This window comes from Aptenodytes patagonicus, chromosome 21 (assembly GCF_965638725.1).
Source record: "Aptenodytes patagonicus chromosome 21, bAptPat1.pri.cur, whole genome shotgun sequence".
NCBI classification, from domain to species: Eukaryota; Metazoa; Chordata; class Aves; order Sphenisciformes; family Spheniscidae; genus Aptenodytes; species Aptenodytes patagonicus.
Window position 1 is genome coordinate 446,343 of NC_134969.1, and position 60,948 is coordinate 507,290.

Sequence of the window (60,948 nt, forward strand, 5' to 3'; positions counted from 1 at the left end):
TAAACATGGAGAGAGAAAGGTCACTGCCATCTCCTCCATCAAGTAGAGCTGCAGCCCAGAAACAAGGGTTTCCTGATCTGGGCTGCCAGGAACCCCCACATTCTGACACAGCACCCCCACAGAGCTGCAAGGGGCTGACGGCCTCTCTGTTTTTAAACAGGAGGAGAAAAGGTTCTTGCTGTGGTGGGTGAAGCAGGGGCAGGTGCTGGTACTCAACCCAGCCTCTGGCCTGCCCAATCAGCCAAGGCAGAAGCCTTAAAGCCCCTGCTGTGGCTGCTGTAGGCAGATAGCTCTCCACTTCAGGCTGTTTTTTGTTGTCTTGGTACTGGTGCCTAGGTGCTCAACAGAAGATTAGTGTATGGAGTATTTGATGCCTGGAGGGGTAATGGTGGCAGGTTCCTTGTCCTGGGAGCCCAGCCTGGCTGTGGGGCAGGAGGGTCGGGAGAGGGTGGAGGTGGCATAGGAGGGCTGGAGGAGGTGGTGGCTAGGGAAGGGAAGCCTGCTGGCATCTTCCACCTGGCTTATCTGGGATGGCCAGTGTGTGGTTAGTGTTTGTGTGTGCTGTGTGTGCTGTGTCTTGCAGGTAGCTGAGGGATGCAGGGGCATGGGTTGGTGTGTGCCCGCTTGTGGAGGTGTTGGCGGTGCATTGAGGGGATCGGTGGGGAGCAGCTGGGCTGTGGGGTGCTTGTGTGGGGCTGCCACTGGGCTGGAGGAGCTCAGGGAGCACAGTGCTGAGCGCCCTGCTACATACGATCAAGCCGTGATCGTTTCTATCATGAAGATAAACTGGCCATTGTTGCCAAAAATAAATGTTAGCGTTCCAAATCCACACTTCAATAGCACCAGCTCATTAGAGATGCATATCATTTGGCTCCAGTCCCACACCTTCCAGCTCGTTATAAATATGCAGTTGCTGCTGGCTCTACCCCAATCATCTCTGCAATCAGAGCTTTTAATTAGGTTAATTAAATTGTATCAAACCTCGCAGGGACGCAGTTCACTGATGCTGATGAGGCAGCCAAAACAGACCTTAACTCTAGCTCTAATGAAGGCCCTGCTGCAGCTAATGACAATGCATAATAAATTAGAGCTTCCCTAGAAAGGTGCATCAGGGCTTGTGCTTCAGTAAATGATGATCTATATGCGCTGACTTACTATTTCAGTCTTTAGGTCTGCCAAGCCAGGGACATCCTGGGAATATGTTCTCACTAAATAATGGGCTCCTACCTGCTCAAAGCAATGCTGCTCACCTTGGTTCTCTCAAGGCACTAAAAGCTTCGGGTATATAACTTTAGAGATGGCAAAGCAAATATTTGCTACTTTCACCTTGCACAGCACTTGGTCTGCTCTGATGCCTGGCTTCTCCCAACAGAGGCAGCAGCAGGTATTTATTTATTTGAAACCCTCTGTAATGGAATTTGGGCAGGAACATTCTGTTTGGAGGGAAATGGGGGGCTGTGTCCAAGTGTGCGGCAGCGGGAATGGGGACGATACCCTGTGCTCAGGCTGTTCCTGGCTGTTAGCAGCCCCTGTGCTGCTCCCAGCCAGGTGAGGAAAGGTCTGGGTGGCCATGGAGCCTGCAGAAAAGAGAGGTTTATGGCAGCCATGTTGAGCAGCAATTAGTCATTCCTTATTTACATCCTGCTCTTTCAACTCCCTGCTGTGAAGCTGCTTGGGCTTGAGTGAAGGAACTCCACCACCCTTTTCTCCTTGGTGCCCTTGGGCAAGTCACCTTAGCTGACCCTCGCTGTAAGGACAGCAGGGTCTTAGTGGCAATCAGAGCCAGGACAGCCAGTCCTGCCAGCTGGAGACGCCTGTGATCGCACGCCCGGACCACCATCCTGCTGGCGACCCCTGGACGGCAAGCAGGAGCTGCTGGGACTCTGGGCTGTCCGACTGCTGGGCTCATGGTGAGTGGACTCATAACGTGTGGTACTGTGCCTATGGGCACAGGGGGTGGGATGCGTGGGATCAAAGCCTCCCTGCTCTGCTCTGCTGAAAGAAAACAGTGAGGAGGGCTCTGGGGTTTCTGAGTGTCCCTCCAGTTGCCACAGCACACAGCCACTGGTGCAGACCCGGCAGTGGCTGCCCATGGGGGGCTCCGGAGCCTTCCCTGGCATGTCAGCTTCTGTTGCTGTGCCCCAGGGATGGGGCAAGAGGTCCCACTGTGCTGGTCTCCAGTCTGGTTCAGGCTCGGAAAATGGGGTCTACAGGAAACCACTCGTGAAGCCCAAGGGCTGGTGATGGTTCTGCTGCTAGTAATATATTGTTGCAGTTGCCTAGAGAGAATCCTGCAAGCGTTTTAATGTAGCCTGCTATTAACTTTTATAGACAGTCATTATCAATTGAGTTCTTCAGCTTGAACAAGGAATTACATGAAATTATTATACGGCACAATATTATTCTGAATCACCTGAAACCTGAGCTGTGAATCTGTAGGGTATTCTGATATCTGTATCTTGCAAGCTGCAGGGAATCTCCTTGCTAAAGAACCTGTTGGTTCAGCCTTTGATACTATAATTATCACAAGCAGAAAATAGCTGTGGGCTGTTTCTCTCTGTTCTTCCCCACGAGGGCCCAGCTAGAGGATGGCAGATCCCACCAATGTCTCACTTCAAATCTTGCACTGCGGTCGAGTGGGCTGGGTGTTTTGTTCAGTTACAAGGTATTGACTCTTCCCAGACCCTTGCAGAAACATTTCAGTGCTTTAGGATGAGGAAACTTAAGCTAAGTGCTTTGGGAGTCAAACCAAGAGTAAGGTCTGATAGATGAACTGAAGGGAAGGGTTTGGTCCTTTGAGATGTGCCCTGGGGGGAGCTGTTGGGTCCGGTGACTGACCCACAGGGACGCCGCTCTGCACCAGAGCCATCTACTGCTGTACAGTGACAACCATGCCCTATAACCCTAGACACAAATGATGTTCTTTCTTAAATATCTCTTAGAGATAGAGGCTTTTCCAGAACCTCCTGGAAAACATGATTTCCAGCCCAAATTTGTTCTTCGGCAGTTCATACACAGTTGTGTCTGTGCCAGCACTTTTCTCTGCCATAAATATTTTCATGCTCTTTGCTGCCTGTAAGCTTTTTAAGGCACTTGTAGAGCCTTTATCTTGCTAGGCTGAAGGAGCCAAGACCTAGTCCTGTTTGTGAGACACTCTCAATTCCCTTCTGCATCTTAGAGGCTCTTCCATCTGTCCCACTGTGAACGAATCTTTGTTGAATCTCGGTGACCAGACCTATGGTGACTGCATATGGTGTTCCAGATGAAGTCTCATGACAGTCCTGTAAGATACTTCCAGTATTGCCTCCTTGATATATTGGCTTTTTTCCTCTGACAGCTTGAAGTCATTCTGTGATTGCACCCACAAATTTTGCCTTTTTTTAAATGTGGAATTAGCATTAACAAGGATTTGTGCAAGTGCACACAGATAGCTGCTATATGAATAAACACCAAACTTCCCTGTTAAAGGTTAATTGTGACGCTGAGGGGAAGAGTCCAATGCTCTCCTTAAAACCCTCCTTGTCCTTGTTTATTACTTCAAATCTTTAACTGTTTTGGAGTGTGATGTTGGATGTGGGAAGCTGTTTCCAGATAGCTCCTGTCCAGTTTCTTTCAAGATGTGAAATGGGACTGGGGATCTTCCTGAGAAATGGCCAAACGGAACCTGGGCACCATTTTTGCTCCCCACACTTTCAAAAATGCACAGGCTTGTCTGCCAAGGAAAATCAAAACAGATTGTCCCTTCCAGCAGGCAGCCCATTTCCCATTCATCTGTGCTGTAGGGAGCTGGGTCTTGGCACTAAAAGGTAAGTGTTTAACCTATGATGCTATTTTCAGCATTAACTGCCTGAATGTTTCTCTGGACACTAAGCCACAGTAATACTGTGAAACGCAACGATGGATGCTGGTCAGATAAAAGAACTTTGCTCTTTTGAGATGGTGCAGGTTTTTTTGCCGGTAGCCGTTGGGAGCTCTGCAGGGCAGTAGGTACGCGTCAGCCCTATCTGCTAAGGTGGAAGTTCAGCACCCACCAAATCCTTGAACATTGCAGGCAGAGGTAGGTGAAACGTGTTTGTGCATGAGAGCTGGCACCTCCTTTCAATCTGTTGTGGCCACAAGATGAAAAACCACTCCACAGCCAACTGAATTTGTACCTAGGCTTTTGTGGTCAGCGTCCAGCAAGAAGTCTGCTCGATGTAACAAACACCACGGACGTAACAGTGCTCCGGTTTGCCTTTGTTAAGATCTTCATGATTTCCCAGGGAAAAGTAACTCAGAACAGGCACCGCTTTTGCTCCTCATATCCTGTACAGCGAACATGAAACTGTTGTGTCTTCACTGAAGGCTTGCAGCTCCTGCATGCCAGCGGACAGATGAGAACTGCCACCAGAATAGGCGGTATGGCACTTGACCTATAATTTTCCATGGTGAGAGCACTGACCGCTCAAAGCCTCGCAGCTACCTACTGCATCCCATAATATCTTGCTCCTTTACTGGGGAGAGATGGCTCTCTTCCAGGGATTAAGTCATTTGTGCCCATCGCAACACTTGATCTACCAATGGGATTGGAGGCGCACCAGGCATTTTGAGCATCAGGCTAATTAGCTGTTCTTGTTCAGGTTGTTACTTTTCAGCTCCTGCCAGACAGTAATTCCTTTAGGGTCTTCCAATGGAATTGCTGTTTTTCTTTCCCATCCTTTCCAGTAACTCTCTCGATGCAGGTAAAATTAATCAGGGATAAGGAACAAATATTTATCCATTTAAATATCAATCTAGAAGAGATTTCACTTCAAAGACACCCAGCCAGTGTAACGGGGACCTTGATGTACGTTTTAAAAACAATTAAAAGATCCCCAAAAACACAGGTGAACTTGACAGAAATCTAGCTTGCTTTTCATTCCTCTTCCTTTTTATGTTTCTCTGAATATTGCCAACTTAAGCTTTCAAAGTCAATGAATTACGCTTATAAAATCTTCAGGTTCTGTTCAAAACAACCATGAAAGAAACGAAGCTCTGCTCTCCTGGAATCGGCTCTGCAGCCTTGAAGACCGTAAAATAACGAGAACTGGATGCTCTTTCGTCATCCCTCAGCTGCGGGAACACGGAGTTTAAGACAAACTACGGCCCGTCGCGGGACTCGCAGTTAAGTTTCGAGTTGGCAGCAGCGGGGAGCAGAGCTCTCCCTCACGAACGCGCCTGCCACGGCCGGGCCCGCCGGAGAAGCGCTCCGGGCACAACCGGCCGAAACCCCTTTTCCTGGGAGACCAGGACGCACGGGCCGGGGTCGGGGCCGGGGCCGGGGCCGGGCCGACCGGCCCGGCCCCGGCCCCGGCCCCGGCCCCGGCCCCGCCGCGGGGCGCTGCTGCCCCCTGCCGGCCGGACCCGGCCAGCGGCCTCCCGGAGGACCGGGGGGGGTGGTGGGGGGGTGGTGGTGTCTCGCCGCCGCTTCTTGCCGTTTCTGCCCGCGGCGGGGAAGTAACTTTCACGGGAAAAAGCGTGGCAGCTTTCCGTCGTGCGCGTGTTTTCCTGTGAGGAAGGAAAAGGAGGAACTTTCTCCCACGCGGCGCGTTTGATTTTTCCCTCCGGGTCGTCTGCTGCTGGATGGCTTACAGCGTGCCATTTAACAGTGAAATCACAAAACTTCACCTTCCGCATGAGAGTATTTTAACTTCTTTTAAGAGCAAAGCATAGTGCCTCCCTTAATCCTTCCCAGAAAAAAAAATTCACCCCACAATTGCTGCCAACTTGGGAATCTTTGCAATGGCAGAAGCAATGTCTGAAGCTGCATCTGAGCATGTAAAAAAGTCCTGTTTCATCTAACAGAAGCTAGGAAAACTCCCAAAGTGGGAAGAGCATCTTTTTTTTTTTTTTTTTTTTAACCATCTTGCATGGGCATGTGCTTATTATTGGTAGACATAGTACAAGTGAGAGAGATAAGAAAAGGAATGTTTACGCCCAGGCTCTCTTAACTTGCCTGAACTGCTCCAGGACACTCAAGGATGCGTCTTCATTGTTCCCGGTTGAACCCCCCCTTCCAACTACCAACATTGCAACAAGCATAATATAAACAAAGAGGACAAACTTTTGTCCCAGTTGGCTTCTGTGCTGTCTCTCCCTATACGTGAATTTCAGTATTGCCTCTGTTCGAACTTGGTAGGTGACACTGGAAATTCATCGTGGTACGGGCACTACCCCATTGTATGGTAGAAGACAGAATAAGCACAAATGGCTCCTCAGCTATGGAAATTATTCATAGAGTTTTTCTTCCTTTCTGTACAGTGGAAGAAACAATTCCCCACTTCTAGCATCATTCCAGAATAGTCTTTGGCTAATATGGTGCCTGAATTTAGCAACGCGCCCTTAGCATTGCCTTTCACCTCTTATGTTTTAAAGTGAAATACCTTGTGCAGATAAAGCAGAATGGGAAAATTAAGAGGGATTTGGGGGTGGTGGTGGGGAGTGATTAGAAAAATGGTAATTCAGCTTGAATCTGCTTGAAAAGATAGCTAAAAAAGCTGACCTGAAATCTCTTACGGTTTTGGACGTGTCATGGTCACTGGCCACAGGGCTGATGTAACACTCCCAGAGCACCTTTTCTGTCCATGTGCTGTATGTGACCCATCTCCCAGTCCCTTAATTCTGACCTTGACTTTTCAAGGATTGTTTATGGTGCATATTACTAGGACATTCAGGCACCTCTTGTGGCTTCCCACTGTAAATACCAAGAGAACAAACCCTCTGATTTATTAAGCAAGTAATTAGATACAACGTATTTATGGCTACCGCAGGCCCATAGTAATTTGTTTTAACAAAGTGCTAGGCTGCAGTGAAAAACAAACTGATATGGTGTATCAGTCCTTCTTCATAAGGAGAATCCTCTTTCTTTCTAAGCAAAGATGGTGGCGATCATTTAATGGAATGCTAACGTTTCCGCTGAAATTTGAATTTGTAAATAGCTGGACCATTTGTTGTCTCTTTCTTCACCTTTACTTTATGAGTTTTGTCCTAGAAAAAAGAACAAGAAAAAGATATTTGCTGGCATGTAAGAAGAAGCGGGGGGGGGACAAAACAAAACTAAAACCAACCCACCGTCATATAAGTAAGAAATTCCCTGTCTGGGACTAACGAGGCATTAGTGAAAAATGGTCACTTTCCACTGTTTAGGTGGGAATTCTATTTCTGTCTGCTCTTTCCACCTTTAGGCTGTCAGGCACAATCTGCTTTGTTCATAAGCACCAGTAAAATGACGAGTCCCATTGAGACAAAGAATTTTTTTGGTCATTGGCATTTTTAAGATCTTCTCGTAACCTACAGAAATGGTTCCTTGCCTCTGCTACTTGAAAGTATTAATTTAGTACTTGAGAGATGGCAACAGTATTTTAGAAAAGACTCGTGAGCACCATTTCAAAGTTGAGTCTTTGTCCTCGCTGACCTGGTAAGACTTGGACTAGCAGATGTAATTTACTAGCCATGGCACAACTGGAATGCTTCATCTCACTTTTTCCATACTAAAAGAGGATTACTTATTTTTAGGAGTTATCTAGAAGTGTCAGCATAAAAACAGAGTGAAGAAACACATACATACAAAACTAGACCTAATGACCTGAACAAAACAGATTCAAAGAACCAGAACTAAATCCCTCACCAGAAGATCTTTACGTGTCTGGATTTTCTGTGCAATAACAAACATGGCCTTTTCTCTTTCAATGCGCTGCTTCAGGAGGTCATACTGATTCTTCCTTTGCTGGGCTAATTTCTAGAGGAAAAAGGAAAAAAAAAAGAAGCATTTTTAAAACAGAGAGAGGAACAAGACACTATGGTCTGTAACTGACCTATTCTGAGGAACTTGGACCTCACAAACATTTTTTGCATTTTAAAATCATAATCATATTAAAGAATGCTGCTTCAATTCTGTGGTTAGATTCCAGAGAACCGTTTTAACATCTTGATTCTTATACTAGAGGTTTTCTAGTTAGGACTTAATTCTTTGTGCTTGTTTTAATCTCTTAAATCCAAACATAAAAAAACCAAACCTCTTCTAACCCAGTTTAGATGCTGTGTAACCTTGTTCAGTAAGAGGCTGGAATTTCGTTTTCCTAAATCCTCTGATTTTCAATGTTGAGTGCAAGATAACATTTAACTCCCTAACGAAAACCCAGTTTATCGGGGGGGGGGAGGGAAGAAAAAAGACCGGAGACCAATTCCTGAAGTGCTTAGAAATTGTACAGAGGCCTCCCAAAATGCAACTTGTTTGGTCACGTTTACCTACTAAGAGCGGCTGGCTTTCCCAGCACAAAAATGGTATTACTGCAGGTGTGATTTAAGTAATTAAATTAAGGAGAACAGATCCCAACATGCTTAAAATATGACTCAGACATTCAGAGGAGAAAACTTGTCAGTCTACAACTTGTCCAACTGCTTTACTGACAAGCCAAACTGAGAAAGCTGGCAAGAAGAAAGGGACCACAGTGTGTTTGTTATCTGACATCTGATTCAGAAAACAACAGGTTACAAATTTACCAATCGGCAATTTTAGACAACTTTGTTTTTACCTTACACATACCAACTCAAGCTTATAGGACTGCCCAATATATCTAAACTAATTAAGTGGTATTTACAGTGTTAAAGCCAAGTATAGCTACTTCTAGGACAGAAGTGCTGTGATATTAAAACATCAGAATCAAAGTTGATTGCATAAGCAATTCATCCTGAAGGATCATGAAACACTTTAAATTAGGAAAGCCAGGAAGTGAAACTATAGCTTAAAAGTCTTTAGGAAGAAAAGGAGGGAGACAAATCCTGAATCTCAAGCTGCTTCAGGCTCAGAACCTAACTGAAAAATACCATGAGATCAGAAACCGAACAACAGATACATCTATGTTGGAATAAGCTTCTTCACATCCCTATTCAGGGATGCAAGGGTTTTTGGGGAGGTGTAAGGGGAGACTTAACAGTGGATGCTGCAAAAAATCACACTTAAGACTGCAGCAATTTAATGAAAAGATAGTCCCATAGGTGTATGTTGTGTAATGGAGGAGAAATATATCAATTTTGCCAAGGAAACTGCCTAATCAGATCTGTGCTATTCCTTTCTGGCCCATACGTCACAATTCTTGATTTATAATCCATGGTGCACTGGGATACAACCAAACAAGTTCTCCATGTCGGTCCAGGAGAAGATTTGACTGTAGGCTCCAGGCACTTGACGATTAAGTGACATCCACTACAGCCTTGTGTCACCAATAAAAATTCTAAGACAACAGAGCAACTTTGTTCTCCTCCACAGCGGTCAAACGAATCCTCTTTAGTGCTTATCATATAAAAGATGTAAAACAGTAAGAAAACTATAATACAAATAGTGGCAGTACAAACTACCTTTAAGTGGGCAGGATCAGTAGCTCCTTTCAGTGTCTCTTTCTGCAATGTTGCAATGGTCGGTCGGTTGTACACTCTATCTACGAGCTCTGGAACAGTATCCAGATGAGTTGCAATATCAAACTCCTGAACTATAAATAAAAAGAAATTTAGGAATAAACTCACGTGAACTTCTTGGACTAATGCTCAGCAAACCTTCCAAACATGTAGCTTAAGTACAGTCAGTGATGGAAGCCCCAGCAACATAGCTCCTGCAGAACTGAGGTCTTATCTAGTAATGGAAGAGATTTCTAGAGCACCCGAATTATTATTCCCCCCCCCCAAAATAATCTTTTTTTATGATAACAGCATAAAGAGAGCACCATACTATTTTAAACAGCCTACAATAAAGCATCACAGAACAAGTTTTCTGACAAAACCTGTTTAAATCTTACCTTCTTTTTTGGTATCAAAAAAGAACACGTGCTTGTTGGGATTCTTCCCCTCAGCATCCAGCAGATGGAGCTCCGACTTCAGCCTCTCGATTTTCTGCAGGAAAGAAAAGTTAAATTTCTTTTGCCAAACATCTGTGACAAGGTAAATAATGTCTCCCTGAAGCAAATTCCAGTTTGTTTCTCAAGCATACAAGCATCTGAACTCTTCCTTCCTTTTTAGTCTTTGAAAATACATCTAGTCTATATGTCATGCCTTCATAACCTTTTCGAGTAAAGGTTAACAGTAATTTCTGGTATTACCCAGCCAAATAGGTACAAATCAATTTTCAAAACAGTAAGTTATCTGTACGGCAGACAAAGTAGGAATGATTACCGTGAAATCACTAGCACAAATATGAAGGAAAATTCCAAGCTGACTTTCTTTAATTTTTTTTATCTGCAGTGATGGTGTGTGGATCAACATCAGAGCATAATACATTTTCAGAAGTGGGTCATATTTCTGTTGATTGCCTGCCTACCATATTCAAAGAACCCACTTCAGTAACAATAACCCTCAATTCTTTATAAATATGTGAAGCAAGAGTACGTGTTTAATGTCTGAAATTTACATAAGAAATTGCCATGTTTCATAATAATGCATGGTATAGTTTTTATTATTCAGTATACCTTCAGGCTCTATATACAGAGCTCCACTGACATTTCCATCTATCATTTCCAGTATTACACAAATCAGGTTTCACTAAACATAAACACAATAGCCAACAACAAAAAAAACATAATAAAAAGAACAATTCTGAGCAAACTGGAAAACACTAAAGTGAAGTATTACCTTGGCTTCTGCCACTCTTTTCATTTCCACATATTTAATATCCTGTGTCCTCATCAATTTCACCTGTTCGGGGGTCACTTCATCCTTTGGCTGCTTTATTATATGAACTCCATCCTAAAACCAGACGGAACATAGCACTTACAGACAGATACCATTCTCGCTATAGTGTACTATGGGTCCTAATAATAAAAGCAAGAGAACCTTTTTGTCCTTTGCCCCTCATTTTCTTCAAAGCCTTCCACAGGCACCAAACCAAGTCTGCTAATTTATTTACTAATTCATAGATTAAAACCAAAACAAGGCAGAAAAAAAAGTTATGTTACTTAGAGCAACAGAGCGTAACCCTGCTTAAAGGCAATTTAGATTCTCACCTGGAGCTCTGCACGTATCATTTTAAAGTAGAACTCATCAGGATTCTTGTCCAGAGCTTTCTTTTGAAGTGCTCTGAGGGCATTCTGTTTCTTGTGATAGTCACTGGGGAAAAAAAAACCAACAGAAGTTGTTCAGCAGTTTCTCCAAGTTCACACTCCTTGATGAGACGCTGAGTCCTTCAAAGTGATGCTCAGAGCTTTGAGACAGCAGACAAGGCTCCACATAGAGCTGGACACCAACGATTGACTTTAGCTTTACAGTTTATTCCTTAACAAAGCTGGAAATGAATAGTGTCCAACAGTAAGTGTTAGAGGAGTAATGGAAACACCCATTCTGCAAAGCTTACTGAGCTGCTTAGGACTCCTAGACCTTCTACAGAATCAGCCATTAAAGATGGAAGACAACGCTTACAAGTTTTGTATTAATCACAATAATAACGATTTTGTGAGGCCTTTGCCCTCCACATTCCCTTTCCCTCTGACTCAGCCACAGGGATATTTAACTGTCTGTGCATGTTGCGTTTGTTTCTATGAAAGTGCCAGCTAGGTGGGATCGGGTACGCCACTTTTTGTGCCATCAAGAACACGGGCTCTTCACATCGTCTCTGCAATCCGTGACACTGCGGTGCAGAAACCACTCCGGCCAGAGGGTAACGCTCTGCAGCCCGGTGAAACCCGTGAACGCCGCCAGTGCCGGCCACCCCCACCCCACGCGGGGACAGGGCCGCCCGCCTTGCTCCCGGCGCTGAGGCCGCACCTCGCGTCCAGCCCGCAGCCATCCCCGAGGCCGCCCTCCCCTCGCGGCGGCCCGACTCACTCGGCGCGGAGCCTGTAGTCCTTCTTCTTCTCCAGCAAGCCCAGCTTCTTCCGGGAGGCGGGCTAGGAGGAAAGGCAGGGAACAGCATCAGCGGCCGCCGCGATCGGCGACCCGCGGCGGGGCCCGGCCCGGGGCGGCCCGGCCCAGCGCACTGACCTGTGCCCGCTCGCGGTGCGGGCGCTGCCCCGACTTGGCGGCTTTCCTGAAGGCGGCCGACATGGCGGCGGGCGGCGGCCTCCACTCGCCCGACTCGGGTCTCGACCCTCCCGCCCCGCCGCGGTGCCCCTGCTCCGCTCCGCCCCGTCCGGTCCGGTCCGGTCCCGGTCCCGGTCCCGGTCCCGGTCCCGGTCCCGGTCCCGGTCCCGGTCCGGTGCCGGTCCCGCCCCGCGGTGCCCCCGCCCGGCCCGGCTCGGTGCCGCCGCCGCGCTGGGAAACGCCAAGCGCCGTGCCCGAGCCGGAAGGGGCGTGGCCTCGGGGTCAGAGGTCGCGCGCGAGGCTCGCCGGGCTGTGGCGCCGTCTCCATGACGACGGCGGGGCCCCGTGCGCTCCTGCGGCCTGGCTGCGCGCCGCCGCCGCCCCCTCCGCCCGTGCCGCGGCGGGAGGCCGAGCGCGGCCCCGTTAAGCCGCGGCAGTGCCGCGCGGGTGGGAGGCTGGACCGACCCGACCTTCCCCGGGGCGGGGGCGTCTCTGCCGGCGCACGGCTCCGAAGGTCCGGCCGGAGCGCGGGGGCCTGTGGCCCCCCTCGGCCGCGCCCCAGGCGCTGCCTGCCGCGGCGGGCTGTTGCTGTTCGGCGGCCGAACCCGCTCGGGAGGTTCGGCCCCGGCCGTCGGGCCCAGGCGGGAGGGGCGCCGGGCGGCCGGAGGGCACGGGCCCGCAGGTGGCTTGAATTTTACTTCAGAAAGGATCCCGCCGCCGCCGGGGACTCCCGGGCTCCCGCTCGCCCTGTGCGGCCCGGGCGGGGCTTGTCTGCGCCCTCCCCGGGCGCGCAGGCCGCGCTCCGAACTGCGGCCTCGGTGACCGGTGCGGCCAGGCGCCCCCCGAGCTCCGCGCGCGTTTCAGCCGTGGGGCTTGTTGCGAGCCCACGGCTGCGCGGGGGAAGAGCAGCGCCGCGAGGGAGCGGGCGCTTCCAGGAGGGGGAGCCGCAGGGCAGGCGGCGGGCTGCGGCGGCGGGGGGAGCCCCGCGGGGCTGCCTTGTGCCCAGCGTCGGGAGCCGAGAGTGGGACTCTCCTACGGGGCGGGAGCTGGCGTGTTTTTCCACTGCCCGTTCGGAGGCGGAAGACCCCACAGCCGGCCGGCTCTCCCGGAGCCCGCCACCGCCGCTCCCCCTGTCCTGCGGACGGCCCCGCACCTCGCCGAGCTGAGTAGCGGGGAAGCGCGGCCCGCGGCGGGCTCTGCGGTAGCCGGGCGCTGGGATGGCTGCTCGGAAGCGAACGGGGAAGCGAAGGGATTAGCGCCGGGCCGGCTGTCTCGGGAGGGGGGTTCCGCCGCACCGCTGCTTCGCGGGGCACACGGGGAGCATCCCGCGGGGTTCGGGTAGAGGCGGTCCCGCTGCCGGGGCGCACGGACGCCCGGGCTGGCGGGAGCCTTCCGCTCGCACCCACCGGCGGCGGCGTAACCCCCTCCCGGCTCCCGGAGCAAGTGCTAGTGTGGGGCGGGCACCGGGCGGCCGAGCCCGCCGCCCCCGGCCCGGCCCGCCGCCCCTCGGCCCCGCCCGGGGCGGGGCCGGGCTCCGCGCCGCGCTGTGGAGCTGGGGAGCAGCGCCGAGGCGCGCGGCGCCGAGCCTGCCCATCGCCGGGGCGAGCAGCGAGCGGGGGCGCGGCCCCGGGACGCCGACCAGGTGGGTCGGGACAGGCCGGGCCGGGCAGCGCCGTGGTGGGGCGGCGGCGGCGGGAGCCGGGGCGGGAGCGCTGCGGGCGGCGGCGGCGGGAGCCCGGGCCGGCGGCGGCAGCCGCCGCTGCCGCTCGCTTTGGCCCCCGCAGCCCGGGGCGGTCGCGGGGCGGCGACGGGGATTGCCCCGGGGCGCAGCGGGCCGGGGGAGCGGGGGGGGGGCTGGAAGGGAAAGTGCCTCCGCGGCGGGTGTCCCTGGCGCTATCCGGGGACGGGGCATCCCCGCGGGACCCCGGCTGGGTTTACTGTGTCGTTACCCGGGATGTAGCTCGCTCGGCGAGCTCCACTTCGGTTTGTTCTAGGAAGCACAGCTTACACAGTTTTCTAAAAGAAAAAAAAAAAAAATCTCGGCCGTGTCTCTTCCCCAGACTGTAAAGTTGCAATGCTTAAGCTGTATTTTACTAAGAAAGCTCTGAAACTTTACCCAACCAATAAACTCGGAAGTAAACTTAAACCAAATGCTCAAACGTAATATAGAGAAATTTTCAACACATCCTAGATGGTTGCTATGTTTCCAGAGAATCCCAGGGTAGGTACGAGGAAAGACTACTCAAAGCCTTGCTTTTTGTGTGTGTGTGTGTGTGTGTGTGTGTTAAACAAAGACTCAAAACTCACAGTTTGAATCTTGCTGTTAAAAAACAGCTCAGCATCTTTTCAAAATGTTTTTTTACTGAACACAGTTTTGTTTCAGATTGTTATGTTTGCTTACAGGTAATGTTTTCTTTTTTGGTTTCCAGTTTTGTCGGTATTTTGTACTTGTGGTTACATTAATCACTGACTCTTTCATGAGAATTCACGGAAATGTTGGATATACTTTATAGTTAGCCTGGGTGAAGCACATTAGTAGGAATTACTCTGCACTGACTCAAAGCTCAAATGGATGGCATACGATGGTGGTTACTTATCTTCACTGTGCAGGCTTTGACACTGAGGTCTCTATACTTGGATTTGAATTTAATGCGTTCACTGTTTCCCAGTTTTGAAAATCATAAAGAAATCTTTCCAAAGTGGAAAACCTATTACAGGAGCACAGGGAAGGCCACCCTAGACCAGGCCGAAGGTCTGATGACCTGCGGTGGCAGGTCACAGGCCACTAGTGAACAGGCAGGGAAGAGCGCGGGGAGATTTCTTTTGCTTTTCTGGCTCCTCTACCAAGCATTAGAAATCTGTGGCTCTTCTAGCTGCTATGAATGTGTGATTGTCAAATATTCCTTTACTGTTAATTTTTGAGAAGCGTTTTCTTGGATATTTCCTTAGGAGTCTCTTGTATTTAAACATCTACCTTTGGCACAAGTAGTATTTTTCTGGTGTTCGCAAAGGTGTTGAAGCTGCCTCATTTCCCTGACTTGCTTTGTCAAAATGTGGTTTAGCTTTCTGATAGGCAGGCCATCAGCAGGACAGCAGGAAAGGGGAAGTCTGACATTTCTCCTGCCTTCTTTTTGTGCCATTTTCTTTCCTTTTCCTAGGATGGAGACCATATGGTTGCCTCCTTCTCTTCCTGGCCACTTCCTTAGAGGCACAGAGTTGTAAGCATTAGTTTAATTCTTACCCTGCTAGGTCTGTAATTTTGTATACTTTTAAGGCTGGTGGCATAGCACAGGAGACAAAAATATAGGCAACATAGTTAGTTGCGGGAACTAATTATAGTAGACGCTCTACAGCAAAAAGTATGTTTTGGAGTAAGAACTCCTTAAACCTGTACGTAGGGAGTGGTGGGGACACACCAAAGGCAGGGTGGTGTTTGGAAATATCCAGAATTCCCTAGCAGGAAGCCCTGTGAACAGTTCCATGGTCTCAGCTTCTGGAGCACCATTGTCTCTCTGTGTTGGATGTTTTTGAGGTGCCTCTGGTGGAAAATCTGTGCGTCTCCCCTGCCTGCAGAATAGCATCCGATGAGCTGAGTGGTGACTGGCGTGCTGAAGATCAGGCTGGTTCCTTGGTCTTTGGGAGGACGGTGGGTCACTGCCGTTCCCTCTGCAGGATTTGCAGCCATCTGCAGCACGTCTGCTGTCAGCTCTGCTTCCTGTTTACACTGCAGTTTGTTTTAGAGCGGACTCTGAAACAGCCATGCTGTCTGAGGACACAGCCAGCAGCTGGGTGGCTCAGCTCTCCGAGATCGTCATGGGGAAGAAAGACCGAAGTCTCTTTCCTGGCCTGTGTCATTGTGGTTGCCCTGATCACACATGCTTTTTTTTTTTTTTCTGTAGAGTACCAGCCTTGTGTGGCTATGAGCGGTGTTCACTGGTCAATAGATTTCTGAGGGGTATGAGCTTAGTGATGTTCTTTTGGGTTTTGGACCTAGCAGCTTTAAGATGGAGATGAACCCTTAGCTGATGGAGCCAGGAAAAACTTCTCTGCAGGCAGGTTACTGAAATTCCCAGTGCACCAACTTCGGAAGCACTTGGTTTTGTTCACAGCCAGGACTCACTTGCTCTACGAGATAAGATGCTTTCTACTGTGTTCCTAATTGTGGCTGAGCTGATGCTGTTACATGGCCTGCTGTTTTTTGAAATGCCGGCAGGAAAATGGAATAAATTGATAACTCTTAGTGCTCAAGTGATTCCCACCACCTCTCCCTGGAAAAGGACTTTTACGGTACAGCACTGATACACAAGATTTTCGTGGTGGCCCACTGGGGTCCTCATTCATGTCTGTGGGATTTTCACTGTCCTTAGCTTGCATGAGGTCATGCTTGAAGAGCCCCAATTGCATCAGTAGCCTCAGGAGAGAGACATGAGTGTAAACCTTTTTGCCTCTGCCTCACCTTTCGTGTGAGAACGTTTCCACAGACAAAGAAGGTGTTTACGGAAAACTGGGGGCTGGCTGGCTGGCTGGTCTGAATAAAAGCCAAACTTGTTAACAAACAGCTTCATAATTTCTTGTAATTGCTCAGGTAAGGAAACCATTTCTCCTCTGGTGTTCATTATTCAGTATCCCTGGTCGATATCCGCTGTTCTTGGATTGCCCATGCCCACCATGGAGCACCCAGCTTGGTCTGGCAAGGTGGTGGTGCGAATGACACGTGCAGTTTTGCTCAGCATTCGGCTCCAGAGTGCAAGCTGCTACACCTCATTCCTTGGGGGACTTTGATTATTTCTGCTGAAATAGGGATAATTTCGATGGCCAAACTGGAAAAATTCAGAGAGAACTTGACAATGTTTTGCCTGGTGATGTCATGAAAACAAATGTAAATGTTTTACTCTGTTTAAAAAAAAAAAAAAAAAGAAAAGAAAAAAGGAAAGAAAAAAGGACAGCTATAACAATAGACACCATCCGCATCTAGGAAAAGGAAAAGATCAGTTGTTAGGGGGCAGAGCAACTTTACCAGTATTATTTTCAGATTACTACCAAGAGTTTAGGATCACTTCTAAAGGATAGGACATTCAAGTATGAGGGCTGACATTCAAGTATGAGGGCTGAGAGTTTGCAAGCCAAGGGATTCAGCTGCACGTGCTTTGTCGGTTTCAATGGGACTTGGGTCCCACTGCCAGACTTGACAGCTCTGACTGCTTTCTGTGAAGCAGCTGCCATGAAGCTGCTGCAGCGTTCTCCGTTCTGCAGTCATTAGGCAGAGGGGAGGTGGCGTTTCCCATGAAGGCTGATATGTAGTTAGTAGACTTTGTCCATTAAGAAGTGGTGTGTCTTTAGCTACAGTTGGAAAGAAAAATGCTCCATTCTGCAGAGATGTAGTTGCTGAGAAAAGTCCTTGGTCTTTGTTTCTTCTCTTCCTTCCGTTTTGCACTGGTTTTGCCAGGTGTAAAATACAATTGTCAGCAGTTTACAGGGAGGGGGAGTGTCAGTTTTCCTGTTGAAGAAAATATCAAGGGTCTGATTGTGAAAGGAAAGGGGAAACTGAAGAATGCCACATGGCTTCCACCTTCCTGTATTTCATCCTAGCAGAATTGCCTCTGCTGAGTGACTCACTTTGTGTCTGTTGATATTTGCTAAATGGAGAACAGTTTTAAGAAATTATTCTGCCCTTACTCGACAGGAGCCCACTGAAAGGATATTACTCTGGGAGGAATCAGAAAGACATGTCCATTAGGGCTAAGTTAATAGTTAATCAAGAGTTATTTAGAAATGTGTTAACACAGAATCCAAATAGCAATGGAATAAAAATCCTGAAACTTATGTTCTTGTTCTTAGTGCAGTCTCACTTTGGCTTTATTTGGCCTGTGGTCATCTGACTGTTAACGTTAACTCATATCATTTTTTATTTGGCTCTGAATATATTACTGTAGATTGTCCCAGGCTTGCAAGTTGCAGAGTTCTTTTATGTAAAGTATTTTGAACTTCCCAAATACAAAAAAAACCCCAATAATTCTTAAATCAGCACCATGGATAAATATTATCTCTAGACCTTTCTGGTTGGTGTCATCGCTGGACGAAAGTTTGTTGATGTTTATGCCCGACCTGCCCAGTGCCAGTTCTGTTCAGGAATATAAATTCTCTTCCAGCACCAACCTGGTGGCTGATGCCAAGGACATAATCTTAACTGCTTCCTAACTTAGTTTTGAATGTCTGAGCTATAAGCCAGAGGAATGTGCTGTATCTAACCTGGAGCTGTTAGCGGCCTCCAATGTCATAAATCCAGTGAGTGGAGAAGCCAGTGCAGGTGACTGGACAGCTGGAGCTGTTTTCTCTACACATGAGGGGGAAAGGGACCTCTGAATAGCTCAAGGAAATGTTCAGTGTTGTTGGAACAGCCGTGGATCTGCTTCCCTAGTGCTTCCTTCAGCACATGTTACACTTGACCCTGCCAGTACTAAACGCCAATAGGAGTCAAGTCATTGTCCCCAGCGGCAGATTAAACTGCTTGGCCATTGTTGAGAGTCCAAGATTTTCCTCTCTCACCCTGTTCAAATGACTGCTTGGATGTGCAGCCAAAGTAAACATGAGCTAATAAAAAATGTAGAGATAACAGATATGGACTAGCTGTTGTGGACTAAACAGGCATGCTGTAGCACAAAGATGTCTGAGTTTTGCTTGCATCTTTTCTGCTTTAGTTTTGAAGCTCAATTACCTGAGAAAGAGGTGATACAGATCAAGTATAACTTCCTTTCTATTGCGATAGGGGAACTGTATTTATGTGTATCCTTTGAATAAGAAAGGGATCTCTTAGGCTGCTGAGGATCTAGTGCCTGCCTTGCAAGTTATAGTGCACAAACCCCAGGCTAGCACTTCCTCGCCTGAGAGTTGGAAGTACTGTGGCAGTCCATGCAGCTTTGGAATACTTTCCTGTATTTCCCCACAGTCCACTTCCTTGCTGGCAATAAATGCATTTTCAGTTGACTTTTTGCTTTTTCATTTACTCAGTAGACAGCCTGTGAAGGCCCTTGCTGTAAGATAACATTGAAATCAGTAGTCTGTGGGGGATTGTTAAGGAGGTGAGATATCTACGTGGCTATCAGGAGCGCCTGAACTTATGGTAAAGGAAAGAATTAGATTGGGAGAGGATCAAAAATCTTCCCGTGTGTGAAGCCACTGGAGTGATAGGGGTTGGATTGTCCCTGTATTCCTGTGATGCAGTGCTGTTGAATACTGTGTTATGTTATAAAAGGTGCTGAAGTGAATAGCTGGAGAGGTACTATAATTGTTTGTATATACAACTGTTTTAAGTGCTTGTATGTTGCTAGCATACGTAATCACTGTGTGTCTGAAGATGGCTGACCTGCTGAAGTCCTTTTGCAGTGGCTTTCTTTGCTTTCCTCTTCCTGAGGCCTGGGTTGGCATGCCTTTGGCTCTGGTGGGATAGTGTGGTCTTGCACTCCGTCCTCCAGCCTCTTCTGTAGTGGAATGGCAAGCGGTGATCAAAAGGTTATAGAGAAGCTGAGGGCTGAGAGTGTGATATGACATTAAAGGACTAAAGGCTGCTGGGCAATGATTACCATAAACGATGCAGACAAGTCCAGATCTAGGAGCAGTTTTTCCTCTTTCATCCCAAGCCAGTCATGGCTCATGCTGACAGCACACCTGGAAATGAGGTAACTGAATACTCTGCCCACATTGTTCAGATTAGCTGGGGCTTGGGCACAGACGTAGCATGTGTTTTCTCTGCTCCTGGGCAATCTTTGTTCTCCTGCAGCCAGGAAGTCTTACTGATGAAATGAGACAAGACAGGGTGCTTCTCTTCCTTTCTCGGGAAAGACGCTCCTAAGCCACCTGTGGTGTGACTTTCCTGAGAAATACCCTTTCCAGATGCGGAGATCTTGCTGCTATTGAAGTATGAGGCGGAAATATTCCAGTGCTGTCTGAACATGTTATTTAGGTCAATTGCAACGAAGATGGCAACATGAATCAGAAAAGGAGTTGGAAGAGGAGGAAAGTCATTAGACAGCACCTTGACATCCCCTGCCGATGCAGGATTTTTCTCTGCCAGCACAGAAGCACAGTTAGAGATCACATTCGTTGTCTTCTGTGCTCTCTGTACGCTCCTGTAACTATGAGTAGCTGGACTGGAAATGAAAGAGAAGGCTGCAAACAAAAGCCTTGCCTTTATCACTCTGCATCAGTGTACCTATTTCCTGGTGTATTAACTAATCTCTCTGAAACAGAGAGGTAGACCAAGGTCTTCTTATCCCTCTGGAAAACAAGATACATCAGCATAATTGCTCTAACTGCATCCATTTTGGGTGAATGAGTCTCCAGAAGATGCTTCTGTGGAGGCACAGTCATCACATTTTTGTGGCAACTGCTCGCTGGTGGAGTGCTGGCTTGAAATAGCTCGGATGGTTTTCCCACCAGGTAATCGGCAGGCTGTGCCTGGTGTGCAGCGGCAGCACCAAGGAGCGAGAGGGGTGCACAGGGAGTAAAGCAAAGCCAATAGCCTCAGTGCACTGGGCCGGGTGTTGGGCTGAAGGGATGTCAACGATGGTGGGAAACCTTCTAAAAACGTCCCGTTGGGCAGGGCTTTGCTGAGCACTCCGTTTCCCTTCCCAGAGGAAGCAGCCTGAATTTATCCGTTGCTCTGTAGAGACCTGTAGGCTAAAACAAATTATTCTTACGCAGTAGAAAACATTGGGACCAACCTTAACTGATGAAGCAATTTGCCAGCTTTTAACCTCAAGGTCCCTAGTCCCTCAGGGCTTTCCAGCGTAATGACTTGGGTCGGTTTCCCAGAAAGATTCTCTTGGATATGTGCTGTTGGCAATACTCTGGCTCGTTACTGGCTGTTTTATTTTTCCAAGAGCCAGCTCTTGTTAGCTTCGTTCTCACAGTATTGTTTTCTTTCTAGAAGAAGCTTTTGCTGGCTCTCCTAAACTATCACATGGGAATTGCTTACTAGCTTAGATTTTTTTTTTTTTTTGTTTTGACCCAAAGCTGCGCTTCGCTCCCCTCTGTAACGCTGCCAACATCATTTCCAGTCTCTTTTAAGCATATGTTTTGCAATAATATCTAAACTCTTGGCTCCAAATAACTGCCTTACAGAGAGATTAGTATCTTTTAATGAAGGAATTGAGAAGCAAATAGTGAGAACAAAAGCAGTATCTTGAGAGCTTGTAAGACTGTCCTGACCTTTCCCAAAGTCCTCAGCCTAGACTTCAGTGTTTAGCTAGCAGATGGCAGAAATCAGGGTGGACTTCAGTTTGCATAGTCCTCTGCCCAGTCACTGTTTGCTGGAAATGTGCTCTGCACATTGTTGCCATCTGGGCTTGACTGTACTATTCTTATAATCTCCAGGGATCCTTCTCTAGCAGAGCTCATCTCTGATGGAAGTCCTCTTTGGCTGACCTTGCACTGGGGCTAGTATTAGCAGCGTGGATTTTTGAGATTTGACAGCAGCATTCTTCATAGGAAGAAAATTGGCTTGGGAAATGTTTTGTCCTGGCTGGGAAAGAAGGTATGCCACTTGCCAGCTGTGTTCTCCAGGTATCCAGCTGAGTATGTGGTATTAAACTAGAGATGAGGAGGTCAATATTAACGTTTTCAAAACTTCAGGAGAAAGTGCTACAGAAACGCAAAGGCCTTCAGAAAACCAACTGAAAAATTGCCTTTGCTTTAGATGGGAGAACTAGGTGTAGAGGTGGGAAGGAAGTTGTACAAGGCCATTCAGGAAATTAGCAACAGTGGTGGGAGTATACCCCATATCTTCTGATACTAAAAAGCTCCTCCTTGGTTTGCATCAGTGTCTGAGAGGCTGTGTCTGATCCGCAGAAGTAAAGATTGATGGTTAGAGAACTGGCATCTTTGGAAGTGAAATTTCTCTCCTAATTATCACATTGCTCAATTGGGGTTGCAGGTGAGTTGAGTTCCAGTTGGTCCATGAGTTTTTGAGTTTGTTGCTTGTTAGTGCATATGACTATATATGAGTGCACAGATTTCAGCATCAGTTTTGTGGCAGAATAGCAGAAGTGTGTAAAGCTGATGCTCTGGTGAATCTTAAATGGGACTATCTACACTTACATTTCTATCCTTATTAATTCTTCCTTTGTACTGCCGTAGTATCATAGATCTGTAGGTTGCAAATTTCAATTAAATTTGCACAAAATGGCTTTGGGGCAGTTACTGCTTGGGAATCTTTGGTGTTGTCCTTGTAAATATAAAACCTGATGCACCAGACTAAAATAATGCAATCAGAATGGATTTTCTAGAAATGTTTTCTAATCCCGCTGAATTGCAATTCTTAAAATTTATATTCAAATGTTTTCTGCCACACAGGCAGAATGAGGGCTCCAAATGGTGTGAATAACTGCTCTTGACAGCACTATTTACCAAAGTAGTAGCTAAGTTGGATCCTGTATGTTCTGACCTGCCTGAGTCGCAGGTTGTCCATTTGCACCAGCTGCTGCAGTGTCCTGGAGAATTTCCTGCATTGCTTTTTAAAGATTTATATATGCAGGGACAAAAAATAGATCAGAAGACTTGCATACACCATGAAGATCCTTTCCTGATGTTCTGTGCTGTGTAGCCACCTTTTCCTCCAAGCTCTTTCCAGCTGGCCTCATCTCTCCATGCTATTCCAAGGTTTTTACCTTTATTTGCATGAGTGAGCCTGGGGTTGTGGTGTTCTCTTTTGCTCATCCTTTGGTAGGGCAGGCAGTTGAGATGTGTTGAACCTGGAGCTGAGAATCTCAGAATTGCAAGGGTGCTGACTAACAAGTGGCTGCTTACAGAAGGAGGCGAGAGTCGTGTGGGGGGGTCCCAACAGGAGGCAGAATCTTCATCTGAATCTAAATGAACAGTCTGCTTTTCAGAGGAACTGAGCTGACTTTGCCTGAAATCCAAAGAATGGGTAAGTGCTCAGCATCCCTGGAATTGAGAGGCCAAGATACAGGCTGCCAAATACAAAAACAAGACAAGAACAAAACCCAAAACCCTCCCAACCTCTGTTCTGAGGCTGTAACTGCTCTGGCTCAGATACACAGCATTTCAGGTGTGGAAGGGTATATCCCAGCTTGAGCAGGCAGTCCCGTGAGCTGTGCTGTCCTCTGGGGAGCAGGGTGTCTGTGTTCCCATTTGCACTGTGCATCTCGCAACATGCGCTTACAGACCTGGGTTCACTTCTAAATCACACTGCTCTGTACTCATGACACTTTTATGATGGATTGCTGAAACCTGTGGCACCCATTTGTCTTCTGCTCCCTCCTGCCTGTCCCAATCCATCCTTACTGAAAAGTCTCACTCTTTCCTCAGCCTTTTGCACTCTCCAGCTGTGCACCAGTTGGAGCTCACTTGAGGCTACTTTTGATATGAACTCCCAGGAGAATTTGTGTGACGGTCCTAAAGAGGCTCCTCTCCACGTCTGTCCTGTTGCAGCTTTGTCCCTTTGTTTCCCAGGCGTAAGGGACTGCAGCCTTTTGCAGCCATCTCCCGCTCAGCTGGCCAGCCCTCGTTCAGCCACGCTCTTGAGAAATCTTAGTGGAGAGTTAGACCTGGCAGATGGAGGCTGTTACCTCATTCCACAAAAATGCTTTGTTATTGAGAAAATGGAAACTGTCTGAGGTTTGGGAGCTGAATAGAGTCATTGGTGTCTGTTTTAACCGCAGTTTAGTGGTGACTGCTGAAAGTTCCCCTCTCCAAGCATTCCCTTTTCCTACACCCATAATCTTCAAGTCATCGGAGAGCTGCAATGATTTAACTCATTAGCTGAGCAAATGCTGAATACTGTTGCATACTCTGCAGAAACTTTGCTAAAACCTCAGCATCTTCCAGCAAAAGAAAAATGGCTAACCAATAAATAACCCTTTGCAAACTGTTGGCCAGAAAACCGATCCCTATGGATACTAAGCCAAATTCAACTTTTTTTTACAATCTCAGTTGTGCCTCTTGTTTACTTGATTTTTAAAAAGCTGTATTAAGATTATGCAGGAACTTCTTGGAGAGAAAAGGCATGCGTGGATGCTTATGTTTTGTAACTTTTTAACACAGGTATCTGAATCCCAGTTCTGAAGAGAAATTTCTTTTCATCAGTAATTTTTAAAAGTAGATTTCAGCACTGGGGATTTGGGAGCATAGGAGAAAGAATGAAAATAGGGATTGAACTATTTGCAAGCTGGTTTTCATATTGCTGTGAATAATGACTTGAGTTAGTACAGAAGAGCATTAACCTAAATACGAGACTTGTTTTAGTTAACAGATATTTGTATGCATTTGTGAAACTGTGGCATCTGATACCTCCTGCTGAGAATATTGCATAAGCATTATTCACCAAGTACCCTAATAGAGCGGAAAGCAGCAGTGTTAGCTTTTTGGAAATAAAATGAACACTATTTATGTATTTTTAAACTAATGAATCTTAGTGGGCCAAATGAATGTCTTCCAGCTGCTACAGATGGTTTTTACATGACTAAATATTTTGGTGCATAGAAAAACCTAGAATACTGGAACCACAAGATATTAAATACTTAAATATTACCCTGGAATGTAAATATGACCTTGATATTTTGAATTTGTTTACCCAAATTTCAAGTGTTCACTTAGAAATTTATCAATTAATACAGTTCCGATCTTGTTATCTGGGAAGAAGAGTGACTACTCAGCATCTTCTCCAAATTTCTTTAAATATCAGAGTGGGTTTCAGTAGCAGGAATATGCTCAACTGGAGAAATAATCCCAGCTGTTTCAGGCAGAACCCAGGATCAGTATTTTAGCTGTAATGAACTGTTTCCGTTCTAGATCCCTGCTTTCTGTGGGTTTACAGTGTAACCATAAAAATCCTTTCCAGGCTGAGCTCTGCCTCCTGAGGTCTTTGGGAGTTTTTTTAATATAAAATGCAAATTGTAAAAACAACTAGCAGTTGATTTTCAGACTGTATCTTACCAGTTTAGAGCCCATTCTGGACATGTGTTGTTCCTGTAACTGTAAAGCAATCTTACTTCTTGAATGATCCAAGCCCACAGGATTTCCCTAATGCGAGTGTATCAGAAGTTAGGTAGTTTTTGTTGTCGTTCAGATCTGTGGGGCTGCAGATCATGCCATTTTCCGCTAAAGTGTGTATACCAACTCAGTACTGCTGGTGAAAAATGTCTGGGTTTTAAGGCTTTTCTAATGAAACAAAAGAAATTGAATAATAATACAAAATGTCTACCTGAAAGGCCTAACTTCAGCATGGTTGAAGACAAAAATTCCTCTCTGAGGTCCACATTGAACGACAGTGTTCCTAGATATTGCTTAGGATGTGAAAATGGTGAAGAAAGAACAGCAACAAAAAAAGTGGATCCTGAACTGTCTCTGAGTGCAAGGACTACTTTTGTCAGTATCATGATCCCACGTACTAGCCTAGACTTCTGACTTTTGCCAGGCTTTTGACCTCACCTTGGAATTCCACTACCCTCATTTGGGGAAAACATGGCTTTTTCTATTCTTAAGAACTAACACAGTTTGAACTGGTGCGTAAGTCCTGGTGCTGCACTACTCCAGTGCCTTCTTCCAGCTCAGCGTGCTCACTTTTAAAGCCCAAAGTTTAAACAGTAGGGGCGACTAGCAAAGGCATGGTGTTACTTGGTCGAAAGATCTGGATTCTGGATTAACTGTACTTTGTAACTGCACAGTACTGTGTCAGTCTGTCATAGAATGGTTTGGGTTGGAAGGGACCTTAAAGATCATGTCCTCCTCTTCCTTCCTTTTTCCCCTGCTTCTCACAAAAAGTTCAGTTTGTGGAATCTATTTGGACATAGGTCTATAACATGCATTAGTGGGTGTCACAGTTTCCAGGCTGACAGGGATATGTGCTGCATCTCAGAAGAAGAAAGATGGGCAGGGACTTGGATCTTGGTTCCATTTTTAGTTCTACCAGGCTTGCCTTGTGCCAAAACCTTCCGAGGTGCAAATCCCAGGAGGGAGATAAAATAACTCCCTGCCCTGCAGGTGCTATAAGGGTAAATGATGTTTTTGCTGGTGACAGCTGTTAGGGAATTGAGGAAGCAATACTCCTATGAGAGGTACAGGATGTCAGATCTGTGGAAACTGAGCGCTCTTGCATTTACGGTCTTGCACTGGGTCATCATATATATTTGTGTTATTTGCAGCAGGGAGTCAGGGAGCTAAACTACTTTCCAGGTAAAGAAACTAATCTTTAGTTTGTGTCCTTAAATGTGGATTAGTTATTTTCATCTGCCTCTTTTCTCAGCACATGAAATTTTCAAATAGAAAAGTCAGCGTTTAAATTTTAAGGCATTTCAGTGGCTACCTGTAATGTAGTGAACACTTCATCTCAAGAAAATTGCTGCAATGCCCAGCACAGAGGGTTCTGGAATATGTAGAGTAATAGTGGTACTTACTAAAGAGTCATTAATAGCACGAAGTACACTGTGTTGCATGTAACTCAGCCAAGAGAAGTTTTATTTCTAGTATTTCTCAACCCTATGCAAACATCATGTAACTCACAGGAAGATTAAATGTGGCCCATTGCGCTTGTATAGAAGTCTTGGATGTGTTGCTTTTGGAGAGCCTGAAGAGGTGTACGTGGAAAATCACAAATGCACTTCAGGCTGGTGAAGGTGTTAGACTATATGCACAGACTATATCATGCTTCATGCTCCGTGAAACAGTGACTCAACTAAGGAATGATGAAATAAGTGCTTTCAGATCCTTGATAGCTTTGAGTTTTCATTTTAGAGGACAACAGAGCATAACTTTGAATAAGAGTGGAAGAGGGCAATCCAGAGATTTTGAATAACTGGGCCCCAAGTATATCATGCTGTTTGAGTAACATTGACCCTTTCCAGTGGAAATCAATGAGTTCTGCTGCTCACCTCATTAGCGCCTGACTTGGTAAGTCAGGCTAATAATGATGTTAATTAGCTTTTCACTTTCTGTTAGGAGTTTTGCTTGTTCTCTTTTTTGTGCTTTTTTTTCCTGTCATCGTGACATTGAGAAATAGAAAGGGTTTGGAAGTGAAATATATCTGCACAAAATTGGAATCAGAATTCTTATGTCTCTTACGAAAATTTAGAGTAACTTGAATTGTAAGTGTCCAATTTCCAGTCACAAGTAATGACATTTAAAGCTCTGTAGGAAATGCAATCTCTGTGCTGATGTCACCCTCTGGTTTATGATGTGACTGCTTTTGTTCCTGGGCAAGCACTTGAGTGTTTTGCTAGTGAAGTGATGATTTACTAGTGAGAGTCTCTTGCTGGTCACACCTGCTCTAACTGTCTGCGGCGTGAGTCACTGGGAGAGCCACCCTTGAGCTGCTTCTCACCTGCTGCTGCCGTTGAGACTGTTGGGTTTTACGTTGGTCCATCACATTCGGCAATGCAAGGTAACAGAGAACTGGTCTGAGTTTTTGCTTCCAGGGGTTTGCCAATTTGGGACAAATAGCTTGTAAATAAAGCATTTTTGTTCTGGTCGGTTACGAGAACAGAGGGAGGGTTATTAGGGCGTTGGTGGTGTCTCGTTGCACTGAAGCCCACAGTCCATGCAAACAGCTTTGGAAAATCTTCCAATCTAGTCGGAGAGCAGTCAGCAAGAGCTGGTTGCTGTTGCTTCCTTCAGTGAACGAGTGTGGAGCATCTTCTCTGCAGCAAAGAAATGGGGCATTGCTTCGTATCTGCTGCTTCAGGGGCTGAAGTATCAACTCTTCTTGGTCTTTACCTGAAAGTCGCTATGAGAGAAGCCTCTGTTATTAAAATTCTGACCTTTCAGTTCCTTTTTAATCTGTGACAAATCTGCTTCATGTAGGTTTCCTTGTAAATCTCAGATTTGAATGAGAGAATGAGGTTCTGTAAATGAGCCACAGACCTGGATCAGGGGCTTTCTAATATTGTTACTACTTTTCTGTTCATGTGAGGTTTTTTTCTCTAAAGAAGCAGTTTTCCTCTATGAGTTTTTAGGCACAGTCAGCACATGTGCTTTACCGTGTCGCCTGCTAGCAGCAGTGCTCCATGTTGCCCAGACTGAAGTGCTGCCCGCGTGGTGAGCAGCAGCACTAGTTCAGAGACAAGACACATCCAGCGGGCAGGGGCACAGATGTTGGAAACTCAATGCATATGCGTAATATAAAGGCATTCATAAATTTTGTGAGCATTTGTGCCCCTTAAAATAGATGTTTCCACTTAGTCTTTTGGATGTGGCACCAGTTTTCCCTTTCAGGGGTACTACCAAAGACTTTATCTCAAAGTGTGGCAGCACAGCATGGCAGAAATTGGAAAGCATGTTGCATCTTGCAAATTTCTTTTTAGTGCTTGCAAGGAGTTATTTCTTAGAGATTTTATGTAAAATATGTGACAATTACAGCTGATGGCTTCTATTATTTAAAATGTGCAGTACTTAAGAGTAATTTTTAAAGGTGCCAGTGAGAAATGCTTTAACAAGGAGACTGATTTGAAGATAACCAGCTCAACCTGTATAGTGAAGGTAAATAACACCTGATGACCAGATCACCTAGCAGAGAAATCTTCAGCCACAGAAGAAGGAAATTTGTTTCACTTTACATTGGCAAGGCAGTGGCTCAAAGAAGAGGTTATCTTCCTCTCTTAACGATCCCGTCTGTCCCCATCCTGTACTTCCTTGTACTCTCGAGGGCTCAGCTATGCTGCCCTTGCAGAGCGCTACCTTTTTTCAGGAGGGTTGCAGCTGGCACATACAGCATCTCCCAGGCAACAAATGATCTTAGTTTTGTTTCGGACCACAGGCAAGCAGGGGATGGTAACCCGAGACAATTTGTCTTTGCCAGGATTCAGTCCTTCCCCAGATTTAGAAGCTGCTCACATGCTGCGGGCTAGAGAGCTGTAATTGCCTTTGCTTGCAAGGGACACCAGCAGCTGTAAAAAGTACTTTAGACGGAGACTGTCCTTACTTCTTGTGCAAATAGCCAGCACAGGTGGAGAGGCCCACGGTTAGTGATCGGGATGGTGGGAGAGAGGCTGCTGGGCAAGAGCTTGTGTGGCACACGGGTGTCATTGCAATGTCCCACCTGTCACCTTCCTGACTTTCTCTTCACTCTGCTGATTTTGCATGCGGGTGGAGAGCCCCGAAAGGCACAAAACTGCTAGAGTTACAATGCAGGTTACCTTTCTCAGTCAGTATATCTGCTTATATGCAAGAAACCAACTACAAATGCTCATGTTTGGGAGACAAAGAATGAAATCGGAAAAGGGAATATTTTGACCAAATTTGGTGAAAAAATTCACTTTGCCCTTTAAGTAATAAGCAAGCATTAAATAAAACATGTCTGGTTTATATGTCTTTTCCTGCTACTGTAAGTCAAAGTTGCTTTGTTTATTAAAAAAACCCTGAAGTTGAGCAGAGCCTTAATCAGCAAAAGAGCTGCCAGGCTTTCTGGAGAAGACAGTAAGGGATTGGGCTCAGACCACGCAGGTTTGCTTTTCGGCATGTGAGCCCAAAACATGCACGCTGAGTGCATCCATCCCCTGCAGCCTGTCCACAAGCTCACGTGCATGTTTGTTCAGAAGCAAGCTTGAAGCAGCCCCTTGATTGCCTTTATGTGCAAAACAGAGGTATAATCTCTTACGTACCTTTTATTCAGGGACTACAAAAAGCTTTGTAAACACTAACTTAAATTATGTATCACCTCAGAAATAAGAGTGGCTTCATCCTCAATTAAAAAACAGCTGCCTCTAAGGGAAAGAAAAGTGAAAACTACAGCATAAGGCTAGAATTGTAAGAGAACTTCAGGGAAATAGAGCGGAATTCCATTATTTTGCAGTGATATCTGTACTGAGATGCCAAGAACTGGCAACTAGAGCAGTCAGATTATTTTTTCTGCATATAGGCTGTGATGTCTGTTTGAATTGCAAGATTCTTGTGGGCTGAGCAGATCTAAGATGAAGGTGAATTGGCCTCAGTGTGCAGTTAGTCATTTCCTGTCATGCTTCGTGTTTCAATTCTAGTGTACTGAGTATGACCATTATTTCATGGGGCAAAGAGATTTTGAAACACTATTGCCGGAGTCCTGGGTTTGTGCAGTTGGATAAGCAGTTAGGCATTTATATGGCTATGGGCCAACTTTGCTGGGTTACATGGGCATAAATCAATTCAGTCCAAAATTAAACTTTAATTGCTAGATTATAATCCTCACAACATGCCTATTCTTCAGGACTCCCTTTTTCCTGTCTGCCAGGACATTATAAAGATCTCGCTGCGTTTCTGCATTTGGAAGGTTTAGGACATCCTAGGCTCTGTGCGACAGAGTTCTGTCTTTTGAGTTTGGGGCATGGATGCGTTTTCCCATTTGATCTTTGTGGTCGTATGTTTGTTTCTGGAGAATACTGACTTCATGCAGAGGCCCTGTACCTCGTGCGAGGTTGTAATTGCAGTGATGTGTGGTGTTATGAGGCTGTAGCACACAGAACAAGAAAACATATGCTACAACAGGTAGGTAACGTGAAGCACCTTATCTACCAATTTGTAGTTTCATGTACATTTATATATACTCTCTTCATGACTTTCTTGACAGAACCTCATCCAGTTATGATCCCTTCCCACCACCCTTTCTTGTCCATCACTTCATAATGACATGGGCAAAGAAGGTTCACAGATAAATTATACCATTTCTAAGCAATGGGCATTTCACTGTCCAGATTAGCTTCTGCCTAGACCTGGTGTGAAACCTGGGGCCCAGAGGCCAGCTGCTGCCCATTAATTTGTTTTATAGGGTTGATTACTATCTTTGGGGCGAGGGGGTGTTCTTGCATTACTGTTTGTTGCCAGTAGGATGATGGTTAATGTATCGTCTGCTCAATATGTCTGAAAGGCCTATTCAGCCCTGCACAAGCAACAAGTTCCTCATTCTTGCCCAATTTTCTAGTTGAAAGAGGAAAACTAAGGGAATTTGTGGATTTGACATTGGCAGACTCTTGTGATGTAATTTGTCAAGCATCCACTAGCTGATGGCATTTTTGCCAGGGCTGTTGAGGCTGCGATACCACAAACAGATGGGATTTGTGTATGTTCCCATGTTGGGAACATCAGGGTGAGCTGACGGTGCAGTCCAACGCTGGCAGCCTCTTTGCAATGGCACTGGAAGTGCTGCCGCTGGGCTGGTGTTATGCCCACTGGCTGTCACAAACGAGGAAAGCCTGAAGATTGTGTGCACTCACTTTCAGTATGCACTCCAATGTTTTTGATATCACTGTTACCATAACTGAACGGGAGCGTATCCTTCTCTCTTAAATGGGATGCCTAACGCGCTTGAGGGGAGAAGGGAGCAGGAGTTCAGAAAGCAATTGCACGCGTGTTTCTTGCTCCTTTTTAAGAATTGATATGAGCAGCCGTTTCCCTGGACTGTGACTCCTGCTCCTCTGATCACACCGAAGCTCCTGTGATCAGTCATGCTCCCTGAAACTTGGCTCCAGCATCTTTCTTCCTATTATGGTCACCCTGGCCATGTCTGCAGCTGCTGCCCTACAGCCAGTTACGAGCTTCGGTAGCAGACCTGCTTGGTGCAAGCTATTGCTGCCAGCAGGCTCCTGCTTGGTCAGTGTTGCATGTGGCAGGGGAAGGTACCTGCGATGTGGAGCTTGGGCCAGGCTGTCTTTCTCTTCTCCCAAGCCTCTTCAGAGGCCAGCCAGAGTCTCTTCTGGCACGTTTTTAAGCCACAGGTTTCTTAACCAGCTGGTAAAAGGGACTTCATTTGGCTGGGGAGAAGTTTGATATGTTCGTATCTTACTCCTCTGCTCTTGGACTTCCTCCTTCAGTTAAGTGGTCTGTTTGAATCATGACAAGTCCAAACTGCCCAAATGGTTTCAATTCCTGACTTCCTGTTGAGTGTGCATAATTTGCTTACTTTGTATACATTTTGAATAAGATTAACAGCTGATCTCTTGAGCAAACATTCAGTTTTAATGTCAGCAGAATGACACAGGCTGCTTGTTCTGAATGTGTCCTAACAGCTCTGCTGCTGTTAGGTGCACCCTCCGTCCAAGCTGCCCTCTAAAGAGGGAGGATTTTGTTCAGAACCTGAAATAGTTAATTAACCCTTACAAGTGTTTAGTAAAAAATTTTTAACTCTGAAATCGTTCCCTCCTTTCTTCCTGGGCAGAGTTTTTCATTTTATGGTTGCATAGTAGGGACTCTTAAGCTTCTTTCTTTGACCCTGGTAGAATTAACTTTCCTTAAAGAAAATAAGCCTAAGGCAAGGGCTGAAATTGTCTGTTGCCTTTCTCCTTGTCAGCCTGCACTCTGCTGTCCCTCTGTTGGGGTTTTGGAAGGTGGGTAGACACAGTCAAGACAGGCACCCACGGGAAGCCTGGCACTTCTCACTGGTGTTGCTTGAATAGATCTTCTGTTTCTTCCAAACCACGTATCTTCATGCTCACCGTGCGGATGCTTCAGCTCACAACTGGATTCAGGGGACCTGCTCGGATAGGAAGGATGTGGGGAGGAAAGGGACAGAAGTAGCTGAAAACCAAATGCAAAGCAGGGTCTTGGCCACAACAAATTACAATTTGAATCTCAGATGGGCAAACCCGCCTGGTTTTCCACTGTAGCATGGAAAATTGGATTCCCCTGCAACTGCGGCCTCATTAAAAAGAGATTCTTTCTTTAAAGGGTAGAGAAGGGACAAAAGTCCCAGTGTGCTCAAATACTGGCTTAGAGCTTTGTCCCATTACCTTCTATGGGGATACTGCCTTGTGAGAGCCTGACTTACTAGCAGCAGGTTTTCCTTTCACATAGGAAAAGTTTTGGTTTATGTTTCCTTATATTAGGAGAAAGAATGAGGAATTTAGTACTAGAAGAAAAAGGTCTATGAACTCATTGGTGTTTTGAAACCAGAGCAGAGTTTTGGAGTTCCTTAGGACCCTGAACTTCCTGACAGCCGCACACCCCCAGTCCGCAGGCACAACAGCTCATGGCCTGGGGGTGTCGAGATTTCTTGCAGACCCAGCCATGCCTACTGGAGAGTCTGTAAACACATCAAGGCCAAAACTATTTCCACGTGCAGATAGCTGGCTCTGTGTATGGACTCTCTAAGGTTTGTTGGCCTTCCTGAGAGACCTGGCCAATCATTTATGGTAATTCAAAAATTTAATTTAAACTTTAAAAAAATCATTGCTGCTTTCCAGACCTTTTGAGTATATCTGGTCTGGCAGAATTCAGCAGGTACTTAAACCAGGCATCAGTGGTGATTCTGATCCCAGAATCAGCATTGCTAGTGTTATAAGAAGGCGTGAAACTGAGCCTGGCCTCCTGGAGATGGTGCCTCCTGGAGATGCATCCCATAACCTCCTCCTCTGTAGAATAATGCTGATATAGAAAATAAATATTAGCATACATATTGTGCCATGTCATTAACGTAGAAAGTGATAAAGATGCTTCCTGTCTCTCATCCTGTGTGTTGGCCTGTTGTTTGAGGCAGAGGGCACGTCTTAGTGCACTTACCAGACTGCTCAGCTTTGGCATGCCTGCGCCTCTGCCCGTGCTGCCAGGACCTCATGCAAGTCCAGCGCAGCAGCAGTGGCCATGCCCTGCACCGCGGTCATTTGCCTTTGCTCACCTTGGACCTGGTGTGATGTCTCAGTCACGGCTGTACAAACAGTGCAGTGCTTTCTGCAGGGCACCTCTGGGCAGGCTGTGGGCTGACATCAGGTGAGATTGTCTCAGTTTTAGGGTAAGATCAGACATTTGTGCTTGTCGTGCTTTTAGCACTTGATCTATATGCAGAGCTGTCAGGAGGAGTCCATGTGATGTGGTTTTCCTCTTTGGGTGGAGGGCACCTCAGAGATCTCTTCTGAACATTAGGAAACCCTCAATTTGCCATTCTAAGACTGTATTAAAATCATGCAACAATCTAGGTCTACCTTGTGACTTGTCAGATGATTAACAGTTTCTGCTACTTCTTCCTCTCAAAGTTGTGGGTATTTTCAAGAAGCTGCCTACCTTGCTGAGCAAGGGTGATTCTGACAGCACTTACTTCATTTGAAATGCAGGGTGTTTCCTTACAACTGTGCCAGCCATTTTGCTAAATCTGTTGCAGAGCCCAGAGCAGCCCATTACTGCTCTGGGCAGGAGGTTGGTCTGCCCGTGCTTGGGGAAACGACTGTAGCGCAGCTTGCTCAGCAGAGCTTGCTATATGCGCATGCGTAAGCGCAACATCCCAGTGGTGCAGGTGGGGGCTGTGTGGCCTTACACCCAGCTGATTAATTTGTCTCCTGCCTCCTCCTCCGAGGCTGACTGTAAGAACCAAATTTTCCCTACGTGTTGGAGAAATGACCTGCAGTGTCCTCCCATTGTGCTGGTGATGGGGGAGCTGCCAGGTGAGGTCTGTGGCTGTACTAATGGTCCCTGCAAGGACTCTGCTCCTCACTGTGCCAGAGCCCCCCCGGAGCAGCCCTTCATACTTGAGATTTCCGAGCTGTCCGTGGGGAGGCTCAGGCTGGAAGGCAGCTTGGAAGCGAGATCTCGGGGCAGGAAGTGACTCAGTGGTGCTACAAGCAGGCGGGTGAAGGCTTGACGCAACACCGCTTCTGAGGGTGCTCCGGGCAAGCTGGGTCCGGCTGGGTTACCCTGATGAAACACTTGGCACCTTTCTGGCAAGCTGCCTCCAGCCTCTCACCCAAAAGTAGGATCTCCTTTAACAGCAGATGGGGGATGTTGTTCCACTGTGCCAGGGTCTGCAGTTGTACTCGTGGGTTTGGGAGCAGAGCAAGGGAGTACAGACAGAGGCAGCAGCGTGAGGAGGTGCAGAGAAACCCACGCGGTGCCCCAAGGAGCTGACCCCCGCCGCCCCGGAGAGCCTGGGCTGGCTGTGCCAGCCCCTGGCTGGGGGGTGCAGTGACCCTGAGCGGATCCACAGGAGCCGTGTCAGGAAACATGGACTGAAAACGTTCCCAGCCTAACAGAAGTGCTGGAGCTGCTCCTCAGAGCAAGCAGCTGGTTTCTCTTTTAGGGTCGGTGGCAGGCAGAAACAATTTAATGCAGATTCCAGGACCCATAATGGTTCTGGAAAGCCAACAGGAACAAAAAGTGTTCTTCATCTCTTCTGACCTTGGAACACATTGAGGACAGTCTTCCAAAGCCTTGTCCCTGGACGGTTTCATCCTTACATGGGGAACGCTCGCCTGTCCCAGCGAGGTTGTGCTTTCTCTTCTGCATATCTGTTTAGGTGTGGACTGCAACTGCACAAGCTGTGCTCAGAGCAGCCCAGGGAAGATGAGAATAGGCAGGAACCTGACAGACAGTCAAAGGCAGGTCTATTCCTGTGTCCTGGAAAGATTAAGTGTTTCCCTAGGAATAGCCTTACAGGTTGCTGTAGGATCACTTCATGGAGCAGCTGGTTGTGACCTGACAACAAACAACAAACTGGTGTGAAGTTACACAGGGTTATAGGTTCACCATATACATGAGACCTCTCACTGAAGGAGTTCATTGTACCAGGAATCGTCTCAGAAGGCTGGTTAAACTCTTAAGTGATTGCGTGTAGCAGAAAGCCTGGCCCTGGACAGTCTGTACTGCCTCCTTTGCATAATAGGTCCACAGTTTATAGACACTAAAATTAATGTAATAATCTCCTGGGGCTGTTGCTAAGCCATCTGCTGTGTTGCTTCGGACAATGACACCGGGGTGGTGTTAGGTGCATGTTACTCTCTAATTAGAAAGTGGACTCTGCTGTGCGTCCTTGACAAATTGCTGACCTTTCTCATACGTGAAGCTATTCTGAGCTGTGTTCCAGACTGATCAGATTTGCATCCCAGAGCACTTTAAATGTTGTTTGTGAGAGGAGCTCTTATTCCCAAAGCTGTTTGTTCACGGGCACAGGAGAGGAACTGAACTTCCTTTCCTCCATGAGTGCAACTATATCTGTCAAAGAGAGAGGGTAGGCAGCTGGCAGGCATATATCTGTTGTTTATTTTTGCCCTCAGACAGCCAGCAAGACAGCTGAGAATACCCCACATCCAGCTCCACCGTCCCCATGTATGAGGGACCTGCTCCAGTAGACCTTGTCCCACAGGGACCTCAGCCATCTGGTAATAGGCAAGCAAGCACTCTCTTTGCAACTGGAATCCCATCATTTTAGGGCAACACCTTGGTTAGTATTTGAAGGTGTTACTTACATCAGCCTAGCACACAGCTAACGTTTACAGGGCGGTGCAGACAGCAGAGTATGAGCACATGCTAATTAGCACGCATAGTGACTGCCTATGTTGTGCCTTCTAAATCTGAGCCTCAATTAAAGTTTCTTTTTTTAATGCATTTTAAAACTCCACCTCTTTTCTTCGTGAATGGAGGCAATTTCCAAGTTCCTCATTACAATCACAGTAAGAATTGTGGGCTTTTGTACTATTTCTTTTACTCTATTTCTTTTGTCCCACCTTCTTCTTCTCCATGAACTTGGTCTCTGGCAGTGCTATGTCCTCAAGGGCAAAGATGCAGAGTTTGCTTTGGCGTTGCATAGGGCTTTGACACCCCTGCCCAGCATTGCATGCAAGACCAGAACAAAGAGAGCAAACAGCTTATCTAATACAAATAACCCTAAGCAAACTTCCTGGGCCTGTTCTTTTTTTCTGTGGAAAAGGCAGCGCGGAGTCTGATCCTGTACGCTCTCATAGCAGTCTCAGCCACGTGACGCTCTTGGGACTTGCTCTGCTGGCAGCCCGTGCATCTGCCAGCCCATGCATCTGCCAGCCTGCTCGGACTCCACAGCCTGGAGAGCAGGAGCTTGGCTCACACAGCGTGCAACAGACATAGGTAGACTTCGGGGAGAAACTACTCAAAGCGGAGGCAAGCATGGCACACTGCTTTAAAGTCTTCCTCAGTATATAATTTTCAAAGGGTTTATATGGTTTTCACTTCCTCTTCTGTGGTTGCTCTGTGTTGCGCACCCTGCAGTGAAAGCAGCACTGCAGGGCACCCACCGGTGCTGCCTGCAGTATTGCCGGTGAGTCCCACCTGAGGGCTTCGGCCAGCACAAGGCTGGCTGGGGGTCCTGGTGGGCTCGGGAGTGCCAGCTGCCCTCGGTAGTGGAGGAGAGGAGGAATGGCACTGCCAGGGGCCTGGGTGACAAACAGCATTTGGGATTGAAATGTTCCTGTCCTGTCACTTTTTTTTTTAATCCCTGTTTCGATCATGGTGATAGCTCAGCTGCCCCAGGGGAGCAGGGCTTGCTCTGGCCATGCCACAGCCCTGAGCACTTGCTGTGGAGCTGGTACTCACACCCCGTAGCTTTCCTGTGGTTTGGTGGCTGGCACTGGGTCCCGAGGGTACATGTGTGGCCAGGGGACGGCGCACGCTCAGGGCAGCAGCACCTGCCTCGTCAGGGTGGTTCAGGGGCGCGAGAGCCCCAGCAATTGTTGGTGGGTTTATCCTGTCCACCTCCCACCCAGGGAAATGCTGTCCCTTGTTTTGAGTTTGGGCCCGGGGCTTACGGAGGGACAGTGTCTGGGTGAGGCGCAGCAGTGCTCGGGAGGCCGAGCACTGTCACTGTCCATGTCACTGGTAAAACCCAAGGCTTCTCCCATCAAGTTGTTTTTCCTTCCCTTGCATTTTCTGGTGTCCTCTGACCCCGTATTACAGGACCACAGAGATAAAGTGCAGCCCATTGACCAAACATGGCAGCTCCCTGCTCCAGCAGTACCATGGCTCCCAGGGTAAGAGTGCTCATTAGAGGACCTTTTATTACAGACACACCTTGGAAAGTTTCCTTCAACAGGGCTGGGAGGAGGAGGGTTATTAATTTGATTTTCATTCTTTGCCAGAGAGAAAGGTCCTGGGTGGCTTCAGGGAGTGAAGGCAAGTGGGGTGGCAGAGGAGGAGGTGGTGGGTGAAAAGCAGCCGGGAGCCGTGTGGGGTGCTGGAGGGCACAGGAGCTGCTGCTCGGCCGGGTGAGCACCTCATGGCGTGCCCCAGAGGGAGTGGGCACTGGGGGGCCAGCCCAGGCTAGGGGCAGAGCTGGGGCAGCGGGTCCATTTCGGCACCCTGGCACCTGTTCGGCTCCCCTGTGCAAACCGCCCCAAGCGCCTGCCCCGTCTCCAGTAACAGACTGGAAATTGTCCAGGCCGCCTTGTTCCACGGGCAGCGAGTCTGGGGCTGCCGGTCAGGGTTCTGGAGGGCAGGCTCAGCAGAGCGGTGTCCCCAAGCCTGCGCTGCTTGCGGGGCACACCATGGAGCTGCACCCGCGGCTGCAGCCACGCACACCAGCCTGCCGTGATGGAGCGTGCGGAGCAGGCGATGGCCGGGGCAGCAGCTGGGTAACGAGAGTGTCTGAAAAGGGACTTTGTTCCCTCTCTGTTGGTCACGTAGCCATGTGGGAACACTAGATTTATTCACCGGCAGTCCTATTGGCACATACCAGGCTTGACAACAGCTGGGAGCTGTGTGGCTTGACCAAGAATAGCCCTGGGGAGCTTGCTGCCATGAGTCAGAGCTGTCTGGATCGGCTCCTGCCCTGGAGGCTGCCTCCTAGAGTAAGGGAAATGGCCGCTGTGGCTGGGGAGCCCATGAGGAGGGAGGCGCAGAGGGTGGCAGTGAGCTCCCTGCTGCCCCATTAAATGCTAAACTGTAGATTGAGCCATAATAGCTCTTTCTGAAGTGGGTGGGTTCATGAAGAAAACTGCAGTGTTCGGCACTCTGCAGCTGACTGCTCAGACGTAATTCCATGGGCTTGTCTACACTTGATAGCAACCTGTATTAAAGAAGGGTGTGATTTTGCAAGTAGAAAACTCCATATGGGAATAACCAGGTTAAACCAAACAGAAGGAAGATACTCTTGTTCTGGAATTAGTGCTCCAAAGAAAGAGAAATAGTTCCACAAACCTCTAGTCTGAGATGGAGAGAAGGGGCAATGAGAGACATCTGATCTCCTGCGTGCAAAACCCCAACACCTCTATTGCTTGTAAAACACCCACCTTCCCCAACACTTGCACATGGAGCAACATGTGCAAAGCAGTTTGCTGGGATGTAGCTTCATAGCTGGGCACAGTGTGGGGTGCCTGATTTCTGCTTCCCCGTGGGGCAGCTGCTTTAAAGTTCTGGAGAAGTTCCAGAATTTGAAACACTGACAGCGCCATCAGGCAGAGCATCAGGTCACAGACCATCAGGAGGAATCTTGCTGTTGGTCCAGGGCCGTGCTGGTGGCTGAGCATGGGTCTCTGAAGGGCTGCTTGGTAGACAGATCTCCCTCAAGGTGGCTGACTCTCTGACATGACAGTGGATGTGCACCCACACAGTGCGTGCACAGTCCTGTTTTGGGTGCCGAATCAAAACTTTTCAAGCAAAAAAATTCTCTCTCTTGGTCATCATTTACACTTTGCTTCCCAGCAAAAGGGCAGACAGTAAGAAGCTCAACTGCACGTTTACGTGTCTAGGTTTCTCTGAGTGGTGCCTAAGTGTTCCAACTGTTGATCTTGATATAAACCTGAAGCAAGATTCATCCCAGGTCCTGAATGTGTGCAGGCTTTTTTGGAAGTGTGTACAGCCACAGAGCAGGTGCAGCAGCTCAGGTCTGTGTCCTGTCCTGATAGCGGCTGTTTGTTGGCTCAGCGCAGGGATTTGCGGTCCTTGCCCTCTGGAGATGGCAGGGCTGTGCAGGGACATCTCAGGCAGTGTAAGCTGATACTGACCCAGCATCTCTGCTGATCTCTTAGCAGGTGAACGAGGCCCTCAGACTGGCACCATGACAGAGTGCTTTGACTGTGACAACTGCAAGGAGTCCTTGTATGGACGCAAGTACATCCAGATGGACAACGGCCCATACTGCATCCCCTGCTATGATGCCCACTTTGCCAACACCTGTGATGAGTGCAAAGAGCTGATCGGCCATGACTGCAGAGTGAGTATGGGCCCCTGCGGCCGGGCAGGGCGGTTCCCTGGGGCTATCTGTCCCTTCCTTATCTTGGCTGTCCTCCCCAGGAGCTGTACTATGAGGATCGCCATTACCACGAGCACTGCTTTCGTTGCTTCCGCTGTGACCGTTCTCTGGCTGACGAGCCATTCACCTGCCAAGGCGAGGAGCTGCTGTGCAATGACTGCTACTGCAGCGAGTTCTCCTCCAAATGCATTGCCTGTGAGAAGACAGTCATGCCAGGTAGGAGCAGGCAGACTCGAGCACTGCAGTTTGTTCCTGGTCCCAGCAGCGTTGGCCGGGGCTGCAGGTTCCAATACTAGGGCAGCAAGGAAGAGAGCTGAATTTCTGCTCTTCTGCCCCACTGTCACTGCATAGAGTGGGCCAGGCACTTTGCTTGTCTGGCAAGACAGCAGGATCCCGAGCTGCGATCACTACAGCAGCTGTCTGTCTGTTCCCCTTTTTCATGGGGGAAGTGAGCTGGGGAGGAGATAACAAAGGGTTTCCTGGGCACTTTCTGGTGTGTGCTGACTAGAAGAAAAGGAATGACTGAAGGTGTGTGAGCGTCTCTGGAGATGGCCTGAGGCAAGGGAGTGTCTTTGCTTGGCCATTCTGGCACCATCTTCAGATGTAGGTTACAACAGGCGTCTGCCGCAGCCTGTGTGCCAGTGCTAGGGGCATGTTCCTGCAGCTCTCCCCTTGCGGCTGTGGGGTCGGCCTGGAGCCTCCCCTCTCCAGCTGCCTGCGGTCCCGCACTGCCATGGGGAGGGCAGGCACAGAGCCAGGTGTGCAGGACCACAGTTTATCCTGCACAGCCTCCCATGTTCCCTATGTGTGCGTGTGCTTCTCTCTCCTGTCACACTGTGAACGGCTCTCTCTGCAGGATCCCGTAAGCTGGAGTACAACGGACAAACATGGCATGAACATTGCTTCATATGCAGCAGCTGCCAGCAGCCCATCGGGTCACGATCCTTCATCCCAGACAAGAAGGATTATTACTGTGTCCCCTGTTATGAGAGCAAGTTCGCTCCTCGCTGCACTCGTTGCAAAAAGGTATGTCTGGCCCGACAGCCCAAAGTCCCTGAGTTCTCTGATCCAGGGACATGTTCCCCAGTCCTGTCTGAGCCCCACCAGAGAAGGGTTCAGGTGCCAGCACTCCGGCTAGCCGCTGGTTGTGCGCTGCAGCCCATTTCCCTGTGCCCGTGTGTCACCAGTGTGTGCTCTCTTCCCGCAGACCCTGACCAAGGGAGGAGTGACTTACCGGGATGAGCCATGGCACAAGGAGTGTTTCGTCTGCACAGGCTGCAAGACCCCCCTGGCTGGCCAGCAGTTCACCTCCCAGGATGACAACCCGTACTGCATCAAGTGCTTTGGGAACCTCTATGCCAAGAAGTGCAGTGCCTGCACAAAGCCCATCACAGGTAAGCAGAATGGCCCTGGTTATGGGGTGCTTCTGCAGGGCAGGGCATGCCCTCCTTCCAGACATGTGGTGACTTCTCTGGGTGAAGCTGCCCTCTTGAGTGCACATGTGACCCAGGCCCTTATGATGCTTATACACATCTCCACCATGCAGGCTTGTTCAAGTGTCTCCAGGCACTTCAGGCCTCCCGGGGACAAATGCTGGGGAGAGCAAGGTGCCCTTAGGTATATCCCTCACAGAAACAACGGCAGCTGCTTTTCCAAGGAACCCCATGAGAGAGGATCTCTGTTGCAGTGGTCCTAGGGCCATGTGTGTCCCCTCATCTGCATCTTTCAAAGCGGTGAACTGTGCCCCGTGGGAGGAATTCCCTCTGCCCAGGGGTAAAGGCTCCCAAAATGACCCCTTACAGGGTGATCTCGTGTCTCTAGCTTGCCTTGTTTGAGGCTGGTTGCCACGTCCTATGGAAAGATTGCTCACAGACAAGGAAAGCCAGAGACTTCCAGCCACAGCTGGAGCAGCAGCTGCTGCAGGGGAGTCTGGACCTGTCATACCTGCCTAAGACAGGGGAAGCATAGGGTCCTCTTCTGCAGACACCCCTGAGAGGGTCTGGCCTCCTCCCTGTCCTCCCCCACTTGACCTTTCCCTTTGCAACTCGTGTCTCTTGCTGCTGGGAAGGCAGGCAAAGACATGAATCAGCTGGTGACTCAGAGGATGACTCTGGCTGAAGACAGTGCAGCTCCTGGGCACCCTGCTTCCCGTCTGGTCCTTATCAGTTTGTCGCAGTCCCAGGGAGAAGGGGGTCACAGCCCACAAGTCCAACCACTGCTGGCAGAGGAAGGAAGCTTCCCACAGAGCCTCTGCAGGAGCCTGGCCCTGGGCTGGTGGCAGGAGGGCTTTTCCCAGGATATCACTAGCACTGTCCTTGGAAGGAGCTGCTCCAAGCAGTGCTGCCAGGAGCTCCTGACAGCTCCCTTGTTTGCTGTGATGGTGCAGCTCCGCTCCCTGCTCCTCTCTGGGGAGAAAATGGTGATTCCGGTCCGAGGATCTCAACCCTGCAAAATCTGATGTGAAATCGTTTTGGACCTCTTCCCCCCCAAGAGTGGAGATTTGTATTTCAGATGCATTCGATACTGGGGGGTGTTTGGGTGCCACAGTGCAGCACTGCGTGTGAAGACCTGACTCAGAGATGAACAGGCCAAGACTTGGTCTGTGTGGGAAGCTCGTCCCAGTTTTCCCAGGGGTTCTAACGCTGCACTCTGTCCCTCCCGTAGGCTTTGGCGGTGGTAAATATGTCTCCTTTGAGGACCGTCACTGGCACCATAATTGCTTTAACTGTGCCCGCTGCAACACCTCGCTGGTCGGGAAAGGCTTCATCCCTGACAATGATGAGATCCTGTGCCGCGACTGTAGCAGCGACCTATGAGCCTCCGAGGACACCGTGGGGCAGGGGCTTTCTCTATTCTTCAGGGTCTTTGTGCCAGATACCCCAACAACATTTCAGGGGCAGCACACGAGGCACAAGAGATGGGGGCTGACCCCGAACCGCGGTGTGTTCCGGGAGTTCCTGTGCCCCTCCCTGAAGGCTAGAGTACGCTATGCTATGGCTCTGTGCAGAGTCAAAGCTAAATAAAGTTGAAAAAGGAGCTTCAATACCCCCCATTATTTACTCTTTCCTTTTGCTTCCTGTCTGACCAGGCACAAGCTGAGCCCAGGGCCCCAGCTGAGCAGAGGGCAGCAGCAGCAGCTTCAGCGTTGGGCTGCTGGATCTGCACGCTGGCAGCATGTATTTGCTCCCCTTGGCACAGGGCTGACTTTTCTCTTTTGCCCATGTCTTCCCTTGCTCTGTGTGATATAAGGCAGCAGCTCCTGGTCCATGCGGCTTGGTCGTGCTGGCCTGTGTAGCAGATGGCTTTGCCAGCACAGCCTTTTCCGTACGTGTGGCTGGCCTGTGGCACTGCTCAACCCGGGCATGAAGGGTGCTCTCTGCCGCGTTTAGGAGGTTTGGGGACACCAGGCTCGAGTGTTGCCAGGAGAAGAGCATGTGTCCTGGCAGGTGGGATCCACCTCCAGATTTCTGTAGCCACCTCACCATTTGCGGGCCAGACCCTTTGCTCTGCACATCTCTGTGGAGGTGCTCTCACTCAGATGTGGATGAGGAGCTCAAATCGCTCGCAGGTACGGGGCGTTCTGCTCCTCCCACCTCCCTGCCCCATTCCTGTCCACCTGTACTGTGATCTCCCGTGGCTGCCTCTGCGGTGTCTGAGCTGGAGCTAGTGGGTGTCGGCCCACTGGTGGTCCCCCCTGAGATGCGCCTGGCTGAGCCCCAGAGAAGGGCGTGCTGAAGGCTGAGAGCACCAAGGGCTTTATTCCTGCTCCATCCCTCTCACGGGGAACCATGGGACGGGGACTGCCTTACTGAGCCCAGCTGCCAGCGGCACAGGTAACAATGAAGACCTTTCGTTAATTTGTGGAGGGGAGTGTTGCCCACAGGCTGTGGCTGCGCTCGGTGGCTGCTGGGAGTGCCAGAGGGGAGGGTCTGTGGGAACGCAGGGCTCCAGTGCGGAGGTCAGCCGAGGGGGCAGTCGGGGTGTCCACAGCCTGCTCCTGCCAGGGCTGAGTGTCCTCCCCTGCGGCGGACAGAGAGCGGTGGCTCCCCCAGCCACGCTCATCCCTCGCTGTGTCCCAAACGAGAAGCAAAGCAAAGGTGGGCTGCCCTGAGGAGGGGCTTTGCATCTCCCAAGTCCCTGCATTGGCCCTAACTGTACACAAAAGGACATCTTTAGTCATCCCAGACTCACACGAGGGTTTGAGCCATCTTTGCCTGATGGCTGAGCTGGCCCTGGGCCCCACTAAGGCCCCTCTGCAGTGGGATGCTCATGCCTGCCTTGTCTCTACATCCCTTTTGCTTCTGTCTTGCTGGGGCACTTACGCTGACCCTGCTTTCCTGCTTAGACAGCCACGTGCTTTTCTGAAAGCATCTTCTTGTGATTTTTTTCCTTTTGTACTCTTTTGTCATGAATATCTGTCATTTTGTAACCAACTGCAGGATGAAGGGGCTAGCCCCACCCCCCAGGCTTCACTTAGGAACAGAAAATGTTATGCATGTTGAAGTGTTATTAACTCTGTATTCAGATCCTTGTTGAACCCTCGTTTGAAAGCTTTGATGCAGGCAAATCAGAGTTTGTGTTTGCTATTCTGAGGAGCTTGGAGCAGTCTCTAGAAGGAAGTGTCCTAAACCTCCTGTATATTTCCTACGGCTTTATATAATAAACCATTTTAGCGATGCTTGCTCTCATGTGTTTCTCGAACAGCAGGCACAGGGCAGAGCGCTGTCTGAATTGGTGTTGCAGCTCTGCTCAGCCTTGTCCTCGCCCCTAACCCTGTACTGGGGATGGCTGATCCCCCTGGTGCTCATGCCTCCCCCTCCCCAAACCACACGCCAGGTACCAGTCCCGTTGGGTTATGGCAGAGGAACAGCAGCTCCCTCTTCCTGCTGTGGGGCTGCAGTGGGTTCCTGGTGCCAGGGCTGCCTGTCTGTCCGTGCCTGCTGTCTGTCCGGGCAGGCTGTTCTGCAGGACGGGCCTGAGCAGGACTCAGCCAGTGCCAGTGCTGCACAGGCACGATGCCTCCGGGCTGGCTGTCGGGTCGGGCTCAGCAGCAGCCAGGATGCTCCACTGCCGTGGGAGCTGGTCTGGATCGCTGCGATACCGAATCATATCCCACTGTGCAGACAAGCTTCCTTCCCCCTGCGATACGTACTCCCCAGTCCACACACGTAGGCTCTCGGGAGGAGGTTTGGTGAGGAAGTTGCTGTAGTGTCCAGTCGGGGTAACAGTGGTCTCCTGGCAGCTTTCCCCGAAGTGGAGCATGCTCATTACTCACTTTTATCAGCCGGGGAGCCATTTATTCCCTTAACATCTGAAACTATTTTCCACAGATTTCTTTACATTTACTAACAGCTGCCACGACTTCCTCTGGGCTTGCCTGCCCCAGCACCCGGCTCCGTTCCCTCTGCACGGTGGCTTGGTTCCTGCGGGTGCTGCTCCAGCGGCACGACAGGCACAGCCCGTGGGACCCTGGCACAGACTCTGTGCATGCACATTCCTGGCTCCTTCAAAGGCTCCTGCTCTGGCAGCTAATGGGGTTTTAAAAGTAAGAGTTTTATTGCTGTTGCTGCCCGGTGACCTGTGCCAGGCTCTGGTTTTGCTGCTGCTCAGCCTCAAAGGGTGAGCGAGCAGCTCCAGCCAGGGAGGTTTCCAGCTGAGCCTGTCCTCCAGCAGGAGCACCACAAACCCTTGTTTCTGCAGCGCTGTTTCCAGGGATTAACCACAAAAGGTTTCTGTACAAAGGGCCCCCGGGCTCCTCTTTCAGTCAGCCTCAAGAGCCTCACGTTTTTAGCCAAAAAAGGAAATGACCCAGCTGCACGTAGCACTGGAACATCTGGATTTTATCCCTGTCATGAATGGGTCATGGCTATGCACAGCCCAGTGCCTGATTTACAGGAGGGGGAGGGTGATGTCATGCACAAACATCCCTCGAGACTCCCAGAGTGTGGGTCTAAAACAGTCATGAAAATACTATTAAGCACAGGCGAACAGTGCAGGGGGGAGGGCAGGGCTGGGGCTGCTGCACGGGGTGAGGTGGGAGCAAGGAAACTTGCTGGGAGTCCAGGGCAGCACTGGGGGTGTATAAAGAGGCCCCAGCATTAACCAAATGTGCCCAAGCTGTGCTTGCCTGTGCCACCAGCACGGGATCAGGGACTGCATTTGCAGCCCCAAATGGGCAGAGGCAGGTCCAAGCCACTGCCTGCCCCAGCCCCAGCGAGGTGTCCCAAGAGGGCTGCTTGCTCTGGGCCAGGGTAAGTGCTGGGGTGAGAGCAGGACCCTGCCATGGGCTGGCTGGTGCAGCCACAGGGCTTGGGCAGGGATGGGGATGGGGACAGGGACATGATGCTCCCCAGTGCCTGGAAACAGCCTGGTGTCGCAGACCAGGGCACCAGAAGCAGCTTAGCTCAGTGGTGACAATGGCTGCTCGCTGCTGGCCGTGCAGCGGTGCCCATGCTGGGCGTCTGCCGGCTGTGTGCTTCCTCCGCTGGGGACGGACACGGCTGCTCCTGGCTTGGGCTTGCCGCAGGCAGCGGTTTCACTTCCCAGGGGTTTGTTCTCTTTCCAGCCAGAGTTTCCCCCGGAGGAGGGCTGAGCCACTGGTGTGTCAGATATGGTCTGTGTGGCAGTGACGTGTGCCGGTGTCCCAGAGCTGACAGGAGCTGCACGGCTGGGGAGTGAGCTCTGCCTGCATTTGGGCAGGAGGGAAGGGCTAATTTCAGCTCCCAGCTGCCTGCTGGTGTTTGCCCCTTTTCCAGCTGTAGCTGCACACGGGTTCAGACAGCGTGTCAGATTACTGTGCTGGTAATGCCTCATCTGAGCTCCCCAAACCGAGCACGGACCTGCCTTGGCTGCTCCTGCGTCCCTCCAGGTGACCAGTCAGGAGGCTGCGCCGGTCCTGGGTGAAGCTGGAGGCCCTGGGTGAAGCTGGAGGCTCGGGCTTGGCCCCACAATGGTAACAGGCAGGTCTCCAGGACAATCGCTGCAGGTCCCAGGGCTGGTGGGAGAGCCAGTGTTGAAGGGTGAATAGCTCTCCTTTGTCTCTAGTGTTAGGAGGTAGGGATGTGGTTATAGCCAGGCTGAACCCTGTGAATACTCCCCCAGGTTTTTTTAGTTGTCCCTTTGTCCCCACCCTGCCAGGGCATCGCCTAGTGAAGGTCCTGGGGAGGTGGGGAAGGAGCAGTATCTCAGCACAAGTAGGTTTGCTCCCATCGTCCCACCTTTCCTTCCAGGAAAACTGTGCGATGTCCCTCCCTGGTCTGTCCCGCAGCCATGGGCACAAAGGCTGCTGCTGCGGCACATGGCACCGAGGGGCTGCAGGGGCTGCGCTGCTGCCCCAGGACAGAACGGCACCTCCTGGAGCAACCTTCTCCCACCGGAGCAAACCTTCTTCCAGATGTGCTGCCATTTGTGGGATGAGGAGGAGGGAGGCCACGCAGGAGCTGGTCTTGTCCCACCTCAACCCTCCTAATGCCAGCAGCCCAAAATAAAGAGGCAATGTGCCTGGATGCAACATTGCTAGATTTCAACTCCTTCCCTTTCCAGGGATGAAGTTTCATGCAAAGGGAAATGGAAGAACACTAAGTTCAGAATCTTATCTCTGTTTTTATTTTTAGACAGGCATTCATGAGGAAGAAATGACGTACTTTGGGGCAGCCTGTAGTGCAAGAGAGTAATTAAAGACAATAGTCTTACCTTCAGTATCATTCTCTCCTCAGTGAATTGGCTGTTCCCAGGGCAGGATCATGTTTATCTGCCATAATTAAGCCCAATTTTTTTGTTGTTGCTTTTGGCTTAAAGTAATTTATCATGTGTGGTAGAAAAATATGAATAATTTATTTGTGAGTTAAAATTTAATTATAGCTTTGCATTTGGTAAAGTGGGGGCAAAGTACTGGCATGATCTCTCCTTGGCATTTAGGGTGGATCTGAAGAAGGCAATTAAAATCCAAGTACAAGAGGAAGGTTGCAGCCATGGTTTCTGTGGGAGGACTTCCACCAGGATCATGTCACTCAAGCACAGTCACGTTGTTGAAAGCCTGTCAGGCAACAAAAGTCTGCACTTCCCAGGTACCAAGGGCAACAGCTCTGACCCATGAGAGACAGAGTGAAGGCTGCATAGCAGATCCTACATGCTTATTTCTTTCAGGCATGTTCCAGTTTGGACTCTGATTTATGACCGTGTAACGCTGCTGGAGCCTGTCAACTCTGCCAGCTGCTGGCATCCCACCTGCGTGGGATGGGGAGGGTTTTCTCCCCCGGCCGCAGGGGCGCAGGGGCTTGTACCGGGGTGGGTGCACGGTGCTGGCCATGGGGCCAGGAGCTCTGCCTGTGCGGCTGTGATGAGCACAAGTGACAGGGACACCCAGCGGTGCCAAGCCTGAACATTCCCTCCCTGCCCTGCGTTCAGCCCTTACCTCAAGCCCAGCTGCTGGAGGTGATTTTACAAGCTGTGTGCTATGGATAACAACTGCGTCTGGGCTAAGCGACCATGCCTGCAAGACCCCGTCTGTCCTGCTTCCTGGGGCTCAAGAGTTTTCTCAGGAAGGCAAGGTGGAGGCAGGCCTGCAGGTAGCTCAGAGTCACTGCACGCTTTGCCTTGGCTCTCAGCAGCCAGTGCTGCACGGGGCTGGACGCCCCGGCCCGGGGCAAGCCCTGAGGAGCAGTGCTCCCCAAAAGGCAGGCCTGCTGGGGCCCTGATGCTGCATGAAGGCTGCCTTCAGCTTCCAGATGGGTCTTGGAATGTGCAGGGTGAATGTTTACTTAAGCAAGCTCACAATAATTTTGATAAGGGTAATTAAAGCCATGACATTTTCTAAGTACTTCTTCCTGTTTTCTCTGTCCTTGTTGCGTGTGTTCTGCAGCAATGCTGCGGCAGAGAGGAAGAGCACGTGTACGCAGAGGGCAGCATGTGGGCGCATGGCTGAAGGATGCTGTGCAGGGTAGAGTTGCTGCGTGGCTGCAGGAGGGGGTGTTGTCTGCACGCCCTGCGCTTGCACAGTGGGTATGAGCGAGTTTTGGAGCAGTTGTCCATGGTCAGGAGGACTTCAGGCACATGCGCTACCAGGCCGAATGCTGTGCTGAGTTTCCGGGAGATGCCAAGGCTGTTTCAGAGTGCACGCAGTTGCATTTGTGCACGCATACTACTACGGAAAACAGCCGTGCTAGCAGTGTTTGGAACAGGACTTTTGGGTATCTATTTAGCTTTCCCCTCCTCCATTCCCTTCTCTCCCACCTTCTGACACCAGCCCAGCCCCTTCCCACCCCTCAAGATTGCCCCGAGGCTGCTGCCTGCTGAGATGGGAATGGTTTCACAAGTGTCTCCTGCTTTTAACTTTGCCTTCTCCACTTTGCTGTTGCTTCTCGAGAAAGGTCATTGTGCCTCCAAGGCTGGGGTCAGTCCTGATCCCAAATCCAATGCCAGCATCTCTGGGCAGTCTATGCCACCAAATATGGTCAGCGCTGGGGAGAGCCGCGGGCAGGCCTGGAGCGGCTTGGAAGGCAGCCATCAGGAGGGCTCCTGCCTGCAGAAATCCTCCGGGTGCTGCGGCCAGCAGGGCTGGGCTGGGCTGCTGCAGTGCCAGGGTCCAGCCGCTGCCACAGAGGGACAGGCAGGACTCCTGGCAGGCAGGCAGGGCTGTGCAGCGTCGCAGCTCTCCTGGGCACAAGGCTTTCCCTCCTCTCCCGGCAGCGACTGCCGCACACTCACCCCGGCTCTCTGCACAGCCTGGACAGCACAAAGCCCGGCTGCTCTGCATAAAACAGCATTTTCTTGGTGACTGCTAACTATTTGAGTATAATTTAAGCTAATGGCCTCATACAACACAACACTCTCCTTCACTGATTTACTAGACTAGGAAGCGTAAGCAGTCACCGTGGTGGCAACCCTTTCCCCTGCTGAAAGCTATTTGCAGAGGGCCTTGTGCATGCAGCCAGCTCCGTGCGCAGGGATCCAGCCCTGCCCCTGGCCACGAGGGTCTGCCTGCCCCTTGCTGGGCTTCCCTCTCCAGCCCCTTTTCTCTCTCGACCATCAGACTTGCATCCCCTCCTGCAGAGAGGGCAGCTCCAGGGCCTGGCCCCGGGCTGGAGTGCCGGGGGCACCCGGGAGGCGAGGCGGGCAACTGCTGCCACACCTGCCACCAGTCCCCTGCTCCCAGGCTGACACACGCAGGCCCTCGGCGAGACACTCTCTCCCCCAGCCACCGTCCCAGGGAGCCGTGCTCTGCAGCAGAGGAGTCCGGCGGCGGAGCGCAGGCACGGCCCGCACACACCCACCCGTATGGGGCTCTGGGGTCCTGGCCAGCGTGTCCCTGTGGCCTCAGCAGCGAGGGGCACGCAGTGTACTGCCAGGCCTCTGCCAGAGCAGGATGTCGAGCCTAATAACAGCAGTGGTGGAAATGGTGGAAAAAGGGGTGCCGGGGAGCTTTGCAAGCCCCTCTGTGGACTCCAGTGCCCAGATTCTGTCCAGGTCATGCTGTCGGCACCTTTGGTTTTGTTGTTGCTTTTCTGGCACTTGCGCAATGATCTGTCTCTCCCTGGCAACAGAACGACTAAATAGCTGCTCGCAGCTGAGGCACTGGGGAGCCAAGACCACAGAAATGCCAGGGACCTGCTCCACGGGGCCTCCAGCTCCTCAGGCCTCCTCTGACGTGGGCTTCGGCCTGAGCCCTGCCTCCCCTCCCCTCCAACCCCGCTGCCGTGGCTGCAGTGTGCCGGGTGGGTACCACCGCTGTCTTCATGCCTGTATTTCCTCCAGCAGCTGCTCTTGGCACTGAAACACCTCTCCCACTGGCCTCAGCCCCTGCTGCTGTTTTCTTGAGCGGGCAGATGGGACAGAAAACAGCAAGCTGTTCCTTTGGCTGTACTGTCAGGTTAGCAGCCTTCCTGTGCCTTATCACTGCGCCTAAAACTGCAGCGCAGGTCACTTGTGCGAAGGAACAAATGCTGATGGCAGAAATCCCTTCCTTCTGGCTCCCCATCTGCAGAGGAAGCGCTGGGGCCACTATCAGATCTCTGCGGGCTTCTCTGCAGCCCTGTGGCATCTGTGCAGGGGTGGCACATGTCTCCCCCGTGGCCGGGTGACAGCACGGCCACGCGAGGGCCACCAGCGCCCGCTCGTCGCCCCGCACCGCGGCCCTGCCCGGGCAGCTCCCGTGGCACCGGGCCAGTTTTTCACACGCAGGTGGACGCCTCCAAGGCCTCCTGCTCCGGAGGGTTTCGCTCAGCAGCCGCCGTGCTGGCAGGGACCCCGCGCCCGCCCTGCAGCGCTGGGGCCGGGGGCCGAGGCCGGGAGCCGAGCGGGCAGCACAGCCCCGCCGCGGCAGCGAGCCGGGCCCGGGCCGGGCGGTGACGCCCGGGGCTCGTCGTGAGAGTGCCCGGAGGAACGGAGAGGAACCGGCCCGGTCCCGCCCGGGGGACGGGGACCCGTCGGCCCGAGGTGGCTCCGGGCCGCAGGGGCAGGGCCGGGCCGCAGCCGCCTCCTGCCGGCGGCCCCGAGGCGGCCAAGGCCGCGCCGCTGCGGGCCGTGCGCTGCGGCCCGACCCTGGCAGCCCGGCACCGGGCCTGGCCCCTCTCCCCCCGGCACCGGGGCTGCCCCCCGCCCCGCTCCGCCCCGCTAGCACCGCGGCCGAGCGCTGCCGCCGGGCCGCAACCTCCCCGCCGGGCCGGAACCTCCGCGCCGGGCGCGGGCGGAGCCGGAGCCTTCCCGCGGGACACAGGCCGGGCCGGAACCTTCCGGCGGGGCGCAGGCGGGACCGGAAGGGGGGCCGGCGGCTTCCGGGCGGGCGCGGGAGGATGGAGACCATCCTGGAGCAGCAGCGGCGCTACCATGAGGAGCGGGAGCGGCTCATGGACGTGATGGTGAAGGAGATGCTCACTAAGAAGTCCACGGTGCGTCCGGGGCCGCGGGGGGGCGGGGTGGCCGCGGCTCACCCTCACCCTCACCCTCACCCTGCTCCTCTCCCCGCAGCTCCGCGACCAGATCAACTCGGACCACCGGACGCGGGCCATGCAGGACGTGAGTGCGCCGGGACCGGGACCGGGACCGGGACCGGGACCGGGCGGCGGCCTCGGCAGGCCTGGGGCGGGCTCCGGCGGCGGTCCCGGGAGCAGCGCGGGGCAGGCCAGGCCTCTGCCTAGTGCTGCCAGAGCGCCCGGGAATGAGCGGGTCCTGCCCCTGGTAACGTCCTCTGTGGCATTTGGGGCTTTCTTTTGTTTTTCAGAGGTACATGGAAGTGAGCGGCAACCTGAGAGACTTGTATGACGACAAGGACGGGTGAGTGCTTGTACAAACACGTCGTCTGGTGTGTGTGCGCTTGAACGTCTGCTGGATGTGTTTTGCAGATGAAGAACTTGGGGGTTCTTTTAAGTCACTTGTAAATATACGAGGAGTAATGCTGCTATGTGAGACCAGGAATCACGTTTTGGAGACTAAACCCACTGGAGCAGGACCCAGGTTGCACATGGGATATGTACATGCGGGATATACGCATTTTGTTATTTTCTTGGTTTAAGCCATGGGGGGAGGCCGTGAGGTGCCTCGAAGGTTTGTAAGTGGAGACTACAGCATGTTCAGTGGGAGACGTGACCCGGAGCCTCAAACCGTAAGCCTGGTGGACTGTGAGATCTGATGTGACTTTTTGGGGTTTGCAGTCAGTCTTACTGGAGCTTTGTGTGATCAAAATGCAGCACTAGACCTGGAAAAAGATTGTATCAGTGTCAGCGTGTTTTCCTTTCCACTTGTAACCTGTCCTTTTTCATGAACTCGTAGCTTACGGAAAGAAGAACTCAGTGCCATTTCAGGGCCAAATGAATTTGCAGAATTCTACAACAGACTGAAACAAATTAAGGAATTTCACCGAAAGCACCCAAATGAGGTAAGTAGCTATCTACTTCATAAGAATAGGTGATTTGTGGTCTGTTGGACCTCATCCCTATGACAAACAGACTTTTTTTTCCCCAGTTTAATTGCCTTAATATACAAGCATTAAGTACACTAAAACGTCACTTGAGAAAAGATGATGTTCAAGGTTAGGTGGTGCTTCAGAGGCAGTACGTAGCTCCTGTGAGAGCAGTATGAGTAGGAGAAGATGTAGGATGCTAACCGTGTTCTCTGCTTGCTGTGTGTTAGCTCAGGAACGTTCTGCTGCTGAGCTGGTGTTTGGTCTTGCCTTTCTCATGCTGGCTAAAGTCAGATTTTTTTTCTTTGTGCAAAAGTAATGGTGAAGAAATGCTTTGGATACCTTTTCAGTTAGCAGTTTTATTGTTTGCAACTTACTGTGATTTTATATTAATTATTCTGGGACACTAGCTGAAGTAATATTTTTTTTCTGTAACTTCTGTATGTTCTTGAAGATCTGTGTTCCGATGTCAGTGGAGTTTGAGGAACTGTTGAAGGCCAGAGACAACCCGAGTGAAGAAGCTCAAAGTAAGTTTGTAGTTTTTCTTTGAGGCTAGTTTAAGTGAAAATATGGTGCTTGCTTGAGAGGTGTTATTTAATGAGTCGTTTGATCTGTTTTGCATGTTTTGAGTTCCGCTTCCCTTTTACTAAATGACTTCTGGAAATTGTTCTTTTGTTGTTTAAATTCTTCTGAACTGCAGCCCCCTGGAATATTCCACAGTAGTGGTGCTCCTCTTGAGGAATGTTCTAGTGTGCTTACACAGAGAAGCAGTCAGGTGTTTAATCAATGAGTATCCCATTTGCATTGTAAACATCTTCCTTAAGCATAAATTAGTCCACAGTTGGTCCTTCTCAAGTTCTAAAGCATATATATAATAAGTGGGGAAGATTAAGCTCATAATAAAGCTCTTCATGATCTTTCCTACAGATCTGGTGGAGTTCACAGATGAGGAAGGGTATGGACGATACTTAGATCTGCATGACTGCTATCTCAAGTACATTAATCTGAAATCATCAGAGGTAAGTGGCTGCATGTGTCTGGGCAACTTCAGTGCTTAAGGCCGAGGGGTTTTTCTTTGGTTGGTTCATGGTTATTTGTTGTTTTTCTTTCCTTATGTAGATAAGTTTGTTGGTTTTTTTTTTTTTTCTAAATAGCTATTTCAAAGTCACTTTGCACATACAGCTTGACAGCGTCTGAATTCTGAATGCGGCTTCATGACTCTCCTCTTTTGTTCTCTGCAGTTGATATCTCTCTATCGTTAGTGTAATGATGGCCTCTGTTTTCTGCCACCAAGTACTGATAGGTGTCTAAGGCAATGTGTTAGTGCACAGAGAACCCCGGGCCTCTGCAGTCCAGAATAATGGCATGAGCTAGTGCTTTTCTTCTGGTCTGGTAACTGGAAACTGGATGTTAATTTGGCTGCATGTGTATAAAGTCTGACTCAAACTTCTTCATTCTTAGAAATTGGATTATATCACTTACTTATCCACGTTTGACCAACTCTTCGATATTCCCAAGGAGAGAAAAAATGCTGAATATAAGAGGTGAGCCTTTTTGCCTACCTGCTTCTTTTATGACAGTTGATGAGAAGGAATTTGTTTCTTAAGTGTACAGCTGCTAAGAATATAATTAACGGTCAAACTTAACTCACGTAAATTGGGTCACTGAGCTATAGTAACTCAGTCGTGTGTCTGAGCCCTGAGAAAACATGCAGCACAGCAAAACTGTGGAAAGCCACATTCTACTATGTGGAGGGACCTTACTTTATCCTTGTTAACTAGTGTATCTAGAAATCGTGTGTTGAAAACTGACAGAATCTTGATGACTTCCCTTTGGAGTACTAGAGGGTAATTACTTTCCGAAGATGTGGTTAGAGAAATATGTTTGAGGTTGATATTGAATTACCTGTGCTCGTGATTACTCTGCCAGGTACCTTGAAATGCTTCTTGAGTACCTACAGGATTACACAGATCGAGTGAAACCGTTACTGGACCAGAATGAACTTTTTGGGAAAATTCAGACTGAGTTTGAGAAGAAGTGGGAAAATGGGACATTCCCTGGCTGGCCGGTGAGCAGTTGTTAAGCCTGTGTGAATGCTTCTGTATTTGTGATTGGTTTTCTGTGAAACATTTGTGTAAAGTCATCACTGAGGTTAAGTCTAATAGCAAGGTGTGTAGTTGTGTATCACAAAGATGCAATTTAATACTAACTTGAATTTGAAAACCAACGTGATCGGTTTGAAACGAACCTTTTTTAAGGCTTGCTTATTTTGTATCTTTTCTATTGTCGCATTGCTCAGTTTAGCGAGAGAATTTTTCTCTGTGAAATGAACTGCTTTTCTTGATGTTAGAATATTATATTGCATGAAGTGTTGTAGGATGTCACAAGGATCTTGCATGTGGATTTTCTTGGCAGAAAGAGACCAGCAGTGCACTCACTCATGCTGGAGCCCACCTGGATCTCTCAGCATTTTCCTCTTGGGAGGTATGTTTTCAGTGCTCTGCACTTAGTGCTTAATTTTGAGCAGGTGGAAGCTTAGTAATTTTGTTTCTTTTCATAACTTTACTTGCTGTGCTTTTGCCTCTGGCTCTGTGCTCTCTGAATAAAACTTTGATTATGCTGATGACTTAATTTCTCCCATAAGGGGGATGTAGCTTGAAAGATCTGGTTAGATTTGTCACATTCCTCATTTTTCAGTGAGGAGTGGTGCACCCTTGACATTCCTTTCTTGAATGCTGTTCATTGTTTGTTGTTTGGGTTTTATTTTCTTTTTTAGTGAGTTAAAATGGACATGCATCCATATTGTATTTGTTTAATAGCTTCTCTCTCATTGTGATTTACTTTAATTGACCAGGAATTGGCCTCCCTGGGACTGGACAGGTTAAAATCGGCTTTGCTGGCCCTGGGACTAAAATGTGGCGGGTAAGGTGCAGCCTCTTCATAGTTCCTTTTCAGTTTTTGAGGTCTTCCTGTCTTGCATTCCTTTATGGGATACTTGTTTTGTTGTCTCTATTGTACAAGTATTACTTTAATGATGTTTGAAAGACAAAACATTGAAAACCAATCAGGGGATACTGCGATCTACTGTTTTGAAAAGTGTCCTGTACTGAAGTCTCTTGTATAGAAAAATTTGGCTTAAGGAATGAAGACAAAGATAGTAGGAAATCTCATGATCTCTTAAAAGCTAAATTTAGAATTTTGTTGCATGAATTCATGTTCTTGGGAAATGTAAAACTATGGTTTGGACTCATCTCCTCCCTGCTTCTCCACAGGACTCTGGAAGAGCGTGCTCAGAGACTTTTTAGCACTAAAGGCAAATCCCTAGAAGCACTTGATCCTTCCTTGTTTGCTAAGAATCCAAAGACAAAAGGAAGCAAAAGGTGAGTTCCTAAAGGTCGTTCTCAGGTTGGTGTTGTTCTCTTCACTTGGATGAGAAGTATTCTATAGGCATCACTCTTGTATAGTTGACAGAGAGATTCTTGGAGTATTAGTAGGTTTTCATGTTAGAACCAAATGGAAGATATCAGAGCTGAATAGTTTGTGTACAGTTTAGTTTACACTAGCTGTTTGGTACTTGTTCCTGTTTTCTTGCTGTACAGAAGTCAAATGTGTCTTTAGGAGTTCAGTGTACACGTGATGTTTGCAGTTCTGGAATGGACTTCATAAAGTTTCTTTATCTATTTCCAGAGACACTGAAAGAAATAAAGATCTTGCATTCCTGGAAGCTCAGATTTACGAGTATGTAGAAGTTCTTGGGGTAAGGATTTTATTTTGTCTTTGAGCTTTTTATTTCAGAGCTGTCAAATTGTTGACTGGAAGATCATCCACATCTTTATGCAGTGCTTTCATAGACAGCATGCCCAGAAGAGTTATTTTCATGTCCAGAATCGTAATGTTTTAAAGTGCATGTTAGCAGGTAGCTTTTTCTGTCAGTAAGTAGAATGTGATGGATTACACTTATATTTCCATTAGCTAAATATTTGCCAGGCTTTTGTGAACAGACCCAGATTCGGAGGCTACATGTTCCCTTGGAGAAGCCTGTCTTGTCTTTTTTTTTTTTCTTCTCTTTTTCTAGGCACCACATCAACATAGATAATTTTTATGCCTAAGTCACAGGATACTGCAAACCTTTACTTGTTCTGCCTTGATGCATGCCTTAAGTCCTTGCTTAAGTTTGGGGCAATTGCTTTTAGCAGGGTGGCTGTTGCTGTTAGCTTGTCATCTTGGAAGTGCTAATGGTAGTACAAGTTTTTCATTCTTTAGAAGTAGGAAATGTTATACTAGAAACTTAAGTTGTTGGGCTAAATAAAGTGAGAGTTCTCTGTTTCTTACTGGTCTTCCATTCCCCTCCCTCTGTACATTGAGGAAGTGTTTCACACTGCAAGAGTTTGCCCTTATTTTGTTGCTGTCATGTTGTGTGAACGATTCTTTCTGTTTTCTCGCACTCTAGGAACAGAGACACCTCACTCATGAGAATGTGCAGCGTAAGCAAGCACGGACAGGGGAGGAGAGGGAGGAGGAGGAGGAAGAGCAGATCAGTGAGAGTGAGAGTGAAGATGAAGAAAATGAAATAATTTATAATCCTAAAAATCTGCCTCTTGGTTGGGATGGCAAGGTAACTGAGATTGTCAGGTCTGCAAAAGTGGGAGATGTCACTGACTCCACACCACTCTTCTGTTTGAACGTGCCTTGCCATTTGGCCTAATCTTTGTTTCTTTTCGCTTGTCAGCCAATCCCATACTGGTTATATAAATTACATGGTTTAAACATCAACTACAATTGTGAGATTTGTGGTAACTACACCTACCGAGGGCCCAAGGCTTTTCAGCGTCACTTTGCGGTAAGTAATGTTTTGCTACAAAAATATCAGTACTATGTTCAGATAATCTTTATAATAAGTAACTAGTAAACCACTGGAGTGCCTGAGTGTCACTTCTTCCACTTCTAAAATGTGGGTCTGGGCTGATGCTGCAGGGCTGTGCGATTGGAACTATAAAATATGTAGGGCATACTAAGATCTCTTCTGCAAATTTCTGTACAGTCCCTTCTTGTTTGAACGCTAATTCCAGTATCCAGGTCTGATTGGTGCAGAGCACCTATTGACTGCCAGTGTATTGTTACTGTCTGAAATACCAAAAAAATATTTTTATAGAGGTTTTTAGGACTGGTAGATTTGTATTTTGATAGTATTTGTTTCACCCTGTCCAGATGTTAATATGTCTTTTGGTCTTTGGCATTGCGGATGAAGTGGCATTCCCTCTCGTACACTGACCTCTTGCCTCTTCTCCCCAGGAGTGGCGACACGCTCACGGGATGAGATGCCTGGGCATTCCCAACACTGCGCATTTCGCCAATGTCACACAGATTGAGGATGCAGTCTCATGTAAGTAGTGATGGCAGAACAGGGAACATGTGGCATAATGCTCATATTAGCTCTCGCCAAAAATTTGTCTTGCTCTATGACCAGAGAGTAGTTCCGGGAAGGAGGGTAAGAAACATGGTGCATGTGGAATGATCCTTCCTTGGACCATCCCTCCCAGCTCTTAAAAGGAGAGTGGCTTTTTTTCTTTGTTGGATACCTGCAGGAGTAGATGCTTGCTGGGATTGCCAGCGAAGTGTTCATTTGTTGCCAGCTGTTTTGTCTGTGGTGCTTTGTGTATGAATTCTCAGCCAAGTGCAATGGACCACCATTTTTTTAGGCAGAGTGTGGCTACATCATCCCACGTAACTCTTTACTTAATTGATATTCGTCATCATCTTCATGGGGAAGCCAGAAAAACCTTCAGAAATGGTAGAGCCTATAGGCAGATTTTGAAAGCCTACAGTGCTTAGGACTTAGTGTTTATAATTTAATGCGGCTAATATGTGCTGATGTTTTGAGGAGGCTACCTCATGCAGAGGTTGTTTCTTGAATCTGCCCCACTTAGGTTAACAGATACAGGTTATGGTTCCTAGAGGTAAATTAACTCTTGCCTGGAAGAAACCAAACAGGTAAAGCCTTGATTTCCCAAACAAGCTGCTATTACCTTTGGAGCTGTATCTCTGAAGTAGTGTTTTTGGATCTTTGTCTCGTGTCCCATCCTGAATGATCACTTTAAAGCCTTGTTTGCTTTAGTTCTTGTGCCTTTCAGTAAACTGAACAGGGGAATGGTATATTTGTAATGGTATTAGATACTTCCCGGACTGCTGAAGTGACAGTGTCTTAAAAGAAAGTGGGGGGAAAAAAAGCTCGTGTATATTTTACTAGATTAAAAACTAGTATCTCCAGGGAAATGGCATCAGATCCTGTATGACTTTGTATTTACAGTGTGGGCAAAGCTGAAACAACAGAAGGCTTCAGAGAGATGGCAGCCCGATACAGAGGTGAGATGTTATAGAGGCATTTGGATGTCTCTAGTCCTGTGTACATGGGAACCCCCCCCTTTACCTTGCATGAACTGTCTGGCTCCGTCAAAAGAATTTCTAAGAGAGTCCCCTGCACGCTGGAGAGATAAGCGGGAACCTACGCTGCTGGTTGCACAGCTCCTGTTAGTGGTGATGTATGAAAAGCACTTCTTGTGCTGAATTGGAAAGCAGTTCTGATAGGGCAGACTCAGCCCTTTGTGTAAGAATCTTTTAATACGCTGCCTTACAGTACCAATGTCATCTTTGCTTTGTGAGAAGAAAAAGGAACTGTTGTGAGCGGTGTGTTCACTTATACTAGTGCCTTTTCTTAAACTTCTGTCTCAAACCATTTTTCAGCAGTATGCAGGGCAACTGTGGGAAATACAGCCTGTAGTACAGCTTGTAATTATTCTGGCGCTGGATAAGCTCTTCTCACGGAGCCTGCTGGTAGATCCACTGCATGCCTTCATGCAGAGAGGTTCTTGGCAGGATGGTCGTGTTCAGTAGGTGCTGCTGGAGCTAAAATTCAAATGCTGTAGTACAACCCGAGTCAGGCCGTGTCCAGGTGTCTCTAAACTGTTCATTCCATTCTAGGAGGAATATGAGGATTCCAGTGGGAACGTGGTGAATAAAAAGACCTATGAAGACTTGAAACGTCAAGGGCTGCTGTAGCTTTTCCCAAGTGAAGGATTTCACATCTGAAAAGCAAGTGGAGATGTGTCAGCAGCTCTGACTCTTCTTCAGTTTCTGGATTTTCTATGTGCATGAAGATAGATTTCAATGATACTTTATAGAATCACTTTCTAGTAAGCCCCTTGTGAAAAGCAGACTTGTGACGTTATTTTATATTAAAAAAAACCCCAACCTTGAAAAATAAACTGGTTTTAATTTAGGAAGTGCTGAGAAACTTGTCTCCTTTCATATGCTGGAAGGAAGAGATTTGATTATGGTATTTTTAAAATGCTTTTTACGTGTTTTGAATTGTCAGAAACAATTGCTTCTCTCTTATTCCTGTTCTGATGGAAATTTTTATGATGAGGATTGACTTTCTGTAAAGCACACATGAACATTGCATGCTGACAACGAGTAACGGTCCTATACTATATCTTGCTGTAAGCATATGGTTTTCTTTGGGCTCCTTTGCAAAACAAATGTATTTGGCTTGCATTGCTGCTTTTATCTCAGGCCTGCCTCCCTGTGGAGGTTTGGCCACTGGGATTTTTTCAGAGAATTAATAATAGAGCTTGATTTAGGTTGTGCTGTGTGGGCAGTTTGTGGTAATTTCTCCAGCACTGTGGCAGTCCTCGCCGCCCCTCCAGCCCCTCAGGTGGGGTCTCATTTTGGTATAGAGTTGGCTTGTGTGACATCTCTAGCCTCAAAAAAACCCTTTCTCTGTTGTTGCTGTGCAGGGCCATCTGCATCTCCAGATGCCGTGGAGCAGCAGGTAACAAACACTTCCCCCAGGTGATGGTTTGCGCAGCCGGTGGTTGGCAGGGGTGGGGCTGGTTGCTGGCACCAGGGTGCGAGCCTGTGCGGCAGGTACTGCAGCTGCTGGTGGTGTTCGGAGGCACTCCACCACTAGCAGCGGCTACAGGCTCTCACTGGTGCGCTGGGGCTTCGGGGAGCAGACGGACAGGGTGAGTCAATGCTGTGGGCTCTTTCCTTTCCCTGCCCTGGGGGAAAGTTGTTCTCCTTGGGATGAGGCCGTGTCTGGTGGGTGTTTGTTCCTAGCCTGCCCTGGAGCCGGGCT

General features: G+C 49.0%; 3 protein-coding genes across 5 annotated transcripts; 2 read left to right on the forward strand and 1 right to left on the reverse strand.

The window, feature by feature from the left end:
- Window positions 1–6,710: 6,710 nt before the first annotated feature.
- On the reverse strand, window positions 6,711–12,165 carry UTP11 (UTP11 small subunit processome component). Its single transcript, XM_076357085.1, has 8 exons — window positions 11,983–12,165; window positions 11,827–11,888; window positions 11,010–11,112; window positions 10,639–10,752; window positions 9,810–9,903; window positions 9,376–9,506; window positions 7,646–7,756; window positions 6,711–7,005 (listed from the first exon to the last, which is right to left on the reverse strand). The coding sequence occupies exons 1-8, from the start codon at window positions 12,043–12,045 to the stop codon at window positions 6,922–6,924; spliced, it is 762 nt and encodes a 253-aa protein (XP_076213200.1). The 5' UTR covers window positions 12,046–12,165; the 3' UTR covers window positions 6,711–6,921.
- Window positions 12,166–13,599: 1,434 nt separating this feature from the next.
- Window positions 13,600–44,597, forward strand: FHL3 (four and a half LIM domains 3). Of its 3 annotated transcripts, none has more exons than XM_076357109.1 (6): window positions 13,600–13,663; window positions 39,696–39,880; window positions 39,961–40,135; window positions 40,776–40,945; window positions 41,127–41,313; window positions 42,584–44,597. In XM_076357109.1, the coding sequence occupies exons 2-6, from the start codon at window positions 39,725–39,727 to the stop codon at window positions 42,733–42,735; spliced, it is 840 nt and encodes a 279-aa protein (XP_076213224.1). In that variant the 5' UTR covers window positions 13,600–13,663; window positions 39,696–39,724; the 3' UTR covers window positions 42,736–44,597. The 3 variants fall into 3 exon arrangements, with proteins under 3 accessions (XP_076213224.1, XP_076213226.1, XP_076213223.1); XM_076357111.1 differs by having other exon boundaries at window positions 13,626–13,663; window positions 39,699–39,880; XM_076357108.1 differs by lacking the exon at window positions 13,600–13,663 and adding an exon at window positions 27,233–27,415.
- Window positions 44,598–51,687: 7,090 nt separating this feature from the next.
- SF3A3 (splicing factor 3a subunit 3) lies at window positions 51,688–60,462 on the forward strand. Its single transcript, XM_076357249.1, has 17 exons — window positions 51,688–51,804; window positions 51,884–51,931; window positions 52,137–52,189; window positions 52,685–52,790; window positions 53,269–53,341; window positions 53,742–53,833; window positions 54,276–54,358; window positions 54,744–54,882; window positions 55,230–55,298; window positions 55,669–55,736; window positions 56,087–56,194; window positions 56,502–56,571; window positions 57,265–57,429; window positions 57,544–57,654; window positions 58,107–58,197; window positions 59,122–59,177; window positions 59,793–60,462. Exons 1-17 carry the CDS (start codon window positions 51,709–51,711, stop codon window positions 59,868–59,870), a joined length of 1,506 nt encoding a protein of 501 aa, XP_076213364.1. The 5' UTR covers window positions 51,688–51,708; the 3' UTR covers window positions 59,871–60,462.
- The last annotated feature ends 486 nt before the right edge of the window (window positions 60,463–60,948 follow it).

Bases quoted from the DNA above. Each gene is read 5' to 3' on its own strand.
- SF3A3 (XM_076357249.1), top strand. From the start codon at position 51,709: ATGGAGACCATCCTGGAGCAGCAGCGGCGCTACCATGAGGAGCGGGAG. The intron at 53,834-54,275 runs GTAAGTGGCTGC...CTTCATTCTTAG, and splicing joins TTAATCTGAAATCATCAGAG to AAATTGGATTATATCACTTA. The intron at 54,883-55,229 runs GTGAGCAGTTGT...TTTTCTTGGCAG, and splicing joins GGACATTCCCTGGCTGGCCG to AAAGAGACCAGCAGTGCACT.
- FHL3 (XM_076357108.1), top strand. The intron at 39,881-39,960 runs GTGAGTATGGGC...TGTCCTCCCCAG, and splicing joins TGATCGGCCATGACTGCAGA to GAGCTGTACTATGAGGATCG. The intron at 40,136-40,775 runs GTAGGAGCAGGC...CTCTCTCTGCAG, and splicing joins TGAGAAGACAGTCATGCCAG to GATCCCGTAAGCTGGAGTAC.
- UTP11 (XM_076357085.1), bottom strand. From the start codon at position 12,045: ATGTCGGCCGCCTTCAGGAAAGCCGCCAAGTCGGGGCAGCGCCCGCAC. The intron at 9,507-9,809 runs GTAAGATTTAAA...TTTTATTTATAG, and splicing joins TTTTGATACCAAAAAAGAAG to TTCAGGAGTTTGATATTGCA. The intron at 7,757-9,375 runs GTAGTTTGTACT...TTTTTCCTCTAG, and splicing joins CTGATCCTGCCCACTTAAAG to AAATTAGCCCAGCAAAGGAA.